Source organism: Branchiostoma belcheri, unplaced genomic scaffold (assembly GCF_001625305.1).
Source record: "Branchiostoma belcheri isolate BF01 breed outbred unplaced genomic scaffold, Haploidv18h27 scaffold34, whole genome shotgun sequence".
NCBI lineage: Eukaryota > Metazoa > Chordata > Leptocardii > Amphioxiformes > Branchiostomatidae > Branchiostoma > Branchiostoma belcheri.
This window is the reverse complement of record NW_017803954.1, coordinates 2,126,163-2,189,214: the sequence shown is the minus strand read 5'-3', so window position 1 is coordinate 2,189,214 and position 63,052 is coordinate 2,126,163. Positions and strand designations below refer to the sequence as shown.

The window sequence follows — 63,052 nt, the reverse complement described above, 5'->3', positions numbered from 1 at the left end:
AAGCGGCTTCATTGCTTCATTGCCTTTGAGTTTGGAACAGCGATAGCTTTCCTTACAGCCTTGGACTTTGGTTCTAGACGTAACGTTATACACCGCTGCGACAAGGTAAAGACGCCATCCGCGAGGTGGCATACCAACGTTGCAATGGCTGACCGGTACACTGGTATCAATTTTGGCACAATCTAGTCCAATTTCAAAACCATCATAGAAGAACTTTATTGCACGTACATGGTACAATGTGGCAACAACTATTGAACTATTGAAAACATACTTAGATATCCTAATTACTAAAACAATACGGGCTTTGATATGGTGTTACAATCGAGTGGGGCTAATCATGAATTTATGGAGTCCGAATCCGAAGTAGGTTTGATGTATAATATTTATAAATGTTTCTTCCAATATCGCCATGGCTCAGTGGTTATGAAAAAGTTAATCGTCACCTACAATTATGGCGCGCTCGGAACTCGCTGATCGGCTTCACCTAGTTATCGCCCGGTGCCTTCGGCAGCCACCGGTTCGAACCCGATTTCGGGTGATTTGGGCACCCGCCAGAGCTTGTCTTCACTCCAAAAAAACTCCTGGATCTACCGCCTATGCGCCAACCAACACAAAGGCAATAGTTTTGACGTAGAACTATTAGTTGCTGTGTTTTAGACGGTCTGGAATCCTCATGATTTAACGTAATTCGTAATCAGCTCTGAGAATTTAACGTAATTCGTAATCGGCGGCAAAAATTTGGCGTAATTCGTAAATAATAATTGCAGGCAGTACTGTCCGATTTTGCAGCGACCCCTTCTTACAAGGGACATCTCGAAGCGGACCGGACGCGGCGTGTCGACGTCTGAACTTTGATATTCTCAGCCGGGACCAGAGATCGCGCAGCAGGGAAGGGACGCACCTTCACCACTGCTCCCCCCGCCGGCGGTTCTGGGATAGGTTCTTCCACCATCTCCAGTGGCTCGTTGAAGGCCACAAGTTTCACACTGCGCCTCATCTTAACGCTTAGCTTGTCTTTTCCCTGTCTCTTTGTAGACTTCTGAACTCCGGGGGGCGTGGCGTAGGCGTCGGTGTCCTCCCAGACTGATCCAAGAACGGCAATATTCGTACAACTGACCTTCGGCGCCTAGCCAACCTTTGACTCACTATGGTAAACACACAATACTATATGCGTCTGCACGCCTTTGCGTTTCAGGCAGTCAAATCCACAAAGTCTTACTATTTAAACAGGGGGCGAGCCGGACCTGTCCGTCGGTGGGCATTTGTTACCTAGCTCAGCAAGGAGGTAAACTATTAACCATGTTAATATGCAAACAGTATACACAAGGGGCTATTTGTTTGCAGATATAGGCCGGACAAGACAAGAAATTGAATTTAATCACCCATTGCATGAACCTCGTTCATGATCACGTCACGTGATATTCAAATTTGACTTTGACTTTATTCAAATATTTCATTCAGACCACGTTCACCTAGCCTGGATCACCAGCTTACTAAATTGCGCCCCTAGCGACCCGCCCGACTGACGACCTGTTTATTAGCGTGAGATTGTGTAACACGGTAGGTTCAGAACAGACGGTACAAAAACAGAACAAAGTTCCGCTACTGTACCACAGAACTTGAGCTGCTAGAAGGCCCAAAGTCGACACTGACCTCGTCTGCTAAAGTCTACGGCAACACAAACAAACAAACAAACAAACAAACAAACAAACACACAAATACACAAATGTATATAGACTTACTTATGAACTTTCTTGGACTGGAACACCGAAGACAATACCTCATGTGAAGCTCCCCTTCACGCAGGTAAAAATAACCCCCTTTACAAGGTACTAGTATATATATAAGTGTTCAAAGCAGTAAAGGTCGCAGTTTCTTCTTCTGAAGTTTGCCGCTATGATTACTCGTACCGTAAATTGTACACAAATCTCCAAGCCCACTTTTCGCTCTTCACAGACCACGTGAGAAAATCGAGCAAGGATATCAAATGAGTGGCGCAGGTGCTCATCACACACGTAGCAGAATCCTGGGCTGTGTTCGGGAAACCAGTCACTGTTGGTTGCTCAAGGAAAGCCGCATGGAGCGCTGATTCGTAAAGATTTCCATTATTGGATGAAACGAATCGGACCCTTCTTGACTTTCAGGTCGTTGATTACCATATTTACGTTTTTCAATCATATAGAATAATGTTATAATGTACAACATTATTTGATGAAACGTATCGGGCTCTTGGTGATTTTCAGAACGTTTATTACTACATTTACGTTTGTCGATCATATGGAATAATGTCATAATGCGCAAAAGTCATAAATCAGTAAAGCAGACTAGCAGGAAGTTACTCTACAACGACGGACAATGGAAGTTGGCTTTGAGGTGTGCGCAAAATGACATCGCCAGTTCTTCTCACTGATAAACTCGCGAGAAAATGAAAAAGATGCATGAGGAGGTTTCCGGACAACATGTGGCGTCTAGGAATGAAGCGACGTCGGATGATGGCGTAGTGTGACTTTAGTGGATCCTTTCTTTCTTGTACTGATTGACCGTTTGGTGCGTTTATAGTGGAAGACCGTACTTTACTTCTGTCGTGGCAATGAATTTATTTATCAAATGTGTAATCACCATCTGACTAAAAATCTTATTCTAACGCTACTGTTAATTTACTTTTTCCCTTTCTTTCCTCATCACAACATATTAGTTGACATCCTCTGGATATCATCCATAGCCCATCTCTACTCGCCCAAGGACATGCCAATAAGACAAAAACAGGCAGAGCTGACATAAAGAGCGGCGCACGTGACGTTACGTGATTCCCACCTGCCTGCTGAGCTGAACGTGATTCTCACCTGAGTGAAAGTTCCATTCCACTCCGTCACGCCCCTTTAAATCACAGTTTAAAGGTCACCACACATGCGCCGTAGCGAAATGTCCGCCATGTTGGATGGGTTCAGTGTTGATCACTTAGTATTTCACTTTCTCTGCTCCTGTATTTTGGTCTCGGCAAGTCGACAAGGTTTTCTCAAGGTCTAGGCTTTCCGACGCTCAACAAACAGTGAAGATGGATTGGTTGATGGGGTACGTACTTGATGATTTATTTATTTTCCTTCTCAATGAAGGCGATCGTTTTCAGGACATCCACAGCGGCTGCGAGTTTGAAGTCGTTCATAAAATTTTCTCCCATTCTTTAGTTCTTGCTCAAAACCAAGCAAAAATATTGTAAATGCCAGAAATTTTCTGGAACAGCTGCGTTGTTAGGTAGATACGTCAGAGGTCAGTGTCTAGGACGTTATCCTGCGCAATGTCGTCGGTATTTCAGCGATGTTGTGCAGTTGATGATATAGTAGAAGGGGAGGGCAGGAAACCAATTATATTTGTCTAAACTAAAGGCCAGACAAGCAAGGTGTAATTATGCCCGACCTGACCGCTCACACTGCTTCAATCATTGTTTACATCTGTACATTTCCTTCAGATCTGTTTATGCTTACATGTGTACAATTTGTACCCCTTGCAGCTGCAGGTGGCAGCGTTTGATATTCTTGATATCGTTTGCCTTTATTTATCAGCTTATTGCATAATTGTTAAAGTATTTGAATATATGATCGGAATATAGAAGTCAGGGTACAGTTTGTAGTCAAATGTTTCATTCCTCTTTAACTTCTGTCTTTCCACAGTCTATTTTACGGTATGTAATTCACTCTAAAGCTTCCATGAAAAGGTATGACTATGAGGGCAAGCTTTGTTGATAGATAATACAGATGTGATGGCTTGCACCGTTTCATACTGCACCTCAATTAAGGTGGTTACTGCAGTCACCGAAGTTCCGACTTCCAAGCATGGTATACCACATTGGAATATTCAGTCAATTTTAATTGTCAAAATTGGACTTCTCAATCAATGTCCTTGGACTTCTTTATTGCTTAAAATATTAGATTTAAAATGGTGATAAGTTTAGATGCCACCAGATGACCAGATACATCCCAATAGTGGGAAAGTAGCATACTTGTTCTAGGGATAAGTAGTCTTCGGTCCTGGAGGTGGAGTGTTTGAATATCTACCAGCTCACCCAGCTTGCATGCTAATGATGCTACTGAACAGGTTTACAATCCTTTGGGACGTTCTGTTACGTTCAGACTGAACACCTGTGTTTGAGAAGAGCTGCTCATTTCTTAAGCACAGTAAGTGTCACATTCGGCGACAGAATCTTTGACTAGACGAAGGCGGTCACCTAACAGAAAGAAGAAGATACATGTATGTTGTTCAATAACAAACTGAGGGCATGCGCAGTCTTGGGATAATCCTACATGTGTTCTGCTCAAATTCAGCTGTCTAGACTCTAGTTACTGAAAATATCTTAAATTCACAGCCTGATTGAAATTTTTACTGTATCAAAATTGTATGTATGATGACCTACCATGATTGCAACCCAGCCATTAGCAAGCCATCATATACTAGTAGATAAGAGGTAAGGGTACTGTCCAGAGTGAGTGGATCAGTCTCATATTATGTTACTGTCATGTCTTCAGTCAATTTACTGGTTATCTGATATTGATACAAACAAACAAAGTTCTGATAAAAGATTTTACTTAATCATTGTAGTAAGAGAAAATTACACTTGGCACAATTCATCATAATTAACCTTTTCTATAATGTTTAAAGCATAATCATAATGAACAGACTTACTAGTATTGTTCCCATAATTACATGTACAAAGTAGGTCACCATCAAAATAAGAGATTGTGTTACACTGTGTACAAGTGCACCAATAGGTATAATTCTGTTACCATCATTATAGCTATAGCTATTTCCTGACCACCGTGCTTTTGTGCATGTTCAAGAAGTCTATAGTTTATTTTCTAAAAAAATGTCAAAGTAACGATAACACCCATGACCAGTGTCTACGTGTCTACTTGTGTTTGTGCATTTTCCCTTTTCCATAGTTGGCATGGTTCCAGGTGCCATATACAGTTAGAACTTGTAGCTCATGTACGTCCTTAAAAAAGGCTTATGTTGCAGGCAAATGTCCTGATAATGTGATGTTAGAAATCTCTATAAGTATGTTTATGAAGCTATTCAGCATTGAAAGTAGCCTGAAAGTAGCTGATATTCTCTAACAAAGTGCTTATATAATTTTGGCATGATCAGGGTGTGTGCGTGCAACTCCCTTATAGCCCACTGCGGCTCCACCCATGCTACTATAAATCATGAAACTTTTGCGATGGTTTCATGTTCGCTGTTTTTGCAGTGTCCTCTCTACAACAAATCCATGACACTATATCAATAATGATCATGCATTTCTTGTATGACTACTGCACTACGGAATTGTTCTAGCTGCCAATTTAAAACATAAGTATTACACTGAAAGCCTCCCTTTCCCTCCCACTAGGAGGTAAAACCACTGCAAAAGTTTCACGATTTATGGTAGTCAAGAGAAGAAAGACATCAGATCCAGAACACAATGACGTCAAGCTTGCTGTAGATCAGTTGTAATTGACAAAATTGGTTACTGGGTGGGGTGGTCTTTCAGATGATATGTAACATGTTATTGTTATGAGCATTATAGAGAGTGTCAGTGTTAGTATCTCTCCCAGATTACAGGATCTAATACAAAAGAGGTTGATGAAAATAGTACAAATTATAAGCATTTTGTTTATGCTCCTATTTTTAATAAAACATAAAATCTAAGACTTCTCCTATGTGATAGGAGAAGGCCATCCCTTGCAAATTACGTACACAAGTGTGTTAAAATTCGTGTTAGTGAGAATTTGACCTTGACTGAAATAACCTTTCCAGTTGACAGCTTATCAAGCTCCTGATTCAACAACATGATGATTGCACTCGTGTGCACCAGAATGGTCACATGGTTCTAAAAGGGGCTGTTTTATCACATATCACAATGTCAGATGTTGCATACTGTGGGGGTACACTTTTAATCAGTACCAGGTCCCATTGAAACCTACTGTTAAGCTAGGGATGGGTGTCTAAACTTTGAAAGGAAGTTTACAAGTTTGACACTATGCACATTGTGTGCCAGCAATGCTGATCATCAGAAAGTTGTTACATATTTACAACCAACAAACAGGCATGTTAGATGTTACTGATACCTATTTCTCAAGCATGTGACTGAGGGATCTTTTTTCTGCCCTTAAGCTATCCACTCTGTGGAATACATTTAATGAAAGGTCCGGGGATCCCTGGAAGGAAGAATTTTATATTTCTGGTACCGGTATGATATATACAGCACTGGACTGATTCTTATGCATTTTGCATTGTCCAGTGGTTAGTGAGCCTGCCTCTGGACCAAAAGGTCATGAGTTCGAATCCTGGATGTTGTCACTCACCCCAATTGCATGTTACTGGACAGGGTCACAGTCCTTAGAATGGGATGTGGTGCACTGGTCATTTGTACTGGATTTCTTGGGTACAACAACCCTGTATGTACTATACACATAATACAGCACTAGCGTCTGTCTTCTTTCTTGACCAGTTGGAGAGGAGCTCAATGACATCAACTGTACGTTCACTGAGGTCTTTTAGTGAAACTGGTTCGAGATCACTTTCATTTTCACTATACATTGTACTATGAACTTCAACATTTAACTATCTGCATGTTTTATTTAGTGTACCATGACATTATCTTGCATTATTGAACAGTTGCTTTGGTTAAGAAATACAGAACTTTGTATACATAGACTTACAATATTTCACAGTGCTTCCAACCTTTATTACAGTCAGTGACAGTAAATTGTAAATGGCTTAATACGTCTACATTGTGTTGAATAATTTAAAGTCCATTTGAAAATGTAGTACTGTCAAATCTAGGCTTAACCTATATTATAGTAGACTATTGAATGTCAAATTTTGAAAAGCTTCTGTCTTATATTAGTTTTATGAAAAGACTAGAGAGCAATACAAAATGGGTCTCTTGACATGTAGCGGTAGGTAAATCCACATTTATATCCCTTGTCTGCTTTAAGGGTGTGGCTCATATGAAGGTGGTGATTGAGTAGCACCCATTTTTTGTTTTATGGATGCAATTAGCATGCTTACAATCGAAGGCCACTTCACACTTCAAAGAAAGACATTTATTGAGTACTAGTAATTCAACAACAACCTCCCATGTGCAGATATAGGCATAGCATTGAATACTAGTATTTTGAATCCTGACAAACATTCACAGACTTGCCCATACCTGAGTTGAAATAAAACCAACTGACCAACAGTTAAAACTTGTTGGTAAACATGTGTGTGATTGATGATGGCAATACTATACAGCTGAGCAGCCCAATAAAATGAAGTGCTGCATGCTTGCTTGAGTTAAGTTTATATACGTAGGATCTGCCAGTTTCCACAATTTTTTTTTCTCCTTTTTTTTTTGCTGACATTTCTGTCATAGGAAAGTGACAAGATATGCTTCACAAAAAATGTGTTTAGCTGGAGGAATACCTTCATGGCTGAAATGAGGTCGTTGTCTCACATGGAAGAAGAGGTATCGGAATACTGCTTCAACTAATTGAGGCATCTTGTTTCAGGCCTGAATTCCTTCCCAGGTCCTTTGGCAGACTTTCTGCTTGCTTGTTTGTCTTCCCTGGTCAAATGTGGAGAATGGCATTCTTGTTTATCAGGGTGAGCTGGCCAGGCTCACAAATGGCACAAACTACATGTACTCTTTCTACTGTACATCCTGAAATATTCGCGGTGTTTCTGTTTTCGCTGCGACCTCCTACTGCATAATCATAACACCCTGAGCTTGTGTTTTGTATTTCTACTGTACTACAGAATTGTTTCAACAGTGAACTTTCTTCTTTTCCACAATACTGTGAAATAAAACCATTGCCAAAGATTAGATGCTCTTACAGTATGATGGTAGTAGCCTGCCAACCACTTGAGAAAAGTGTTATGTACAAGGAATAAGTATGGGCCAAAAAACTTAAACTTTAAGATTGGTGTATCAGGCATGTAACCAGTGTCTAAGCAGCTGTGGGAAGATATGTTCAGTTGGTTAACGTCAATGTATAATTATCCTGTTACTAGTGTTAGTGTAACAAAATGAATCAATCATTTAAATCTGTACTTGTTATGGGACACAGTATGGTTTACTTTCAGGTATTGCTTGAATCACTGCTGTATCCATGTCATTCAAAGGATTGTGAGTCAGACGTATTAGCAGTGTTACTGAATAAAAATATGAATGTTGTCATTGATTTTTTTATCATAGCAGTATTGTTTAAAATTGTAGGCACCATTCCATAACTCCAAATATTGCCACAATGTATTTCCACATGTGTGTGTGTATGGTGTATTAGATTTGATGGTAGCTGATGTAAGAGGGCAGTTAGTCTTTATTTTGGACACCCTTGAGATACAGTGGACCAGGCCAACTTATGCCAGATGCTAAGTAATTCTAGGCTGGTCCACTTTACCCATAGGGGCCAATAGAAACATGTGTGGATCTAATGGATGGCTGGCTGCCAGGGCTGTGAGTTTGCCGGGACAAATCAGGACAGGGCAGGACCAAGTCATGTTTGCATGTGAAGTGATTCTGGTGAATCGGGCGATTGATCCTGTAGCCCTGCAAAATTTGTGCAGGCAGGAATAGCTCTGGTATTGAAAGAAGGTTCGGGGAAAGAATCGGCACAACCCTTGTGCTTCACTCTAGAAGTTCTTCTTCCCACGTGGACGGACACCTATCTACTACCGAGGAACACCTCCAGCCGGCACCAAGATGATGTCACTGTTGTTCCGCTGCAGCCCTGAGAGCATTTTCAAGTTGGTTTGAAATTTTTGCTGACTTCTACTGTGGATTTCAATCCTGTGTTTCTAGACATACTGTGAGGTTAAGTGGTGTGATAGAGTGTGGTGAGTCATATGTGTGTAAATGGTCGATACTGGATGGAAGAACATTATCACGATACATCCCCATGATACACAAACCACCAAGTCTACCGTATTAACAAAAGCAGCCGATATAGCAATACAGCCGTGAGTCATACGTAAACATGACTTGTTTTCTTCAAGATGTCTGAGAATTTGACATTTCTTTATGTCCCTTGAGTCCTTTGTTCTGCTATGGTGATATCTCTAATGACTTCAAGTGCAACATAATTGTTGATACTCTCACATTTCAATGTAGATTATTTTTATTACTTATAGGATTTTATAATGTACTACTGCCTATATATATAATCTTTGATTCTATTTTGGAGACTGGTTTCTATAAAGGTATCAGTTTAGGTTCAATTTTGGTGTATATGGTGAAAACAAATTGTTTTACTCTTAGTTCGTACTTGATATGCAACCAATAGCTGCATGCAGAACAATATTGTACAATATTGGAGTTGATATCACTTCAGTCTGCTACTACACACAGTTTATTGCATGCGTCATTGTTTTACATGTATGTCCAGTGTACTCAGCAGCCTAATTCCCAGGAGAGCCACAATTGTCATGTCCTTGGACAAGTTTGAATATACAGTTTTCCCTACCAGCAATAAGGAAGAAGCTACACGTGAATGGAGCCCAAACTGTCATGTAACCATCCCCTCTTGCAGCCAAGGTCTATAAAATACAATATAATTTAAAAAAAAATAACGCCAAAAGAGAAACATACAATCAGATTTCAAAAGAAAATCTGTACGATTCCTTTACTTATTTTGTACACATAATCAAAAAGTTATTATAAAAATCCCTTAATAGTTTTTGAAGGCTGGAAACCAACCAATATTGATGGCTCAACAATTGCCAGTGAAAGTACTATAGATATCCACAGCCCAGGATCCAGTGGGCATGTGCAAAACTACATACCATTGATCCAGCTGTAGTCAAAGAAGTACCACTTAAAGCTGATCAGTCATAACTAAAGCATACTGTTCAATGCAATTACTTCGCAGTCTTTTTATTTCATTGTATGTATTAGGGAAAAGGAGGTTTTAATTGTGTTTGAAGTTCATGGTTAAAACAATTCTGTAGCACAACAGGAAATGCACGCTTGAGATCCCCCTCTCCAAATGATTCTAAAAACTGATTACTAGTACTTCATAATAATGATAATCATCATAAAGGGACTCACTTTTAGCAGTTTTTTGTAGACATGTATGATACATGTATTTTCTAAATTTGTCATTGGAAATAGCTATTGCACACATATTGATTAATTATGAGTCAAAACAATTCATAATTTTGCACAAAGACATTTCATTAGATATGTCTTTTGTCATCAGCATATTCTGATTATTGGTTTAACTCAAGAGTTTTGCTTATTTTCAAAACAGGACAGCTGGCAAAGTATTTGATGGTGACATCATATTTCCATGTTATAGGCACGTCATATTTAGATGACATATTTTGATGACACTGATTTTATGGCCCATTATGGTCTTTTCAGTTGATTAGTATTCAATTATTTATGCCAACCTTATATGTTGGCAACTTCTAATTTATATTATATATATAACAGTATCTACCTTGACTGAAAATAAAGTTATGCCTACATGGAGGTACCTATTGTAATATTATCATTTACTTTTAATAACCCACATGACATGATACATATCTCTTGCATAAAATTTTAGGTGATTGCATAAGATTTTAGATTTGCAATTAAGGTTTTGGTTGAATTGAACTTCTATTGAAGTGAATAATTTCTGCTCATAAAAATAGTTTTAGTGGAGGCAAGTTGTATCTCATAGACTTGGTGATAAATTTATTACTGCAAAGGAATTCCTCTCTATATCTATCAATCTTTCATGGGCTCCCTGTCCTCTTGTGCTTCCTGTACATGAATTAAACATCATGCTGCTTAATATTGCACTTAGATACCAAGAATGATTTTCTTTGGACACAGGTATTTCCAGACTTATATATATCCCAATATTTCTGTCTCAGCATTAAAGATGGAAGCATGTGGTTCTGTCACCAACAGTAAGAGCCATCCACACTTTGAATAAATAAGTAAAATTCCCCTGTTAAGAGATGCCATGTTGACATGCAAATTTGTGCTATGGTGACAGATGTCTAGGGAGCACCCCTGGATGATAGTGTACTAAGCCAGGCCTCCCAGCTGTGTTTCTGTCAGACTAGCCCATCAGGATCAGAATATGGGGGTGAACAGGATGCATTCTCATAGGGGTATCCAGTTCCAAGAGGTTGAATCAGATGACACAAACACAAACAGTAGATAATTTTAACCTTGCAGCCCTGGCTCACAGAAGGACAGAAATAATTCCTCATTACTAGTGTAGCTATGGATGTGCTCTTTGGATGGAGGTACACTTGGGAACCTAGCAAGAATGAAAGGTATGTCCCTGCATGGTACTGGTGTGTACAGGAAGGTTATCAAGTAGGAGCAGAAGTTATTGAGAGGAAATGTTATCATATGCCGTTGAACAGCACAGATGGTTTTGTGAGCATCAGTTGTTTTGAACACGGTCCCATGGTGATTTAAGAGGGAAACTCACCCATGTATTTTACCATTCCTTATATATGTCCCAGCTAAATTCTTGCAGATGAATGCTTGATCCTACCAGTGATCATCTTGGTTTATTTTTATGCAATTTATATATAGCTGAGTTCAGATTTTTTGTGTATTATAGAAGGGCTTTAATAAAAAAGGAAGCATTAGTTTATTGTGTATATGTGGCATGTAATATGGCCAGTTTATTTAAACTTCTATCATATAGCCTTTATATTAGGATGTTCAACATTTGAAGTGTGGGGCTGGGGAGGGGGGCAGTCCTCAGCCTGCAGCAGAATGTGGTCCTCTAGATAAGGCTGGAAGGAAGACCTGGTTATTGACCTCTGATAGGGAAACCAAATTTAGTGACCTTAGAATTCCTGTTGGACAGAAATCCATCGCAATGTATTCTTGTCTGGTTCTAGGGGGCCCAGTCTGTCACTGCTACTGCTGTGATGTAGCAAAGTAGATATTGCTGTGAAAGTAGTCTGGTCTTCATCTGTGGATACTATTAGCCCAAGGTTTTACCTGTGAATTATGCAAACCAGATGGTCTGGCATGCAGACAAATAATGGGGAGATGCCTGCATGTACACAATCACAAGGAAGCTAGGAGGCTCAGCATAAATGTCCTTACATACTTAGTAATTGTAATACTGGGCACGTGAAAGTTGCAAGATAAGGTTTTTTTGTAAATTTATAATATGCAAAGGTAAATGAAGTCATGCAGGCATCGACATCTTGTATTTTCTTTGAAATTTTGAATTATCTTTGATTTATCAAGTTGTGTGGGTATATGTAGATGTTAAACATTTTCATTGGCACCCAGATTAGCCTGTTGCCAAGGACAAGTTATACGGGCTAGCTCCTCGGCTCGGAAAATTTTACCACAGGCACCGTACCCCCTCATATAGATTCAACATGCTTGAAGATTATAGTTAGGGTCTGCGAAAAAACTGCCTTATGAGCATCTTTAAAAATTATAATTTGCTTAAAGAACTTTGAAAACCTGAAGAACATTTCTTGTAGTTGTGTCTCTGGTACATTTGTGTGCATATTTGACAGCCACACGTGTAGTTTAGGACTTAAATTCAATTGTTAATTGATGTCATTTTTGCCATTGCAGGAAAGCCAGTAAAAAGGAGAAGAAACCAGTTATAGAAGAGAAAAAGGAGTATTTGGACCAGCAGTATGTACAGGCAGCAATCACAGACCAGGACTTGAGAATAATAGTCAGGTTACCAGAGGGAATCGACCAGGATGAGTGGTTAGCTACCAACAGTAAGTCAACATGTCCTTACCTTCAACATTCTGTTCTGTGCTGTCACATCAACAAACACAACAATTGAAATTTAAAGTCAAACTGGCAAATCAAGGTTCTAAATGCTTTTGTTCTATTTCCCTTAATATTGCATGTTGTCATAAATTTACCCGTTTGGAGGAAAATACCCAATGTTCCTGCCCTGCTGTAGCACCAGTTTTTAATGTTGATCTGCCTGCAGTACTAGTAATGCTCACATGGTGTGTGTTTGTACCATGATCCATCTACTGGTAATCTAATATATAAGGACTGTATGATGGATGTAGACCTGGTCAGAGTTCCATTTAGATTGATCCCAGGATGATGAAGTCATGTGTAAGCTGTCATATAGTTGGGCTGCCGACTTGACATGTTGGTTTATCAAATTAGCTCCCAGTCCTTCTCTGGTGTTTCCGTCTAAATAATACATGTCAGGGCAAGAAAGCAGCCCAGACTTTTCCTACATTAACCAATTTTCCTTTTTTTCAGCAATATCATTTTTCCATAATATCAACCTGCTGTACAGCACAATATCAGAGTACTGCACCAGCTCAACGTGTCCCAACATGTCAGGCCCAGGAAACACGTGAGTACACTAATACAATTTATTATACTGTACCTGTACTGTAGTTATTAGTGTGTGTGTGTGTGTATGTGTGCATGTGTACAGTATGTGTGAGTGTTTGTTTGTGTGTCCTTACGTATTTGAATTCACCAGAGTAGCAGGAAGGGAGGGGGAGATTTTGTAACTGCAGATTGGCAGGACGGTCCACTCATCACACAGTCACTGCAACAGTGCAAGTCACTGGAGGTACATGAGTACCCACTCAGGGCTTAATACATGTACAACAAGTTAGGTTCATGTACTTCTGGCCTCTCAGCCTTCTATTTCATGTTTGTTTGTTTGTTTTTATTAACTTAAGGAATAATCAAACTGCTCTTTAATGGTCATCTGCTGAATGCCTGGATTCTTTGCTGGATTTCTTTATCTAAATGATCTTAACATAATTTAAGTGATCAGAACACTACAGTGCTTGTGAACAATAGACACGATTTATTTTTTTCCATCATTTGTTGTAGAGGCTCATTAAACTTTGTTACACACATGGAAATGGCTGATGTCAGACAATACTTTGATATGCATTTCACATAATTTCATCAAACAATTGCACAGGACAGCAGATGTTTTAAAGTCTGAAACTCCCATATGGCACCAAAACACTTTACAGCAATATATGCAGCCTTATTCATCAGTTTACAGTAGTTAGGAATGTGAACTACGTCATATGTTCACAAGTCTTCCCATACAACTCTGTGTGGTTGATTTTATTGTGCTGTCATGTACATATTATTGCCTTATAGCTTTCTTGTCAAGAGAATGTGGTGATTTAATGCTTTGTGTTACATTTTCATTTTCTTTGTTAAATCTACAATGTAAATATCAGGGTGTCTTAATTGAATTCTGTAGATGACGTCTGTACTGATTGATTTTCAAGGTACCATAAATTTATTTATTTTCATGGGTACTTTTCAAGGTAGTAGAAGGGGAAAGGAGATTTTCGACTAATGTTTTAGTTTGTGGTTAAAAAATACAGTTCTTGTCATGAATTCATGGTAGAGAGGTCATTTCAAAAACTGAATATAACATGCTTCAGACTCAGACCTCAAATAATATATCGGTATATAGAGTCTAGTAGTAGCTTGCATCAGTTGGGACTGTTGTGGAATTTGTGAATCTTATCTGAGGTGTTTTGTCATCCATAGAATTTAATCAGTCACCCAAATATGTACTTACAATCTCCACAATATCAAAAATATCTACCATAGCTGATATGTGCTTTTCTTTTTTTACATTACTATAAATAGCTATCAGACACCGTATAACAGATTAATACAGTACTAAACGTCAATGAAATAATTAGTCAAGACTTTGGAAGACTACGACCCACTCTACAATCGTCCGCTTCAGAGTATGTAATGTACTACACTACAAGACTATCAAAACTGTCCATGGCATGCCGTGTCATACTGAGTATTCACTGAAGATTCTATACACCAAGATGGACTAGTACTATTGCAATAGCAAGACGCAATATTACAGTATCTCTGGTTACAAAGGCAGAAATGAACCATGCCAGCAAGGTTTATCTTCATCTTATCATATTTAACAGTACACACAGAGCCTGCTCAAAGTCTACTGGTTTTCCAATGATCCATATACAAAACAATAAGACTATTGATACAAATAACATTTCTTTCTTTATACCCCCTTTCCACCAGAGGCTTTGACTGCTGAGTGACCAAACATTCAACTTAACAAATTTCATAGATAATAACAAATCTTCTTAATGGTTTTGTGTATTTTGTTATCTTTTAAATTATATTTTTGTATTTTGTATCGTATTCCAATTATAAAATCAATGGTCATACAAATCCATATTCAGTCACTCAATGGTCACTATTGATTGTTGTCTAGTCTTAAGGGTGCCTTAGCACCACATTGTGGTACCAGCTTACATACCATACAGATTACCCTGCAGTAGCTCGATGTTGACATACTTGGACATTCAGGCTTTGTTATCCCCCAAATTGTCATCATTCATATACAATCTTAATACTGTCTGGAACTCTGGATCCCTTCTCACTTCTTATCACCTTCAAGACTAGCCTACATATTACTACCACCACTGATAGAAGCCAGGTGGTCATAAAAGACAACATAATCATTTGAGCCCCTTACAGAGAGTAGCTGAGGGCCTCAGATTACATTTTACATACAAGTACATGTAACATGGTAGTCTATTAGTTTTACAACACACCCACACAGTACTACCCAGGCTGATATCATTATGAAACACTGTGGGCCATAAAAGAGGTTGTGAGTACTGAGCAACATTTCATTAACAAACAACAAATTTTTCAATGATCTGTGTGTTGTGACTGTTGTCATTTTGTTGATGAAAAAAATATTTGAATATATCGTTACGTATCAGTAAAGATAGCACTAATCACAAAGTTTCTTAAGTATTTATCTGTGTAGAGGTGTTATTCTCTTAAGGAAAAGATTGCTGACAAAAGTATTAATTGCAGTAGGTCATATTAATAGTGAGAACAGTAAGATGTCAACGAAACTAATGATAGCATTTCGTTACCACTGCTGAAGCTGGTCTGAGGAGGGATACATGTAAAATATGTGGCAAATTTAATGCATTTCTTCATCTATGCAAGACACGCACCTTGCACAGAGATACACAATCAGACATATGATAATCACAATAGCAAAGAAGACCTCAACATCACCATTGTCAGGCTTGTCTGATAGAAAAAGATCCATTATGAGAAAAATCCACGTTGAAAATTTGAAAGAATATAGTGATAATGGCCTTTATCTATAGTGACTACTAGTACTGTATGACTTGCTGTCTTATGACAGTGTGACCAACAAACTTCTGACTCAGTCATATACAGTGGTCTTCATTGAGAGAACAACAACCACATGGTTTGACTATTGCAGGAAAATGTTGTCTTCTTGCCAGACAGATGGCTTGAACAGGTGCTTATGGTATTGTACAAACATGAAGCATAATGCCTTTACATTAACTGAAATACATAACACTTTTACACAATCTCAGTGTCACATTGAGAGTAAACCACAAAGATATAAAGGAGTGAATTCCTGTGGATTATGTAAGGTACAGTCTATCCTGTGAATATATATATCGTGCCAAGACTCAGATTGCTTGATATACCACTGTCTGTCTAATGTCTTAACATATATGGTAACAAGTCTCACAAAGTTGCTCTGTTACCCTATATGGCAACTGTGGCAATATCTGCTTCACATGTTCCTGTACCGTACATGTATGCAGTATCAATGCATATGGCAGCAGTGGCAAGCTCCTTTCCACAGTTGTGACTTTGTGGCAAGCTCTTGTTGCAATCGTTCTTGGCAATTTTAGATTGCCCAGTCTATCCCCAATGTGAGAATACCATGTACACGTACTTGTACAGAGACAGTTCCATTGTGGCCTTTGTTAGCTGGTCACCCAAGTCGTTGATGAATGTGGTAAACCAATAAGGAGGCAAAGATATTGATGATATTATCAAATACGTTCTTGAGCACTGAGCCACTGTAGTAATCCAGGTTGACCAGTATGAATGGTCGCTTCCAGGCTTAAGAATATTTAATATACATACATGTTCAATCTGTCTCGGTTACTCTGATAGAGACATCAAGGTTCAGCCTTCAGGTTGCGTTTTTCTTGCAGAGGTAAAAATTGATGAATGTCTATATTGCTTCACTGTTTTGATGACACTTTACAGTTAGATGATTAGTTTGTGCCAGAAATTTTTGTTGTATGGAGAACACTCAAAAAATCTTTAGTCAACCTCACATTGTATGCAGCAAAGGTAGAAAAGCAAGGAGATGATGATGATTATCGCCAGCAATTCTTTGATCTGCCCAATCGTCATTTTGGAAACCGCAATAAGACAATTTGGGATACACCCCTTTGCCTCACCTAGGAGAGTGAGCATGACAATGGCTGTGATGATGGTTCTCCACATGCTGGAGTCATTCCTCCTGTAGGCAGCATATCAGGACATGGCAGGCCGAGACTCAGGATAGCTTCTCTCGCGGTATCCAGGCGTCTACAGTTTCCATATGGCATAAAATGTGTCCGGATGAAAAACATTTCCCACAATCCCAAGCAACTGGACGAGGAAGGTGTTGCTCGGCAACGGTAAAAAGGAGCTAATTTGGTCGGATCCTGTCACAGCAGTCGGCTGTTTCCAGGCCCTAGAGCCTTCTGTCTCAACCTCGTTTTGTGACTGCCAGGAGAAATTTTCACCGGCATAGTGCTATGACGACAGGGCAAATGACAAAGGTGGAATGGTTTGTGTCGATTCTCTGGCAAAAAGCTTCCATGCGTTTGTGTCTTCAAAGGTTAACTAGCTCGTGGTTGTTATAATGGTAGCATTTGAAAAGAAATCCCAGCTGCGCCCCATTAGGAAAGGGACATGAAAGCTGTAGCTTCGCAGAGCACTTTGCATATTTGGTAGGGCTTGATGCTAGCTGGCAGAACACGTAATTTAATATCATGATTAAATGATGGATAAAAACATGGATTTCACACATCGCCCTAACATTTAAAAAAGATGAAGTCAATAGGATTTTACTTCACAAGAATATATAGATGCTTGAGTGACTGTGTCTATATTTGAAAGCATTTGGATTCCACATATCTTCACCAATTAGCATGTGGTTGTCCAAATTAACTCCAAGGTGGTATTTGAACAGCCTGGTTATTTTTCGTGCATGTAAAATTGAATTATTTCTTCGGCCAAAGACATGTACTTGTACCAGCAAACCAAAGGTCATGTCAATCATTTCATGGTGTTCATATTATGTTGACCAGAAACCACAGCTTCCTTTTTTCCATATTCTGCATCAATGAAAAAGTATTGGAGGCTACCCCATTGTGCTGTTTTTTTTAGCAGAAATTCTTAATTCAAACGGCATGTAGTATTGCAAGTAGAGACAGATTTAGTAACAGGTACAAATAGAAGCACATAATGGTACATGGTACATCAAAATGAAGCAACTTACTTGTAAATTAATCAGATTCATTCACATGTTACATAGAAAGGTAGAAGGGCATATAGCAGTACACAGTGAGTGATACACCTGTTTTTCTCGTGACAGACTGTCCATTAGTTAAACTTTGCAAAATCATGCCCTCTGAAATATCCATCTTTCTAGGTCGCAGTGCTTGAGACACAGGTAGACCAACAGTCCAAATATGATGACAATGGCAAGAGTCTCTTTGAAGAGTTCTTGTACCTCCTCATTGCTCATGTTGGCAAACACGACGGTTGGAATGTACCTTCCCATGGTGGAGAGTGGAACAGTGTGCAGCACAGTTTGAACGTCAGTCTCATCAGTTCAGATGCACACAGCTCGTTATTCTCGTGCCTCCCTTAACGTATGAGGTGATAAAGTTCAGCAGAGGATATTAAACGTGCCATTGTTGTCTGATGTTGATGGAGATAGAAGGCCCGTTCCTTATTGCAGTAGTGTCTCTGATGTGGTGCGAGGTGGGTCTTGTACATGGTGCTGAAAGTGTTATTGTTGCAACTTATCAATATGCCACCCACTCATTTTTAGGAAGTCCTCCAGGATTATTGGGCTGAATATTGCAGTGATGTTTTATCCACAGAGGCTGCAGTGCTGTCTGTTTCTGCCCCAGGTAGTCTTCCCCATGTTGCACACTGTTGTTCTGAGAATACCTTCTCTGGGGCTACACAGTCCTTGGACGGCTATCTGGTAAAACAACAACAATACTCTAATTACTTACCTTCTCCCTGGTATGCTATTCGTCTAGTAAATTTGTACTGGGGATAGCATACATGGCAGGTCACCAGCTACAGAAAAAAAGGTTAATGTGTTATGACATGGTCATAGACTCTGGATCAACCTAAAGAAAACATTGGAAAGGATTATGCCTGTGCACCGATGTATGTGAAAAGGTTAAGTCGTTCATGTTGATGTTGACTTGTCCAGCATTTTTCCAATTCCTGAAGATATCTGAAAATGTCTGAAAATTACTGTGACAGAAGAACATGGTGGATATGAAGGAAAGTGGGATTTTTGCTGTGTTCCAAGTTCACATTTGAAGTAATTCTGTAGTACAATAGAAACACAAAATATATATTTACGGTGACATGATTTTATGTGAAGAGGACACCACAGAAAGTGTGAAAATAAGACCAACTTGTAAGTAAATGCATTTACAGTATATTGCACATGACCGTTTCTGCTACTCCCTGCTCACTTCAATTCAAAGCTGTAGTCAACTTACAAGATTGTACATGTAACTATAACAAGATAAATTCCAGGAAAATATAACTTGATTGCAGCACACATATTCTGGACCAGGTCATGAAATGCATCTATATCTGCATGTATGATACATACAGATGTTACCTATTGTGTCTGCTCTTCCCCAGCTTAAGCACACAAAAGTGGCAGCACATTTATGTCATTATTGCTAGAAGATCTTAATCTGTTGTTCAATCCAGACTTACCTGTGATGAGTCCAAACCTGCCCTGTGTCTGGGAGCCTGCTACGTTCTCCGTATGGCCCACTGTGTAATGTCTTTCTACATACCTCATTACCTCACAGAGCCTGTCGCCATTTGTACCCCATATTGTATTTTTGGTTATTTTGTATTCTGAAATGCAACACTCTAGTGGTACCGCAGGTCACATTGTCTGACAGAGTGTACTCTATTACGTCATCTAGCCCTGCATCTGCACGCAAAACCAAATCCATGGAAAACTTGGAAAGTAAAGTAGGTCTGGCATCTGACATTCCCTAATGGCATGTTTCTAAATTCTATCAGCAGGGCTTAGATTTCCTTTTGCATCATTGCACTGGTACACCTACTAACCTGAAAAGAGTGTCAGCAAAACCTAATTTAATGATAGACCTCACTGCCTCTCTTCAAAGCTTAGATTTGAATTTCTATTCCTAACTTTCAAATTTTTGACAGGTGATACAACAAAGGCTTGAAATGTCAAGAATGCTATAAACTAACCCTACATCCACAGTCAAACATTAGGTGCACAGCTCCATTGTAGTGTGCACAGAAGTGTTAGCCAACCAGATATGTGACATAAAACATGTATATGCTACTAGAATTAGTGGTTTGTTACTGATCTCACAACATGTGTGGCTCCATATACGTCAGCCTGGTTTAGCCTCTCCCCAAGTTCTTCACAGAACTTATTTATGAGCCATTTTTACATTGCGTGATTTTGGACAACACTGTTACACGTGTATGGTATACATGAACCACCTTTTTGGGAACTGTACCATGTACATGTACATGTAGTTGTGCCAAGTCTGTTGCAATTTAGTTTTTTTTTCTAAGAAAATCCTATAATTTTGCACAGTGGACCAACAATCCCCAGAATTGAATCTATTCCTGTAACTGTTCTTCTAGAATAACATTCACACACTGTCATGATTGGATGATACTGTGCTGGGAACTGCTAAAACCTGCCTGCCTGCTATTAATTAAATTATGAGCGGTGTATCACATGTCCATTTTGTCAGTAGAAAATTGCTATTATAAATAGATTTTACCTCTAACAGTTGATCGAATCGAGGCACTGGCAAAGTTATGGCCCAATTTTATTAACAAAAAGGTGTCATTTTTGCTTCCATTTTGTAATTATACTTAACTTATAGATTGCTTATTATGATAGTCTATTGACCCAAAACCCTGTCAGGAACACAATGTCATGAATATATTTCTGTTCTGTGATCATAAATCCTGGCCCTGTATATGGCGGATCAATTACGCCAAAGGGTTTCTATTTTCTACCTTTTCTCCTATTCGTTAATGTCACTCCCTTTACCCTTAGTCAAAGCACAATGGCTGTTACCATCATGTATACCACCGTATTAGGTAAACTGTTACCTGCAATCACCGGTCTGCAATCCATGCCTGTAATTATTCAGCACAAGTGTTTTCTGTGGCAGCCAGCTAGCTGGAGGTATCGATTCTCCCAAGTGTGGATGTGCACAGATCATAGTATAGCGATGATGCCCTCTGGCTTGTGACTTGTGAGGCACTGTAAGGGGGATGCACAAATGGAACATTTTCTGTTTGGCCTAAATTAGCTTTGCTGTGTTTTGTTATATGCTACATGTACATGTACTGCCATACAGACCTTATTTTGGACTAGTGTTCAAGATAAACCTTTCAGTTGGTGTTGAAGATACTGATTACCCACAAACATGCATACATCACCCCAGTCTGAGGTTTTGTAGTGTTAGTTAAGGGTAGTTGTTCTTGTCCCACAATTTGGTAATTGCTTGTATGTACACATGTATGTTATATGTCCCTGTCATGAATGCAGATTTTGGGTCATTTGCCCACCACATGTTTTAGTGTTAAAAATGTTATGTCTACTGCCTCCATGGTGTTGTTCCAGTTTGGTCGTGTTTTGCCATGAACACAGTCCAGTGATGTACCAGGCCTTGAATTTGGACAGAATGTCATCGTTCTTTTATATGCCTTTATAGTTATACATAGAGCTGGTGTGGTCATTAAAGGTGCGGTCACATTTATCGTAGGTCCTCATAGGACTGCCAACAATGATTTCAGACAGCCTTTTTGGTAACAAGACAGCTGAACTGTTTATTGATGCATGCATACTAAAGTAACTATCCCAAAAATGTTCTCAGATCATAGTACAACAATCACACTACAAGTGACTGGGCCCTCAGTAATAACTATGAATGAAGCAAGGGGCTCAACAAAGCAGTTTTGCCAAAGATTTACTCAAGTGACAATATTACATGTACATTGGTTCTTGCATGGATGTAAATTTTTTTGATACCTATTCGTGTGATTTAACACATAAGGCAGCACGTATACAGTTTATTACTATTAGCTTTGTCATTTTTAAACAATTCCTTGTTATCAGGCTTTACTGATGAAAATATATTGCTCGTCATAGCCAAATCTGGCACAGCATGATGTAGGACTCTAAGCTACATGTATTTTCGACAAGCAAAATATGTACATTTTGTATCTTTCTTGAGTCATTTCTTTAAGTCCTTTAGAGTATGGAACATTGTCAAAAGTGACATAGAAACAATTCAATACAAAACTTCTAACATTTTCACCAACATGTGCTGTGTATCATACATATTGTTTTCCTTCCCACATCCACTCAAGTTTGTTGTCCTTAATCAACACATAGGTGTGGAAAAAGTGAGGAAATCCATGCTACATACTTGTAAGAAGCATTGATTTGCCAGGACCTACTGTAAATGCAGTGGTTTTGTTTTCACTGTTTTTGCAGTATCCTCGTTATGTGAAATCATCACACTGCAAATAGATGTTTTGTATTTCTGTAATTGTGCTACAGAATTGTTTACAACCTTCAAACACAAACTTCAAACTTCACAAACTTCAAACACAGTGAAAACCTCCTTTTTATACTGTGAAATAAACCCACAATGGAAGGAAATGCATCATATTTTACAGTATCTGGTGTGTGTGTGCGTTCTGCAAAACTTTCAAGATTAGCCATATCAGGTTTCATTTTGTATGTGAGGCATCCCCAGAAGGCATTTCTAACATGCCATAGATGACCACAATGCAATTTTACCTGTTCCTCAGATAGAATGCTTAAGGATATCTCAAATAAGAATGCCCCTTCATGTACATGTATTGCTGTTATTAGCACTACTCAAAGTTCAGTCAGAGTATTAACTGATCTTAAGCAGACATAGGTCTTGTCCGAGGTGCTGATGTTTGGGTGCTGTACCTGTACCCATACTTTGTGGAAAGTTAAAGAGTTTACCATTTTTGCTACAGATGGAAACACTCGCTCATATGGTAAGATATGGAACAGTTATCTTTCTCTAGTGTCAAAGTATTTGGGACGAGGATTTTGTCCAGCATTTTGGATGTGAGCACCTTGCGATGACACCTTGGCCCGTCTGGTGGGCGGTCTGTATTTTCCCTAGAGAGCTCTCCAGCACAGGTAGATGACCAGTCCAAAGATGATGAGGACAGCCAGAGTTTCCTTCACCAGCTCCTGAAACTCCTCAGGGTCAAGGTCGGACAGCGGGGACAAAACAGTTGGCCGTTCGTTTCTCCCGACATATTTGCTTCCCATTTTTCCTGCGAGGCTCACAGAACGCATGGATTAGACGTCGCGAGGGGTCCCCGTGTGAAATCCCATCTCAATGTGGGGTGCAATGGTCGTCCCCTGCTGCTGTACAATAACACTCCATCAGTCAGGCCAAGGACATCCTTCATACCACTACACCGTCCTCCTACATTAGCCAACAGGGGCGATTGTCTGAAGCTTGTCTAAGAATATCCCTGGTCAACACATTCCCAGACAGAAATGGCTTTTTCCTGTAGAAAGAAATGGTAGATGATCAGGATGCATATCAGAACAAGCATACATGTACATAAAGGTGTAATCAATGTTATGGGTACATGTATGTACCCCTTAGCTTCACAAGAAAGGTTACATAAGCTGTGGTCCAAACATGGGGGTTTACCTTAAAACATGTAAGTGTACCACCTAGGAGTGATCTGGTGTATTCTTTGCATATATAACAGCCTTGCTATAAGGATAATGTAGGTTAGTCATCTGGCCAACAATGTGCTAGGTAATGAATTATTATACAGATATTGCTAATGCTACTATGTATATACTTGACTGGTTTAATTTCTCTCTCGCCTGTCATTTCTCCATCTCTACCTATAGTACAGAGCAAGACATTATCATTCTGAGGCATTGCTATCCAGGCATCACTCATGGGACACCGCACAAAGCTGTTTTTCTGCACTTATCCCTGTTCAGTTTGCAGTTACAGAAATCAATATGATGTAAATGGAGGCTGCTGGATTCCCACTTGTGACAAGCCATCAAACACGGTATCACCTGCTGCACAACGTGCCAGACTATATTAGTGCTGGGCTCAAAAAATTCAACTACCTGTTCATTATTACATGTATATATGGGGTTTCTTGTGACTGATACATTATCAGTGGCTAGGTGGTATTGTGTAGACAATATTTTCTTGATATATATTAATGTTCACACTAAATGACTGTTCTACACAAATCCTTCCAGACATTCTGAGAAAGAAATGAAATTGCTAGGTTCTCCCTCCCATCATATATTAGTGTTCACCACAACTGCATTAAGAAGATAGATGGCAATAAGTAGCCAGCAGATTTATATAGTAGGCCACTACACCATTTTGTGTTCCACACTGTAGTAAGATTCACCATCTACATGTACTGTTAACACTGCAATCCCTTCAAATAAGGTAGTCTTGTTGATCCAAAATTACACACATCTTGAGCCGGAGATGTGCAGGTTATAAACATCAGCATCATACATGTCAACAGAGTGTCATCACCACACAGATATGCTGACATCATTTCCCTCCTGTCCACATGATGCCTACCTTACCTCGTGATGCCTAATCTCAGGTGGCATCTCCTACACATGCATCATCTCCCATTCCATGCACACCACCACCATTCTCCCTGTGTTCCATGGGTGCTCTGCAATTACTTAGCATAAGACTGCGCCGCGACTACATATGAGAGCCGCACTTCACCTCGGGCAATGGATCAAAGTCAGGAATGACAACGTGCACTAACACACCTTATACTTGTGTTATACGTGATGCCTTGTGTGTATTTTTGTTGCCTTCAAATCATTTTGCCAAAGCCATTATTAATGGTGGGCTGAGGTAAATGGATTTTGTGGATCTTGAAGCTCAACTCAATGGACACAGGGCTGAGTGATAGATGATTTAAACCTTATTCTTTACTGAAAGTTGAGGTTTTTGGGTGTGAAGTGTGGTAATCAGGGTGTTACCTACTGACCCATCAACCCATCATTTAACCTCAAAATTCAGGTCTGGATTAAGACCATTTGTTTTAAGTACATTGCAGTTTGTGGTGAAATCTTTTATTTTCTATTCTCACTTTTGTTATAACCTATAATCATACAGTTTTGGTGCAAAATGCTGTATCATCCGGGGAATAATGAAAAACGTAGCAATTCCTTTTATCCCATTAAATTATGAACCTTAAGGTATGCACTTGCTCTATGATTGGTTGTGGCCAATGGCAGGCAGGAAGTATAGATCAGCTGCGCCCGAGCCAAAGAACAGGAATGGTGTATTGAAGTCCCAGGATTGGGCTCCAGCCAAGCAATTATAGATGGTCCAGGTCACGTAATATGTCAGGCTGCTGCTGGTGTACCAGACATGACTCACAAGAACTTGTCTGGTCCTGTTATGGTTTGACAGTTTTTAATCTGTGAGAATATTGATACAGTCTGTAGAAACCCACTGTATTACATGCACACTGTATACTGGCAATGATATCTGTCAATATTGTCATACCTACCAGTACCATGCAGACATGACAAGTCTTTTACATCCCCTTTCTACTAGACCCCTGAGTAATCAAAAACAGATCATTCAACAAATTCCATACAAAAAGAACAAATTTTTTTCACATTCTGTATCTTTTAAATCATTCATAAACATCATATGGATCATGTTCCAATTTCAAAGTCAAGGGTCATAGGGCAGTTAATTAGTAATTGATGTTTAGTGTAAATGGGGCCTTACAAAGAAATTATATTCTCCATGTTGTAACAATATCTCATTTCTTCACACTACAGGCAATACACTTGGTATGACGAAAAGGGGAAAAAGACGAAATGTTCTGCAGCACAATATGTAGACTATGTGATGTCTTTCATGGACAAGCACATCACCGACGAATCTGTCTTCCCTACAAAATTTGGTATGTATACAATTCTAGTGTGTCCTATTCCAACTCTCAACTGCATCTATAAAGTGCCCAGTTTCCTTTACCAGCTTGTTGTGTGGTCTGATGTTATGCCGTAAACAGTCCGCTACAGTGATTGCACTTGAGGTGAAAAACTTATTCTTGATGACATTACTTTTTTTGTAAGGAATGTGGATAAAATTTTTGGCCAAATTTTTTGGGCAAAAGAAACAGAAAAAGCTTTGCATATTGCAGGACTGTATTTGACAGAATCCTTTCCAACGTCCTCAAAGACCAAATGATTCAACTGTTTGCCCTGGGGAATAGACTGATTCCATAGCCCTGCCCACCTCTGTCAAAACATAGAAATGCACTTGTTCATTTGTCGAAGAACTAATTGTCATGCTATCATTGGTTGAACTTTTAATTGTGATGGACAGTCCGACAGTCATACATGTACATGTACATATAAACATTCTGTTTGTGTTCCCCTTTCCAGGCCACACCTTCCCCAACGGTTTTGAGGCAACAGTGAAGAAGTTCTTCAGGTTGCTGCTGCATGTGATCGCCCACATCTACCACGCCCACTACCGGGAGCTGGTGCACCTGGACGTCCATGCACACATGAACTCTGCCTTCGCACATTTTATCCTCTTCACCCACCAATTTAGACTGATCGACCCGAAGGAGACTGTCGTATTAGATGATCTAGTAGAAGCCATGCACATTTTCCCCTCAGAAAAGGACGATGTTCAAGACTCAGAAAAGCAAGATGCGAAGGAGTCGTCGTGAGGAGTTCTGGAGAAGGGGGAGGGGGGCATGATGTACCAGGCCGACTGCTGCTTCTCCATGTACACTTGTGCCTCCTGTGGTGGTGTCAAAACGCTTCTGGCGGACAGAACCATGTTGGATAAGGAGGGGTGGAAGGGTGGCAGTGGATTTTAAGTAGGGGAAGGGACATGCTACTGCTCTAGTTGCAATACTTCATCAGAGCTACGTGTGTGTATTAGGAATATGGCCTGGCAACTAACAAAAGTATAGAAGTTCACGTCTGTAGTGACCAGACTGTAGGCATGCCCATTGCACAGATCTCTGCAGCATTGCTGCTCCACAAAATGATGACAACAGTCTTGTCACTTTAAAAATACTAGCATTGCTCTACTGCATGGTCATGAGGCTAGTGCCACCTAGGGATGCTGGATGGAGCTGCAGCAAAGCTATTTCCCAGGGCTTCTCTCTATGGCTTGGTGACAGGAAAAAAGTGTCAACCTAAAGACACATCATAGAACCTTCTGTCAGGTGAACAGAGGCATAAAATTAACTATTTTTTCTTTGCAGTACAAAGTGTATATGTTTGTGACTATCCTGAGAGAGTCCACATTAGTAAGGTGAGAAGTTTAACATAGGGCATGAAATGGTAAAGACATCTCAGAAAAATGCACAAGAGTTGGAATTACATATATGGACTGAACAGACTGTTGCATGGGTACAGGTCTCTACATTACCATACAAACAACAAAACAGTCCCAGGTAAGTTTGGATAATGGCACCAGACTGGACAGAATACCCACTTTGGTTCATACAGATTAGCCTTATATTGACATGTTAGTTACAATTTTTTGCAGTCAATGATATTAGTCTATTTGCATCATAATTATGACTTGAGGGTGGAGCTGGTAGGGCTTTGGGCCAGACTTGCCTCAGCAGGGTTGAGTGAGAACATGACCCCAGGTATTAGGTCATGACCCCAGGTTAGAGGTCATGATCCAAGATGTTACAGCATGACCCCAGGTGGGAGGTCATGACCCTAGATGTGCAGCAGGGAATGATGATGTTGCTTATGGTCAATCTATGTATTAGTTTGTTATATATGAATATATATGTATGTGTAGAAAGGGACAATTTTTGCTATTCTTTATCCTAAGGGAAATGTTTTCTGTTTTTTAAGATGAAAGGTTCACTGTGTAACATTGTGAGGTGTAGAAGGCGGACATACATGTACACGTACTTCAATGCTTACAGTTTGCCCCCATGAACAAGTGAAAGTACTTGTGTAGGTATACTCTGGTGCAATGTCAGGGTTCCACAAGTTGTTTAGTCAATGGGGGATCTTTTCATAGCACTGAGTATATCCTTGGTATGGTTTAAACCACATAGGTGAATTGTTCCAAAACTTGCAGTCTTGCAGTACACAGTACAACAAATGTTACACAGGGTACCTTTAATTCTGGTGAAGCCAAATATACTGTCAATCATGAAACTTAAGTGGTGGTTTTATTTCGTGGTAGGAGGGAAAGGGAGATTTTCTTGTTGATACAAGTCTAGTACATAGTCATACAAGGAAAACATACTTGCAGTCTCATGAATTTGTGTTGAAAAAGTCACCGCAAAAAACACAAAACTAAAACCACAGCAAAAGTTTCAAGATTCACAGTACTTTAAAGGAACTGGTCAAGGACCATAGCATGACTCTCACCTTGAAGACTTCATTTCTGGAATGAATAATACGGCAGTTCCCAAGCAGTTCTCTGTTCATCTCTGGAAGTTAAGCTGATTTTTAAACCAAAATATTAAACTTGCCGACAATCTGTGTTCACACCAATCAGACCATGTCACCGGGAATCCAGAGAAGGGGCTGCACTAATTGCCTCCATAGAGGTGATTAGTACAGCCCCTATTGGGAATGCATGAAGAACTGAGAACTAGATCTGAGGATCCAAACTGAATGTGTCCAATCTACAAGTTGACTCTTCCAAGTGAAAGTCACACTGAAGTCCAAGACCTAGTCCCTTTATGCTTGTTGGTGCTTATATTTTTTATGTATATTTAAATGGCAGGAGGACATTTTCAGTCCAGTCTACATTCAACACAATCTTGATGTCCATGTGTGCTACATAACATAAAAGAATTATGGCAGGAAAAAGGAGATTACTGCATCTGAATATTTTTGGTAATGCTCAGGGGCAGAGCCGTTGGTATATTACTACAAGTGAGTTGTTGATACTGGTAGTTGGCTTTATAATCCAAAGTGCCCCTTTAATGAGAAGCAGGGAGGTTCCCTTCTGTGTTGGGCCGTGTTCTGGGTCGTTCTCAGACAGACAGGGGGATCTCTGCCTCCACGGACAGTCGGCCCGGCATAGCGGTCCCGCTCGTCCTCCACAAACCAGGACGTTTTACTGCCCTTCTTACTGATCATGGCCCAGGACGTGCGGAGTGCTGAAGATCAAAGGGAAACACAAACAATAACCATCATGCTAAAAGCAGTTTCATCATCAATCGAGACTAAAAATAACTATAATTTTAAGGAATCATCATATGATGATACATTAAAAAGAAAAACAAATTTTGTTGACCTTTCATGGTGCTTAACTTGCCAAAATGGGCAAATATTTGTAAACTTCTGTCGGTTCTGAGACCGCCAGGGATCCAGCAAACTTTTGCTCGTGTTTGAAGATGGCAAATGTTGAAACTCCATCGAACATGAATACCCAGTAGTAGCAGTATACCCATGATGATATGGCAAGCTCTTTTCTACAATTGTTCTAGTTAATCATCATGAACACACCTTCCAGGACAAGTAATACAGTTGAATACCTGTTATTATGTTTTGTCGCCTCCATCCTTGTTTAATAACGTTCATGATTTGAAAATTAGGAATCTTGTGTTTTTTATCCGCCTTGATTTTTTCGCCCTATCACGTTAGTTTTGGAGACTGCAGAGGATATAAGCCACAAGATTTACTTGCTGTGGCCTAGCGTTACCTTACAGTTAGTGTCACATATATGCAAGACGTGGACGAGCACTACACTCCATGTGCACTATGCAGTAGTTTGTGGCACATACCGATATCCGGTGAGAAGGAACCCAGAGAGCTGAGTTCTGCCATGGCGTCACCAGAGTACCTACTTCCCTCGTCATGCACGGCGATCAGCACAATACGACCCTGCGTAACACCCACACGTCGTAAACGTACTGAGTTCCGAACTTTCACCCAAGTCACATGCAAGTTATTTTTGTTGAAGGTTATAGTGGGCGACTTTACAGCCGTATCCACGTTACTTCATATGAGATTTCATGTTAATGCCCATGTCACCTTGGCTTTTACTTCTTCGCGCCATATCTTAAAGGGTTTGAGACAAAGGATCCCTATAAATCAATACAATTATCCCTAAAATTGAAGAGACCGCACGTACCACTGGAACCCCGCGGATGAAGTCCCGCAGCGCCACCCCGGCCGCCGCGTCACCGTGAGTGTCAAACCGTACGGAATGTTCCATCTGCCCCGTCATTTCGTTCACCGTCACCAGGTTATAGCCACGGCCTGAAAAAAAAGCAAGTTTACAGCAACTTATGTATACACACAGACAAGCCCTGCTGCTATCATTTTTGTCATACTGCAAAGACAAAATGCATGTAACGAAGGAAAAGTTACCATTATAATGTGACGTCATAAATTCTAACGACCTGTAATAGCGATAGTTCCTGTACAGCACCAAAGACGTCTTCATGTCCTTGTAGTGTATGTTCTACTGTATTGTTTTATTGGAAACAAGTACCGTTCATGGCGTGCTGAACGCCATCCACCCAGACTTCGGCCCTGCCCCCCAGGTAGCCGGGATCATCAAAGCCAGCAGAAAGAACTTTGACACTGACGGTGGTCTTTGGAACTACCGGCACTGGAAAAAAAATCCTCGTAAATGTCACATCCCACCACTGTCAGGCGGTCCTACATGGTACTGTATTTGTCTATCCATGAAAATAACGATTTGGCAACGCATTGGCTGAATTATAGCTGGATAAATAACAAAGATGTATGAGCAATACAGCAATACAAACTTGACACGTAAACCTCAGAACTGTGTTCAATAATAACTAATCAGCACCACGGACATCACTTGTGTGTGCAAGAATAGCCAATCAGCACCACGGACATCACTTGTGTGTGCAAGAATAGCCAATCAGCACCACGGTCATCACTTGTGTGTGCAAGAATAGCCAATCAGTACCAAGGACGTCACTTGAAAACTGCCAACATTTTAGCAGACACAAACTCTTATCCATTAATACACGTCTGCCGTTACCGGAAATGTTTTTCAGTTGATCCTGTAGGTCGGCCGCTACCATCAGTAGTGACGTCACTTGTGTCCGGAGTGCGACGTTCTCTATGGTCAGATTGTTGGCCTCGCCCTGAAGTGACGTCATCTGTGTCCGGAGAGCGGTGTTCTCGGTGGTCAGACTGTTGACCTGTGCCTGCACGTCCGCTGAGTCCGCCTCCAGGGTCTGCACCCTGCCCGACAGCATCGTCACGTCTTCCGCGTACGACGTCGCCTCGCACACGCCCTGGCCTGGGGGAACGGGCAGGAGGGTCAGAGCATACAAGAAAGACTGGAGGAATAACGTCAACATAAAAGATATAGTTTTTACATATTAGGTATCCAGTTACCTGTACCTGCTTCCAGTAAAATGCCTAGAAGACCAGCCCCTGATGTAACCTTCATCTTGGAGATTCATCATTACCAAACCCAGAAGATTGGTGACTGCAGTAGTTTGTTTTTGCAATATACGCCTTGTGCATGAGAGGGCTAGGGCTTAAAAAGGTAAGTGTTTGCAAGACGTATGCACATCTGTGACATGTTGTCGCATACCGGAGCAGCACTGTGCGATGTCCGCCAGCCTACAGGAGTGGACATCGTCGCTCCAGAAGTAGCCGTCCGGACAGCGGATCTGGTAGTCCCGCCCGCCGTGACACAGGTGGTAGACCGTACAGTCCTCCAGGTCCGCGTACACACCGTCAGACCGACCCTCGCACTGGATGGCTGGGAGGGAAGTGTGCAAGTATATCGACTGATCTAAATTTGTTGCAAATATTCAATAGATGTTTCTCGAGTCATTTCCGAAATTGCCACAGAACTAGACTAGTGTTTTCATTCCACATTTCATGTACACATTCATGGCACATTACTCCGCTCTTCATGAGGTCAAGGGAAGTATTTTTTCAGTAGCCTCAATTATTCACATACAGATCGAACGGAGGTTACGTAAATACAAGCTGCTTACCTTAGTAGTGGAGAACAGTCTAGTATTAGAAAATCTAACGTTACCTGACCCTTGGCCGCTCGCCGTGGCCGTCAGGATAGCAAGACAGATGAACAGCAACATGTTCCTCTCACCTGCGGTTTACACAGGAAAACTTCTTAAAAGCTTCAAGGGAATTCAGTTTTACCGGTACCAAGACGTGACTTCATCATCACTGATCCTCTACAAGTCACTACTTTTCCCGCGATCTTGAACATTTGAAGGAAAACCACATTTCATACAACATCTGCTTCATCCAACATTGACCAACATCTATGAAAATCTCCCCAAAGTGTCCCAAAAACTCAGCCAAAGACGACTTCAGTTTGCTGGTCATTGCTATCGGGCGGATCAGGAGGTCATCTCCTCACTTATCCTGTGGAGGCCCAGGGGGAAAACACACTGCAGAAAACTGACCTACCCCAGTGTTCTCTCACGAGACACTGGGTACGACATTGAGGACTTAAAGTCAGCCATGGCAGATCGGGAGATGTGGGCAGGAGTGGTGCAGCGGCAAACCCCGTCCCCTAGGGGGGTCGACTGATGATGATGATGATGAATTACAGTAGTTTCACGCAACTTTTAAACTACTTCAATGCTAACGTTACACGTACTACAAATGTATTTAGAAACAGTACCCTGTATCATACTGACCACCAATCCCTTCCACTTCCACAAACCGATATTTTTCTGCACGTCAGTTCTAGACTAGTGCTGGAACCGCTTTAGCACAATTTTTCAAAATTCCTTCACATAAATGAGTTTGAACGCTGGATTGCAAAGAAGTTGTCGAAGATACTGGTACTTACAGTCGCAAATACCACACCCCAACTTGCAGGTCTGTTGCCGTAACTGACTTAGAGCTATGACGCAGCACAGGTAGCGTTTATGGCACGTTTCGAAGTAATTCTCTCCGGGCAAAGTTAAGCAGATTACTGCCAGGGTGTCGACATTACATTAATTCCTCGCTGGTGCTATGATATATAGCTGGAATATTTATGACTAGTTTCTGAAAAGTATAGTTGCAATATAATTTGTCTTTCGCGCTGTTTATATTTCCATTTGTTCGGGAAACTACTAGTATACTTTATTCGATGACGCATTAGCAATGCACCCCAACACCTTCCACCACAGAAACAGTTATTTTGAATGCTGCAGCTAAAGACTGTTTGTTTGCCAGTACAAACAGCTATGTTTAGACAGGAACACTGATATCGACTCACTGATGTGAATATTGCCAGATGATCAGTAGTCTAAATATGTACAATCTCAACGGGACGCTCGTGCCCACAAAAATAAATACCACAATAATCACAGAGTATACATGGAATATACCCATTGCATATTCTTCTGCAATATCATTTTTGATAATTGTTATAACATTTGCCAGGATGAGATGATTTACATGAGCTATTTTGATACTGCAGCACAACTCGAAGTCGAACGCTAACATAACTATTTAGTGTTAAAAATCAATCCCGCAAAGGCATACTTGAAGTATTGAGCTATGTCTGTTAATGTTATACATGTAGCTCCATGATTGAAGTCAACCGAAAGTTTATTATACGAGATCAATCATCAGTACTGTGTTGTGCAACTGGGAACCTAAACCGCTAGATGTCACTGCTACAATGGTCCCGTTGCCTCACGCACAGCTCAAGAGCAAACCATTGAGTCATTGGGGTGGAAATAATATTTTGTAACGTAACGTTAGTGGTTTTATACTGTTTTAGAAGACGTTTGAGTTGCAGAGATATCATAATATTCATAAGAACAATGTTTTTTTATTCGACTATTGTACGAGAGACAGCGTTTACTGCCTCTATTTCATTCGTTCAAAGTTGGGTCAGTGGTTGGGTCCAGATAACACGACACGACCTCTGACCCCAAAACGTCAGGTTCCGACAGAGCACTGGCCGCTAGTGCAGTTTTGTTGACGTCTGCATGTCGTAACGAAGATTAAAGGTAAGATCAAGGGGGTTAAGGAAGCTGAAGGATGCAAAAAATTCGTGTCTTATGTTATTTTCCTGATGGGTCCATAATTCCTTGACATATTTTGCTCGTTGGTGGGGACACGCTCCCTAGTCTAGGCTGGTATTATAACGTTACCCAGGGTGTACTCAATTTTTTTTTTGTGACTGATCAAGTAATGATTTATTAGATTTTCTCTGTCCCGTCTATAGCTTGGTTTAACAATTGAAGGAGCTCCGCATGTTTTATCTATTCACAACAGTTCAGAGCTAAGGTGAAGATACAGCTACACCAAACATGGCTCTGCTGGCAAGAGGAGTATCCAGAATCATCGCTTCTGGGCAGGCAACTAAACTTGTGTCGACGACAAGCATGAAGTCCCTGAGCTGTGGAAGAGGCTTGCCATTTGCTGTGTCCCGGCTGGCCTGTTCTTCTGTGGGCTGTGCCGGGGGGACTGCGGTGCCCCAACCATCGCACAGGTGGTTCTCGACACCAGCTGCAGAAAGTGCCAGGACTGCTTCTGTTATTGAAAAGGTAAGTTAAATATTGTTCTGGCTAGCATAGTTATGGTGTAGGAGACTCCTACACTGCAAATATGTATTTATATAGTGCTCTATGTATAAGAGACTGTATTATCTGAGACACAAAGTAATGTACAGAATGTCTCTTGCAGATTCTGTTTATCGTACACATGCTTTACTATGTAGTCCCTGTTCACTATATAAAGTAGAATAGGGTAGATATTAGACTTGTTATATAGTACTGTTGAGCAGTTTGCTGTACAGTGTACTGGTAACGTTATCTGATATCCATTACAATTGATGTGCAATAAAGTAACGTTACATGATGTGGAAAAACCCATATCTTGGAGTCATACTCATAGTCACCACTGTTCATGGCAAACAAAACCAGCATCTCTTTCCTATAGAAAACCTGTCAAAGTTTTGAAAGACAATACATAATATGATTTTTATTGACATGAAAAGGTAAGGCTGGATTCGAGTGGGGTGGTAGAAGTGGAATGGTCCAATGGAGGGGTGAGCAGCTTCCCCTATGTGTGGCTGCGAGACAACTGTCAGGTAGGCTGCTTTACTCTTGTCATCACTTCAACAGTTACTGTTTTGTCTTGTCAAACTTTGCACTATTTTATATAAATTGATGCAGATCTGTCTCAGGAAGTGCCTCTGCCTATCAAATATAAATGTCTGTCTGTCACCACCTTACAGTGTGAAGACTGCCACAGTGCTATGACTGGTTTCCGCTGTGTGATGATCAAGGATATTGACCCATTTATTGCACCAGTCACGGCAGAGGTTGTGGGTAAGTTGTACCTAACTGTAGTCTAAGTAGATCTTCTCTAGTGAGAAATTCACAATGATGAATAAAACAAGACATTCATATCTTAAAGATGGTAGCCAGGGCTAATTCTATGACTGGTTTGATCAAAAGAACAGTCGGGTTCAACTCTAGCACTGATGTACGCAAGGCACTGTACACCACATTGGTGAGAAGCATCTTAGAATACTGCTCACCTTTGTGGTCTCCTCAGTCCCGCAAACTCATGTCCCTTGTAGAAGGGGTGCAACGGTGGGCGACAAAATTCATTCTAGGAGCCCAATCGAACACCCTGACCTACAAGGAACGTCTCTCCACCCTTGGTCTGTTGCCTCTTGCGCACAGGTGTGAAGTTTGCGACGTCATGGTGTTTATTAAGTCTAAACCAATTGTTCACAAGTATGTATCCTTCCCTTCCAGACCCTCTAGATACCTCCGATCGCACATGCTTACCCCCATTAGAGTAAAGACATCAGCCTTCAGCTCTTCTTACATACCAAGGCTGGTCACCATCTGGAATCAGCTGAGTCCTGTCCTCCGTAATATTGGGGTTCAAGCCTCTGAAATGTCCAACATCTTGACATTCAAGCGATCGCTTGTGAGAGCCACGTTTATGAGATTTGACACCCAGTTCAATATCGACGTTCCCTGCTCCTGGTCCACATCTTGTGGGTGTGCCTCATGCACTGCTTTAAGGCCGCATTAGTATCATAATTAGCTTTTTAATCTGTACATAATAACATTTGATAATTTTTGTACATAATCAATTCTGTGTATAACTTTTACCAAATTTTATATTTCATGTCTACTGATTTTTGATGTCTTATGTCAAATGTTTATTGTTTGACTTGGTTCCGTATTGTTTTGTATTATCATTTCAGGTTTGGGAGGACAACTTGTAAAGGCGTTGATACACCTGTTTTGTCCTCCCTTCCACTTGTTGTTGCATGTGGTAAATTCAAATAAAGAAGAAATAAAGAAAGAAATATTCACAGCATGTGAAATCTTTGATTTCTTATTTACCAAGTGAAATTGTATGGAAGCACGCACAGAGAATCACACAGTACATGTTCTTTTTTATAAAGATGGCAAAAGCATTCAGCTTGAGTGGCCGGATGGACACAGGAGTGAGTTTGAGTGGCAGTGGCTACAGGACAGGAGCTTTACTCGGGAGGCACGGGAGCAGAGGAGGGAGGCCAAACGCAGAAAGGTAGACATGAGCTTAGACATGTAACATCTACTAACATAATTCTGTTTGGTCACATATACTGTATGTGCTACTGTGCAAAAAAACATCTACAGAGATCTCCAATCCAATGACTTCCAGTGTGATGCACTCCTTTACATCTAAACTGTACATCTCCTTGGGATTACTATACTAGAGATCTCTCTTTTTATGATAGATCAAATTCAGCTTTTGTGTGTTTTGATAAGCAAGACAATAAAGATGTGTAATTGCTGCAGGGAAAATATTTTCTTGTGTTGGGTTACAAAAAAGAAAAACACACAAAGAAAACTATCAGGTCAATCATTTAAAAGTTTAGGGAATGATGAATCCTTTTTCTTTCATCATATTCCTGCTGCCCAACCCCATAACCAATAGAGAATTGGTAGCTAAACAGCTACTTCAGTGTGCTGAAGGCAAAGATAACTCTTATTACCATGTATTTGTTACCAGCTGCAGCTGTGGGGTTCAGAACAGCTGAAGAAGCTGCAGCCTGTGGACTTTGAGGCGCTGATGACAGATGAGATGGCCTTGTACGAGTTCTTCAACATCGTGGACACCGTGGGCCTGGCCTTCACAAATAATGTTCCCTGCAAGGTCGGACAGCAACAGAGGCTGGCAGAAAGGATCGCCTACCTGCGACCAACTCACTACGGGTATGGTGAAAAGATTTGCTCAGTGTATGTAGATAGATGTCAGGCATATAAATTATGATGGATACTGTGTTGCCCTGTTTTTGGAGAGTCGCTCCTATGAGCTGTGTTGTTCTTATAATCTATGACATTCTTAGAGATGGGACAGACATAAGAATATACATTTGAGCTTAAAATACATGTACATGTGTGCGTTAACTTTTGTTCTGTTAACCCTCACTGGAACAATCCTTTATTTTTCAGTCTCCATGAAAGTTCAGTTTACTCCAAACCAAACACCAGTAACCTGGCATTTACTGGCCAGCGTCTCCACTGCCACACAGACATGCCTCAGTACTCCTTACCTGCAGGGGTAGGTGCTTCAGTCTGTTGACATCACCTATTGCTTCCTTTAATCATGCTGTTACATGTATAAAGAGAGAGCTTTGCATCTGTGTCCTAAAACAGGCCACATACAATTTCTAATGTTGCCATAATCAGCAACAATACAAAGTGGTAAAAATGTAGTGTGAATGATTAATATCTATCATCAAATAGAATACATTAAATCTTGAAATATATATACTGTTTTTATTTGCATTTTTTTTTTGCTGTGCCTCTCTACCACAAAATCATGACACTACAAATATGTATTTTTGTACTACAGTATTGCAAGGAGTTTAAATACCTTGAGTATTGTTTTGATGAAAAACTTCAAACACTGCAAAACACTTTTTACTCCTGCTTTACAATTAATCCACCAAAAAGAAATGAATTTACATTACATGTAATGACAGGAAGGAAGCTTGTATCTAGGGGTCATGTCAAGACTTAAATGTGACCATTGCCATAAACTTAACAATGCCTTTCACTCTTTCAGGTTTTACTGCTTCACTGTGTCCAAGAGGCTGAAGAAGGTGGAGAAAATGAGCTAATTGATGGATATAATGCAGCCTATCAGTTGAAAGAAAAAGATCCTGAAGCCTTTCACACTTTGACAACCACGCCAGTATCGTTTGCCATGCACGGCAAAGATTACATTCGATATGATCTGGAAAAGACACGTCCTATTATCAGGTACATGTACACAATTATACCAAGTGACTATATATGAATAATAAAGGTAAAGGTAAATGTAGTCCCATAGCCTTTCTGAGGCTGTCAGGGGAGTTTTTTTGTCAATTCACTGTGTCTAGGGCACAGTACTGGAAGGTGGAGCCTATCCCTTTCCTTCCACCACCTTTTACCTCTGAACAAAAGTCAGGTACCCATATTGCATATAGGTGGAGGAAATCATGTAATGGGCTTTTTCCAAAGACACAATGTCTAGCTAGAAATATAAGGAATCAAACCTGTGATCTCTCGATCTTGGGTCCATGCACTAGCCTAGCCACTCAGCCATTGGACAACACACAGTGTGTGACTGACATTGTCCTGTTGTCTTCCAAGTTTGAATGAGAAAGGAGAGGTTGCTCGTATCTGCTATGCCAACCAGCTGCGCTCTGCTCTGATGGACGTGCCGGTGGAGCGGGTTCAGCCATTCTACAGGGCCATGAGGGCGTGGGACGACATTCTGTACCACCCAGACAACTGTATCCTCATGAAACTCAATGCTGGTAAGTGCTGTGTTTCATTCGTATTAACTGCAAGGCTAAACATTCAAATCTAAGAGTAGGTGCACTGACACAAGTGCACAGAAAAGATTTCGGTTTACAAAATATCAAAAATATACACAACACTACCTTACTCTAGCCAGGAATGCAAGAAAAAAACCCATCTTAATCTCTTCTCTGTTTGCCTAGCCACTCAGTCATTTGACATCACATCAATTTCTACTTTGTTAACTTTGTTCACATTTAACATCACATCATGACCCCACAGCATCTTATGTTTATAATGTGTTTTATTCCCCAGGAGAGATGGTGGTGTTTGATAACTGGCGCCTGGTGCACGGCCGGCGGGGTTTCCAGGGCGGACGCCATGTCCAGACGGCGTACATGGACTGGGACGAGGTGCGCTCCTTCCTGGGCGTGGTCAGGAGAGAGCGGAACCTGGACAACTGACGGCTGCCTGATGGCCACTCATTCTAATGTAGAGTGGAGGTTTCTTTTTACAGTCATCTCCTCTCCTTAACATGTGTGCGTGCTGTAAATTTACTCTGTCCATTTTGGCTTGAGATGGTCAAATGTGACTTCACAACTTTTATCCAAAATTATCCAAAAATCATCATTTCAGCATAAACAGCAAAAACTCACACTTTTCAATTAAATAGAAGATTGCATGTGATGCTAAATGCACCCTTGGACATGCAGGCAGTCCTAATTCTTCACAATTATGTAAAACTGTGTAAGTACTTCTAAAGCATGAGGAGGTTCAAAATCCTATTTTTATGCTGAAATACTGATAAGACATTTGACAAGTACAGCACAGGTTGGACTGTAGTTGTTCTGTGCCTACACAGTGACAGAAAGGAAATGGCTTCATGATTACAACTAGTTATATCACTCTCTGGTAGTAAAAACATGTAAAGGTACATAGATATACAATCATGTATATGTACATATATGTTGTAGGTAGTCAAGGACAACGGAGCTTGCATCAATGGCCATTTACTTAAACTTAGAATTATTAAATTTAGCACTTCAACAAAATTGACAGATTGATTTCAACATAAAGATTTGATCAATGAACCCAGCAATAAATGGGCTTCCAATATGGGGAAAGCATAGTCATGTACATGTAATACTAGTACTGGTGTTACAATGTATGTATACATAGCAGTGCAACTAGCTAATGGTTGCTTATTTCTCTTTGTTGTGGTCATTTATGACCTGTTTGTGTCAAATTGAAACTCTTAGGATGAATGATGAAGAAAAAAAGCCCATATTGGGTTTTAATAAAATTAAGGCATTTGCTTTCTTCTGAGTGTATCTGCATCAGCATTTTTTAAATATCAGTCATCTTGTGTGTTATTAAATAGCAGTATGATTTTCACACAATTTATATTCACCCTGCCGAAACACTGCCAAGGATACTGGTGATTATCAGAAAGAAGTTCTCTTTGTCCATGAAAGTGTAATTAAAGAGAAAGTGATAAGGGGCATGCTCTTAAATGAATGGTTGAAATACTTATGGGACAGCTATATGTTTGTATCTTGTGCAAGTTGTGCTTCTGTGGCTAATATATAGGGGGCACCGATGCAACAGTTGCATGCACAGAATGAAATGTTCAATAATCATCAACTAGAAATGTCACTAGTCATTTTTGTGTGTTCAGTAATTACCAACTCTTAATTGAAATGATATTTCTATTTAACATTATAAATAAGTTGCTTAATTTCTTGCTAAGTAATTTTCCCTTCCCTGTACATTGTTTGGAACACTAGAACAAAGACAAAAGAATCACAATGTATGAACTATGATAGCTAAAAAGTTAATGTTTACATTTGGATAAACACACTCTATATAGCTGGACCTGGACCAGGTTTACATAGCCCCATGTAAAGCATGTTGTATGCAAACAAGCTTTATGACATTACTGTTAACACACCTTGAGCTGGCAAAAAAAATCAACATTACTGCTTGAAATGTTTTTAAAGAATTTCAAGCTAATTGTCCTTACATTGTGCCAAGTGTTATGTATAGGAACTACTGCTAGTCTGCACTTTTCTGTCCATTTCCCTACAAACAATAGATGTGGTAAAGCTTCCATACTTTTTTGTTTATTTACTTTAAGTCACATATTAAATTCTATCTGAATCATGTATAAATTGAGAAATAAAAAGAGACATAAATAACATGTTTTTGTTATTTTATCAACTTCATTCAGCAATGTTTTAGCTATTTGTAGAGGAAAAACGTGAAATTGAGTTTAAAGACCAAACAACCATTTAGATCTGGTCATATTTTGACTGCCCATGTGTATCACATACCAATGAGGTTACTCTAACCTTGCTCAAACAACTACTGCACTACCAAGGACTCTAACATCCTCAATACAATTGGTGCCTTTATCTATCACAGTGAGAAAAACGGTAATGAAAGGTAGCAGTTCTGCTAATTAGTATGCTCATTTCCTTCTGATTGCAACAGGAAATGTTCCTCATTACCTGGGCAGAAAACAAGACACACACAACAAAGACACCCAAACAGACCGATTTTATAGCCCCGCCCACCTCCGTAGAAATGCAACTTAAAGAATGTAGGTATTTGAAGAACATTTTGCTACCATTGGTCGAATCACTGATTACCATGCTATCATTGGTTGAACTCCTAATTGCTACCAGATGGACAGCCGTGATCGGTGGCCTAAATGCCATCCAAACAGGTGGCAGGTGCAACGCCCCTCACCGAGATAAGCTTACAGTTCCTCAACTGGCTCTTGTCTAAATATGTTTTAAATGTTTGCCGATTTCTTTGGCAGTTTTGAAAGTTCAAGATCTAGAGATATTATGAAAAGAGATTTAGTTCATTAACGTTATCATGTTCCTTGCCATCCTTGGTCGTTCTAGCCTTATGCGTAGATTTTCTAGCGACCGGGTGTTGTTTCAACAAGGGCAGCCAAGAGTGTTTCTTATCCGAGGAGACCTGTATACGGGGTAGGTTCGTATCATGGGAGAGTTCTAGGTGTTTAGCATACATTTAGCTTCATAAATATCTTCAGTGTGTCTTTGACAGGATGTATCTAACATCTGCTTGGAGTTCAATCGGTCCGCGTGGCTACAAATCCATGACTTTTTCAGTCTATGGCCGGGTAACTCTATTCTCTGCAAAATTATTCAGCCTACTTTTATTGGCGGCAGCCAGTTTCTATATCGTTTTACAGGTAACCAAGGGAGTGTGTATAGTTACAAGTCATTCTTGTTAACAAGATGACAAGATGCGTGAAATTTTGTTAGACATTTGTTAGACAATTTTGGCAAATACCCTTATTCCCCTATTGTACCAAATGACTAAAACATAACGTTAAGTAATGTATACATGGCAGTCCTTAGGCCTACAGTGGGCTGTGGTATTTGTCTGAAATGTTCAGACGTGTTCAACAATATGCCAGAAAATCTCAATCTCGATCCATCTTAACCGTGACAGAAACGGCCGAGAGACGATTTTTGCCACCAAGCTACGCGAGGTTCATCCTCACCAGATAGTTTAAACAACACTTACAGGATTTACAGGACTCTTACAGCTACAACTTAGTATAGATGAGAAAAGCATTGATAATATATAGATGTGATATAGCTCGTTCGGTCGGTAAAATACCCAGCTGCCTCCTAACCGCAAGCCTGCAAATCTGGTATGTTACGCCGAAGGGCGGTTATACCAGCAGTGTAGATTCACTGAGACACAGAAAGGGTACGAGGCAAAGGCGTCGCCCGTGGGGGGAAATCACCGGATGACTCATGGAAACCACCAAGGCACGTGGTTCTGTATCTGAATGGCGCCTCGCGGGCCTGTGGCATTACGTCATACACCGTTGAAGCAAAGGTTTAATAGCTTGCTTACCAAATCTACTATAGCTCCCGAGTCCTACACCCTCTCCGCAAATTGCTAAAGATTTAAAGGGTTAATAGGTCAAAGCATTGTTGGGCGGAGTTGTTCTCGCAAAACCATCACTAGTGGTACAACGATTCAAACTGGTGAGTGATTTCAGACGCAAATGGCAATGATACCAGGTACAATGACAATTTCAAGTGAAGGTCGTGTGTGCAGGGCCCTGGATGACCCAGGGGGTTCCTAGGCCTTGGTATGATTGTAGTGCCTGGTTGAGGCTAAAAGCCTTAAAATATGGTGGACTTCTTTTCGCGGTTTCTGCGGTGACCTCTCCACCACGAAATTATCACACTGTGTGCAACTGTTAGATTAGCGGAGGTATGTGATCTCGGAACTCAGGATAAATGCTGACAACTTTAGTTTGAAAACCTGATGTTAGTAGCAGGCATCGTGACTAAGCCATTCGTGACAAAAACAATCGACTCACAGTCTAAATATAAAACCCACATCCTGTGATATCAAGACATCGACGAAGCTTTATCAAAAGAATCAGGTCAAATTAAGGCCGGGGACAAATGAGAATTCTGGCGGTGAGACAGAATGCCTTTGCTGATTTGCTACGTTGTCTTTCGGGACGGAGAAGAATTTTAATGTTACACAACATATCCATATTGTTGCATCTGTACAAAACATGCCACTGAAACATATACAAGACGACCAATATTTTTGACGCATACCAGTGACGCTCTCGCTGTGCCCGCGACCCGACCTCAAGTCCCCCTGCACGCCCCCACAAGGTAAACACTTTGCTTCTGGCGATTTCTTATGTTGTTTCTACTGTTTCTATGGTCATTAAAGTTTGTTTCCGCTTACTCGATACCTGCGACGTATAAAGCCTGTAGTTGTCGTCAGTGTCAAGTGTCACTACTGACACTTGAGCTGCGCTCCTGCGAAGCACCTGCTGACGCTAACTAAAGTTGGGGGAGAATGGAAAACGCATACCACGAAAGAAGGCGGAGTGCCCAGGTGTTCATGTCAAATTTGACTGGACAACCTGTACTAGTCTGTGTTACTAAGTCTGTGTAACAAACGCCTCTCTCTGGGCTGTAATGACTGCTCTTTTAGGAGGTCGGCGACGGTTGGGCGGGCCGCTAAACTAGTACCATACTTAAATTGGTTAAAATCCCCCGTCATTCATAAAGGTCATTAGATAATATCCACATCTCAGATTAGCGAGACGCTTAAACGTCACTTCTCAAGTTTGTTATGTCGTACATGTAGGACATATATGCATGTTGGCGTCATGGACGGGCAACCATCTTAAGACTCGTATGTAACTTCAAACTCGCTGCTCTACTGAGCCGATTTGGGTCTCTTGGAAGCAGCCCGGACAGTAAAGGTTGCACACAGACAACAAGAAGTATATTTAGACAAGGGGGTGGATGTAAAGATTTTGGTTCGCTGTGTCAGTGTGAAACTGCACATTCCCACAGAGAGAGAGAACAGAGGGACCCAGGCAGGGGGTGAGGATACGCCCACAACTTCTGTTGTCTTGGTCCATATTCAATGAGGTTTAAATGATTAACCTCCTTGATCCATTCATTCCCTTGTTACCGGTAGTCAACATACAAAGACAATTATTGTTCAACAAAAAGGGCTCTCAATGAAATGGGACACCAATACTGTTTTTTTAAATCATTAACAACTATGGGCAGGAAGTATTCCGCCTGAAATCGAAAAGTGGAACTTATGGGTGAAAACCCACCTGAATCAACAACCTAGCCTCACATGGAGATATTTCCTGATATGGGCATTTGGTACACAAGTAAGTTGACGACTTTGTATCGATCAATTGTGCCGCCCGGCGCGACACGTTTGAAGCAGTGTCTAAACACTGGGCGGGGGGATCCCCTGCCGCATTCCCCTCTCAACTCCCAGGGTCCTCTGCATGCTCGGGACTTTCTGACTGGAGAATGAATGACATCATCCTTGGGGATTTCAAACTTATAAATAACACCTCGTGCGTAGAAAAAAACCCACAAGGCATCGTGTCAGACTACAGTCCACAACTGAAAACACTCTCTCCTGCAGAACTGAGGGAACGGACAGGTTTGCGCGAGACCCAGACCAGGTGAGCACTTCAGTTGCATTTCTGCTTCCCTTTAAAATCCTACTCAATAAGATATGGTGAGTCATGAAAATGTCGGAAGTTTTCCAACTCGCAGGTAGTAGCAGTTATTGTGGTGGCGGTGACCTGTTTTTTTTTATCCAGTACGTGGGCAATGGGTCGGATGCATAGCCCTTTGAACTAGACGTGGCACCGCAGTGATCATCTGTACACGCGCACGGTTACATACCTAACTTGACCATTCATTGTCCATTTCATAGCTAACATCTGCAACTTTACTCCCCTGCCTTAAGCTATGTCTAGCTAGTCGTGACCAGCGAATTAAGGTCTGGCATCATGAGTTAAGATTAAACCGGGTGATTCGGCAGTTTTCGAGAAGATAAAATCGCCAAATGGACTTTCCTGATGGCACCACCAGCTAATTGGCGACAGCGCAGTCGACTCAAATTTCCCTCTAGTGCAATTGCAATGCAAGGGGAAACTTGTCCTTCTGTGTCGCAACTGCGTGCAATAGTCCGGCGGTGGCAGATAACCTCCGCCCCCGCAGTGCCCTGCTCACATCGTCCGCTCAGCTACGGGATACCGACTCCAGGTAGACGGGTTTAAGTGATGCATTTTAGTGATTTTTACCCCTAGCGATAGAAACACCACACGTTTTGTCAACCGCACCAAGTTTTTAAAGAACGCCATTGGAGACAAGCCAGTCTAGGCTCAACTATCAATATATAGCGCCGACGACGCAATGAGTTGGATTTTCCCACAACAATTACAAAGTCCCATGATCATGATAAGCCCCTGTTACATGTATGTCGGCGAGACATGGTAAGACTTGTTTTCCCTGACGAGGGACTTTCCAACTGATGCAAAACGCATGTGCATGTGACTATGACATCACCACTTTCAGTTTGGGACTTTTTCCAACGCGGGGTTTTACGCTGGGACAACAGGCTGAGTGCGAGCTCGCCTCGGGTTAGGTTATGTACAAGTGAGCGATTTGACTGTACAATACGACCGGTATCTTGCTAGTAGTGCGTTTAGCTGCGTAACTGGCCTGACTGTACTAGCGGTGTTTTGATACCCGAGTTCTCCGTATTAAATGATTGCAGATATTGCAGCAAATCAATGAGGCTGAATGCACTTCAATATCCTATCCATTGCAAGTGTTGTGTATCCGTCTACACCAGGGTGTTTGCTATCCTCTCCTTACAGAAGTCTGCTTATTGCAAACGTGCTGCACCGACCTATATTTCACAAGCGCGCGAAGAACCAGCAAAGCTTTCCAAGCTTACTTCCGGGTGAGCGCTTCTGACCAATAAGAGTCCAACATGAAAGCGATACTACGTCACTATGCAAATAGCCAGGGGTTCCCCTTGTCACTTCCAAATAAGGCCAAGTCGTACTGGGGCGGAGCATATTATTTTATCACGACAAACCTTACCATGTTTGGCCTTCAACTCATACGTAGGTGTTGTTTTTGTGCCATGCAATAATGACCAAAATGAAATTTTACCCCTACTTGGTCATCACCTCTTTGTCTCTCCATGATATGCGTTGAGTGAAAGTGCAGATACATGTACTTCCCAGTGGGCAAAGCTGGAGGTCTTCCTTTGTCGCCGCGCGTGAGAGCGTCAGGCACACAATTACAACATATCGATGAAAAGAATACGTGGTACGACAAAGATTGCGTCTTATAGGTGATAATATTTTGACAAAGGCGACCATAAAAAAAACACCAGCCAAAGTACATAAAGAAAAAGAGAAAGCCAAAGTCTGAACGTTAACGCCATTCGAATTGTTTCGCCTTTGAAAGGTCCTGATTGGGTCTGAAAGTCGCCTTCCAAGACGCTGTTCGTCCGTAGATGTCTGTACCAGTAGACGTGACCGTATCATCATGACTTTCACTTTTGGTTTACCTCAGGTGACCACGTGACTGCTGCATTTGACCTCGTCTTCCTCGGTCTATCACTCACGGAGTCCCACACGCCAGCAGTCGGTATGGCCAGTTTCCCAGTCAGCCTGACCGCCTTGGATATGTATGCAGTCGAGGACGGGGTGAGTAGAGCTTATAAGTTTTGCAACTACAGTAAAATAATCCAACACAATATTATGGAGAAGAGTAAGGGTGACGCGGTGTGCTTGGCTAAATAGTGATCCGTAGCGAAGCCACTGGTGATTGCACTAGTGATGGTTACCGGCGAAAAAGCATTATGCTTCACCTCAGCTGAGGACGGCAAAAGAAGACCTTTTTCAGCCAATCTCTGTCTACCATTGAGCTCACTACATGATGATCTTGAAACAACGAACGAAAAACAGCGAACTTCATGTAGTACACAATACCTGATGTTTTTTTCTTGTAGCTGCTTTCCACATGCGGTTATTTTGGCAACAATGACATATGAAAGAAAGGTGCCGGATCAATATAACCAGTGCACCAAACATTTCGGAGTAAACCTCGCCACTTGTACACTAGTCACATTGATCGATACCTTTATGACGCTTCACTAGTGTCAAAACAACCACATTGGTGCAAATAAATAACCACACATGGAAAACAGCCCACTTTGAGAAAGACGGGCATTGCGTACATGTAGTTCAATGTACGTTAATCTACCTATCGTTGTTTCATGATTCTAAATTAAATTTCCTTGGTTTAAGGTTGACTTTTACATTTGTACGAAAAGCAACCGCCTGGAAACTAGGTGCCTGAGAACATCTTATAGAAGACTGTTGGTTTGTTTCCAAGAACTTGCGCATGCCCTCAGAGAAGAAATAACTGTGGACTTAACTGTTTACGTTTCTTACCTGTATCTGGCTCACCGTGGAAAACAAACGCCTTTTCAGCAAATATTTTATTTACCACTGAAAAAGGAGAATTTCCCCATTTCACTTCCTCAGGCTGGCAATGTTCGGGAGGCTGGCATATTTTTGTGTGTGTAAAGTTACGCGGGACATGCTAGGTGAAAATGTAAAGAAATGTAACGTTATGGTGTTATAGCCATTTCGATTTTGGCGAGAGGAAAAATTATCAACGCAATATCTGATAAATTTGGAGTAATATCTAACAGTAGTCCTTACTTGTTTTTAGCTTAGTTACCAGCCCATCAGTACTATAGTGTCTGAGATCATCAACGACCTGAGTCCCATGATGCAACAGGACGGCTTCACCTTCGAGGAGGAGGTGGTGACGTCATCAGAACAGGACAGCACAGAACGTTTCGTGGAGCTGCAAGGTGGGTGAAATATTGAGGCTGTCTTACTTCCAAACTGAAGCGATGAAAGAGAGAAATGTTACCACCGAGAGGTTTCAAGAAAGTTTTCAAAAGTTTGAGTGGGTCACGTTTTACTACATGTAAGTCTGGTCATGGGGTGTCGAAGTCGGTACTACACTGTAGTACGCAAGACCGCAAGGTTAAATGTATCCTTAAGTAACGTTTCAGTAGTCAACCATTCATTTATATCCTCATATTTTGGGTAGATGGCACGCGTGTACCGTAGTGACCAAGCTACTGTCTTTTCAGCGCTACCCTCACATATCATCATTCGAGTAAAAACGAAAGTCTTTCAGTCTTTCCACCTACGCGCCTTTCTACAGATCACTTTAAGATGTTCCGTACTTTAGACCATCGTTCAGGTATGTGCGTGTGTCGGACCGTGGGTGGCTCACACGTTTCTGCTGGGTCATATGACCACGACGTATTATTGGCTTGAACAATGCAGAACAAACATGACGAAACCGCCAGCGAAAATAACCAGCTTTTGTCCTTGCCAAAAACAGTTTTGTCAGCGGATACCAATCCCATGTGGGGGTGTCAGAAAAAAGAGGAACCAACCCAGTTCAGACCAGTCTACAGTCCCGACGGGTACAGAACGGACCAAGACTTCTGCATTCCCACAAACAGCGTTTTTTCAGCACAGGTCAGTCCTTTTAGACATTCCGGGGGAATTTTCGTTAAGTTTGTTGTTAATTCATAGAGAGTTTTTATAGCATAGTTGGGGAACTTGTAGAGACAAGGTCATTACAGAATGTCCGGGACGTTTGCCGGAAGTTTGTTAAAACACCATGTTGACTTTAGTTCCCTTTCGTCTGATCTCACAAAACTCCTTCCCGTTTCTTCATGCTCTACTTTCACTCTCTCATTCTTTCCTTCCTCCTCGCCTTGTCCTATTCCTCCGACAGTTTCAAATGCTTGCTCGATTCCTTGCTCTTTTTTTTCTTTCATGATCATGATTTCTCTCATCGTCCAGATCGGTGTAATTAAACTGATTGCTTTACCACCCCTCCTTCTTCTTCTTCCGTTTTGTTTGATTCTATTGATAGAGAATTGCGAAACTTCCCTCTCTTACTTCCTCTTTTCCCATGCCATGCGTTGGGCACACAAGGGTTTTTCCTGTATCTGTATACGTGTACGTGACGAGGGAATAATTTAAAGGGAAAATGTCATCATACACTAATGACAGAAATAATGGTCAACCTTTTGTGTACCTGTGGTTGATAAAGCAGCCTGAGCCCCGAATAACGATAGTTTTGTTCTCTAGTCCCGAGGTTACCGCCCAGACGGGTACGACAGTGACGGCATGACCCCCAGCAGCGGCAGCGAGTCCCCCGCGTCCTCCCGCAGCAGCTCCGCCAGCTCGGACGATGACGAGGACTACGTCCCCCTGGAGATATCCGACGACGAGGAGGTTCGTCAGTCTTTACTGTTACAACTCAAGCTCAGCCATAAAAAATGTTGCCAAGTTACTTTTTTGGTTTCGTGACTTTCGTTATTAGGTCGTCATCTCAGATTTTGATTGGTGAAATGATAGATTGATAGATAAATGGATTAGTGAATGAATATATTATCAAACTGTTTTGGAATCATTCTTATAGTTGAGTTGTTTGTAAGTTAATCGATTTGTTGATCGTTATCTCAGGAGGCAGAAGACGAAGTCCCCTCACCTAAGTGGCCCTGCAGATACAACCCGGGCGGCTTCCACACCAGGATCCCCTCCTCGCCATCCAGTAAGTGTTTCTTACTGAACGTAACGGGATTAAGATAATCGTAGACATTCTTAGGTTTATGTTACTCATGTCCTTTTAGGCAGCGACGAAGACAAATCGTGAGGAGAATACACCGAAAAAATGCACACAAAGATGTAACTTGTGATCAATGTTCAAATGAACTGGCGAGCCTGTTTTTCTCGTCTCCACTCCTTGCCCTTGGGCTCTTTGAAAGGCGCGACTACTAGTAATCGGTATATAAATTTATTTTCTCCCCAGAGAGAAGACACGGCCAGCCAATCCTGTGGAAGTTCCTGTACGAGATGCTGATGGACCCACAGTACAGCAAACACATCTACTGGACCAACCAGAGCAAGGGCATGTTCAAATTCGCCTCCGAGAAGAAGGTTAGTCTGAGTATCTTGACTTTCTGTTATAGTGGAAAATGGCATACATCCATGCCAATGCCCTGATGATTATGAGGCTGAAAGAACATGCCCTTTGAGTTACATAGAAAATCTCGCCATTTAGAAACCTAAAAAAATACATTTGTACTACATTTCTACTACCTAATACCACAACAAATTAACCCACTTATCATTCAAAACGATGGGACTACTGCCACAGCAAAAGAGAAGGCAATCCGTAATATACATAGAAACTGTAAATATTTACCTCTTTGCGTCATAGTACCTAGATGTGTTCTCTTGTGAGTAGCCAGCCTTGCTTCGAGCATGAGTTTGTGAATGATAAATGCAAATTTTTCAAATATTATTTTAGTGGCAAATGCTTGGATTCCAAGTAATGAACTGACGATGTTTTTATCGCTTGTGATCAGGAGGAGATTGCCCGGATGTGGGGTGAGAAGAAGGGGAACCGCTGTGTGATGACGTATCAGAAGATGGCGAGGTCACTGCGGAACTACTCCAACCAGAAAAGGCACCTGGTCAAGGTCAAGAGGAAACTCCAGTACCAGTTCCTTAGCGACTCACTAGTGGCCAGGGCTTAGAGGGGGGCTTTGGAGGTTGATGAGTATTTTGTATACAAGTGTACGACAAATTTACCCAAAATTATATACTCAACTCATAAAGCATAGCTATAACGTTATATGTTTTCTCAGCCTGGGGAATTTTCCGGTTTGTTTGTCTGTTTAACGTTAATAGCTATCTTCGTGATCATTCCTGAAAGCTGTTATCAGTTATATTCAAAGCGAACCTCTCTGATGGCTAAGTATATTTTAAGGTGCCAGCGATGTTTTGTCTGCGCCATGACGTTTGAATGATTTTGTACTAATGACCGAATGACACATGAGGCTGATACCATGAACTCCAGAAAATGGAGATGGAACTCTCGTGTGAAGAAGACCCGTCTAGTAACGCCGTTGGCGCGCATTCGTGTATGTGAAAGTCACAGCCTAGTACCGTAAGATAAGGAACGCTATTTGCGTCAATGGTTTATTGTTTTGTATAAGGTTAGAACGTGGTGGAAGTTTGGTAAAACCAGTAGACTTTGAGCAGGCTCTGTGTGTTCTGTTAGATGGTGAAAATAAACCTTGCTGGCATGGTTCATTTTTAGTTCTGCCTTTGTAACCAGTAAAGTTAACCATACTTTCTCAAAGTCAGACTCTGTATAGTCCGGATGTTCATTTTGTATTCTCTTCTTATATTTTCTTTTCAATAAAATAAAAATTGGTGCAAAGCAACATCCACTTCGTACTGGTCATCCCTTGATCAACTTCCGCAGCAGGAGCAGAGGATCTCTGGATACTAGTATCACTTGTGAATCGAGTTGTAAAGTTGTCGGTATTGGTCGGGTTGTTGTCACGGTACGGCAGTGGAGTTAACTTGATCAGAACGATACATGCACGTCATATGATTCAGTTGTATGAAGAAGTATGACTGAATTTTGAAAACAGCAACACCTGTGTGTCTGCACCACGTGCTCACGACTGCTGTAATCCATGGCCAAAGGGTGTCGTACACAGGGAAACCCCAAATCAGCCCCTGGGTACCGGGTATGAATGAGTCTGTTTTAAGCCTTCCGGCTTGTTACAACCGACCGTCTGTTGTCGCTCCCGGTTTATCAAATTTGTAGGGAAGTCTTCCGTTTTGCCTCCCAGATCAGATAAAACCTGAAGGAAGACTTCCCTGTTTTCCCAAAGGTCCGTATTGTTGCTTCAGTGTGATTTTCACACAGTGGTAATACCAAGGGGAAGTACGTTGGTTCTGCAACGAATCTTTTTTCGTCCAGTTGCAAAACATCGTTGTATTGATACTTGAGTCGACATATGATGTGTCTCGATCTCGCTTTCGACGTCCATGATATGTGTTTGTCTTCCTGTTGACATTTTATTTAGATCACTTCGAAGGCACGTACGCAATGCAATTTATGGGCGGCACACACCCCCCAAACAAAGAGACGCATCATGCACGTCGCTTGTTTGGAGCTACACACTCTATATGTGCCCAGGAAATGGCAGTATCAGACACTTTTCCCTTTGTTTTGCCACCCTGAAGTTGCATTGGATGCATTTAACGCAAAATTGTAGACTTCATATGTACCACGATATTAAACAAGAGGCTGATGTGATGCGCATGCATGTGTACTCTATTCACTATTGCATGCCAAAACTCATGGTGCGTTTTATTAAACGTTACAGCGATGAATGAGTCAAAAGCTAGTATTAAAGCGTCTAGAGTATACGTCTCCATGACACATCTTTAACGTTATAGCGTTAAGTAATCCATAAGCTGATTGTTTGAGGACATGCTTTAACCATTGCGTGACATGCAAGCTCAGCAAAATCATATCACTAGCTCTCCATTTGCTTCACCTGCGATTGTTGGTATCACCGCTAGGAGCGCGATTAAATCAAGTCTTCGCCCCGAGATTGACCTCAAAATGACCTGTCATTATTTTGAGGGAAAATCAAAATGGCGGACACGGGTGTAAATTCTTTGGCTTGAGACACTTTCCTTGATATGGCGATTATTCCATAAGTCTAATCAATCACTGCCCCGAACTTGGCATAATGATTTATCAGTTTCTGTACTCTATTGTAGCTCTATGTTTTGGCGTCTCGGTGTTTGTGCGGTATGTGAATGATGGCATGAGTTTCGGGTTCCGTTCGGCGCTGAGTTTGCTGGTGCTGTTTCTCGGCGAGCCGTTCTGTCACCATGTAGTCGGCGAGTTTGGAGGACTCCTGCTGTACGGACTGGCCTGTGTGGTCATGTACATGGTACTGCCTGCTGGGGAGGTAGCGCTGAAGGACAGAGTCGTGCTCATAACAGGTATATTTTAAGTTGCTTACAGTAAGACTAGTAAGAGTACACAAAGGAGGAGGGGCCAGGTGTGAAACATGCAAATTATGATTTATTTACTGTATGCAACATTTTGCAAATGTACCAAATTATGCGAAATGCGAAAGTTTCACGATTTACAGTAATCCCCAACTAGTACAGTTGCATGCTAGGACAAGTTGAGCATCTGCAGCTACTAACGTTAATAAGTTAATATCTACAGGGCCCCAGAAAGTGTGAAATGGAACGAAAGAAATAATACAGTACCGTCCCCGTTATAGATTTGTAAATATTTTGTGCCATAGATGACAAAATGTGAACTCATGCATTGAAATTCACTTATCTGCAAGGATAAAAGCAATCAAAATGTAGTTGTATACTAGCCATATTCACAGTCACATGCCACAGCGCAGTAAAATTTTCCAGTGATCCAGGTCAACTTAGGTGTTTCTAACCTTGTATTTTCTAACCTCTACCCCCCCCCCTCCAGGATGTGATAGTGGATTTGGCTGTGCCCTAGCCCAGCACCTGGATAGCCAGGGCTGTGTGGTGTTTGCTGGCTGTCTCCATGGTGATGGGGAGAGGGCCACCAGCCTCACAAGCAGCTGCTCAGCTCAGCTGAAAATTCTGCAGCTGGATGTGACAGATGCCCAGCAGGTGGATCAGGCCAGACAGGCAGTACAGGAGTACCTGGGACCAGACAGAGGTGGGTTCTGTTGGAGTCACGTCAGTCAGTCTTCTTGTGGACCCATCTTCCATTGGATGGGGTCACTAAGGCTTAGTGCAGTTTCATCTGACGGTCCAACCATTCCATGTTGTTCTTACCCATGTTTTTTAGTTTTGCACAATAGTTATATAACCTGCTACACACCCAGAGGCCTTACTTGCCAACATCCGACACTCCACCCAGGTGTAACATGTCCTTATTGCCTCAAAAAGGCTATGGGACTACGTTTACTTCTTACCTTTAGGTCAGACTAATTTAATTTCTTGGTTCTCGGATTCGCCTCTTTGTTTTTTTCTGATTTGCAAAAAAAAAAAAAATTATTCTGGTTCTGAATCAACTGAAAAATGCTCATGTTTTGCCCTCAACAGTTGAGAAAAGTCCTTCCTAGTTGTTACAGTTTTCCCATCTATCATTGCAGTGGTTTGATTAAAAGTTCAAAATTCAATGTTTAAGTTTTAACCCAGCGCTTTGAGTTGACTTCATGGCTCATTTCGTAGCATTTAAGCCTATAATAGGATGCCTAGACCTGTTTTTATTTTTATTTTTTTTCGCCCTGTCGCTTCATATTTTTTCTGAAAAAATCCGAGAACCAACAAATTAAATTGGTGTGGCCTTATAATGGAAAAATGGTTGACTGGTGTGATATCTGTTGCAGGTTTGTGGGGTTTGATAAACAATGCTGGCCTGGTGTACTTCGGTGAGCTGGACCTCCTCCCCTTCTCCATGGTTCAACACAGCATAGATGTGAACCTTGTCGGGATGTTACGTATGACCAAGACCTTCCTCCCTCTACTGAGGAAAGGGAAGGGCAGGGTCATCAACATGTCCAGCATTGCAGGTGTGACATTTTAAGTAGTGTGTGACATGTTACAATTAAAACATAACAGTGTATCCAGTACAGTACAATACAATATGATAATATAATGTCTTGCCCATTTGAGTTATTTGTACTTTACATGGCACTTATTTTGACCCTATGAAAATGAATGTTGACATCCTTTTCTGTAGCAGCTTGTCTATACATACCAGTAATGTCATGTTGTAGGCATTTTTCCATCTCCAGAGATGATGGTAGCACTCTAAGTCTGGTGTTGTGGCAGTGTGCATGCATAATGTAATCATGTAGTTTTTAAATGTAGTTTTCTCTCTAAGTGTGTAGTAACCTTTTTTCTACACATATAAATGGTGTTCTGGTACACAGGCCTGTCCTCTGCAATTATAGTACAAGAAGTTATTTTTTAGTTAGCTACTGTACTATCATGTCCTATCCACAATTTGCCCTTGACAGGAAGTGTTCCGCTGATGTTCATGTGTGCGGAGGGAGCAGCCAAGGCAGGGGTGGAGGCAGCGTCCCACATCCTGCGACAGGAGCTGAAGAAATGGGGGGTTCATGTGTCCATTGTGCAGCCATTTGCCTTCAAGACAGGTGGGAGTTTTGAATTTTGCTACCGATAGTACCTCTGGTAAGCCATAGGTTCATATTTTTCTGTCTTAGTTCTCCAAAACAAAACTGGATCAACCATTAACTGTTGTGTTGTTCGAACTTCTAGAATGGCAAAGTTCAGAGTCCATGCTGAAGAACTATAACCAGATCAGACAGACCTTGGACAAGGACACATTGGACGCCTATGGTCTGGACTACCTGGATGCTTTCAAACATAACTTACTGAATGAGGAGTCCTTGAATGAAGACCTTGGCCAAGTTATAGGTATGTTTTAGACAAGACAACACTGTGACAGCAGTGTACTCTTCAGTGTGTTTCAGAGATTTCTAGTCCAGAAGTGTTTTCTACATACACATCTATTTGTGTTTTGTAAATTTGATCATATTATGATACATTTACATGTAAGTTCCATGTCTGTTGGTGAAAATCTAGTTTTTTTTTTTACTTTGGAATTCTTAGTCTTGAAGAAATCCTTATTCCACATGACCTTGTAAGTGCTGAGATGTTGTTTGCTTCCGTGCAGGAGCTATGACAGATGCGCTGACGTCCAGAGGTCCGCGGGCCTGGTATCCATGTGGGCGGGGCACCCGGTCACTCGTCTGGTTATCCAACCTTCTACCCACCAGCATCCTGGACATGATACTACCTCTTCTAATGCTCCAAATAGACGTCACACCAACTCGGCTCAGAGAAAGATAACAGTGGAGCTAGGATTGTCATCTAGTACATCTCTAGAATATGTAGTAAACCAAGTTTTTAGTGTTGTCACTGCCACAGATACATGTATGTACTGTCAAAACTGACCTAGAAGACCACACAGGGAACCAAATGGTTGTTATAGCCAGTATTCTTAATGCTTGTGTTAATGGGAAAAATTGTCTAAAGGGACCACCAATTTGACCAAAAACACCATTTTGACATTGGCCAGGTGTTTTTTATGTAGAGATGGTCACTTGTGCAGATAAAATGTAAAATTGGCTGTAGTTATTGACAATATGATGTAGATGTTGTGTCTAGCATGGCAGGAAAACAATGACTAGTAATCTTACATACTTTATTTCACTGAACATATGGTGAAGGTACAATACGGAGCAGTATTACTAGAGCAGTGTTACTAACTAACTCGTGCAAATTTGATTTTATGATGATATTTTGTAAAGAACCGTAGATGCAAGACTGAGAAAAGATCTCTTTTTGTCAAGGATGTTCTGAGAGATGTGGTCATTAGTTGATACTGGTAGTTTCATTACAGTTAGGCCACACCAATTTAATTTGTTGTTTCTTGGATTTGCCCGCTCCATTTTTTTTTAAATTTTCAAAAAGAGAAGATTTTAGGTTCTGAACTCCAAAATGCTCAATGAAAGACATATTTTGGCCCAAATGGTTGAAGAAAGTCCTTCCTTTTTCCCCAATGTAACTTTGTTTCATTAAAAGTTCAAAATCTATTGTTTTAGTTATAAACCAGCCTGGTATGTTGACTTCATGGCTCATATCGTAACATTTTCGGGTATCATGGGGTGGCGTGGCCTGTTGTTCTTTTTATTTCGCCCTGTCGCTTCATATTTTAAAAAAAAATCAGAGAAACAACAAATTAAATAGGTGTGGTGTGGCCTTATGCAGTAGTTGTACAAAGAAAACTTGTAGGTGTAATTTATACAAAAATGTATGTATACATGTATCTCAGGTTATTATTGGAATGATTCTATTTATCTATTTATTTATTGCAAATACATGTGATGTGCCAATTCATTAAGAAATTTTCCACTTCTTACATTTCTTCACAATAATAAAATACAAAATGTATCTTCAATATTCATGTAAAATTGTATACTCACTTTCTTTAAATACATTATTGAATTAAAGCATTCTAGACTCAACATTATTAATATTGCTTCTGCAGTACCAAGGATCCAAATTGTAAATATTTCTTTGATGGGTAAAGACCTAAAACAAGGAGGTTAGAAAAACCAAATTTCATCCATAGTCTCTGTTATATCCTCTTTGAGCACAACTATCCAAGGAGGTTAATCAAACACACAAATGCTATCAAAGACAAGGAGGTTCTATCTTGGAAAAACCAAGGGCATGATGTCCTTGCAGAAAACAACCTTCCAGCAATGTGCTTCAAGGCAGAAGGTACTATTAGCCTTGACTGGTGGAGGCTATACCGTAATGTATTCCAACTGCAGTATGATTACTTGACGCAAGGTGGCGTGGCAACAAGTAACATCCGGGTCCTTCTCGCTGTTGCTGTCCGTGAACCAAAATGGCGCCGCCGGTCGCAGTTTCTCCTCTTATCAAGGTAAAATTTGCTCTTTCTTGCATTTTTCTCCCCATAATCTATAGAATTTTACAACTTGTCTAATCTACGTATTCTACAGAATGTACTGCGAATTGTATTCTGTGCTAAATGTTGTCCTTTTTGACTGTAAGGCCGATTTTTTGGTCCAGAGCTTGACTGCATGAAGGTCACGAGATAATTTTGGTCATGAAAATTTTGATGTCTTTGATGCCATCGACTTTCTTGTCAGTTACGAGTAGTATATTTTTGTTCCGTTACACTAGTCTATATACAACACTGGTCACAGCCTTTGGCTGTCTTGAAAACTTTGCTGTGCTCATCAGTGATAACAAATGTCATACGTACTAAAATATGAATTTAAGAAATTATTATGGAGAACTTTTTTCTTCAAAAGTGCTCGCTCTTTAATACTAGTTCTACTATTAGGAAACGGCCTGTTACCCAAAAATTATTGTTAACAAAATACGTTATGTTGTACATTTCAGTTCTCGCGCTATGCTGCCCTCTTCGTGGGAATCGCATATGGCTCCAGGAAAAATGGTATGTTGAATGTCAACCCGTCAGTAGTGCAGCTCGGATCAAGAAGGTTTAGTTATTTTAAGGTTATACAAGTTATAAGTATAACCTCCTTGGTTACTTAAATCTCCTTGCTCAAAATACATTTTTTTATCAGAGGCTCCTATTGTGCAGTGTACAAATTATGTATCTGGATTCACACAGTGACGGCCATAAAGCAACAGCTTACTTACATGTACATAGTATACTGTAGTAACTCTGCAAACTTTCAAACTCATTTATGGATGGGGTCCTAATTTTGATTTCCAGCCAGACTAACAGTCTCAGAGGCAGAGGTCCGCAAAATTGAAGAGAAGCAGAAAAAGGAGAGAGAGGAACGCGAGAGGATTGCCAAGGAGTTGGCAGGTGAGCTGGTCTGAATGTCATGGTAGTGTTTGACATTAGCATGTGTATGCAGGTCAATGATATATGTTTTTTATGGGAAGTTGAAATGCCATTATGACTTACAGAAAATGGCTTGCAGGCCCACCTTATTGAAGCTTAACTGGAAATTTATGGAAAGTCTAGCAAAAGCTGATACTTTTAGGCACATGCATTTCAGTGTCACAGTAACTGTTTGAGTGACTAACTGGAATTTTTTTTCCTCACAGCTGCTAATGAAGACACCATATTGAAGTAGTGCAGCCCACATCTTGAAGTTTTCCAGAACCCCATTCAGAAGAAGATTCCACCATACATTGTGTGTACTTGCAAAAAAGCTGGGTCTAACTTAAGAACTGCAGATTTGTTCCAAATATGAAGATGTTCACTACTTCTGGGATAAAAACCCTGTAGTCATTGAATTTCAATCTCCTTAATATACAAGATGTACTACAATCCTTTGTGTATACTTTGTCCTGAAAGGTGTGTTTCAAAGACCATATTATGTTTGACCTTTCATGATCACACTAATAAAATGTGTCAGTGAATCTGCATCCCTGCCTCCCTTGTCCTTGCATACTTTTGCATAGAAATTGCTGTGCAGGAAGTACTCATATAACAGACTGGGAAGGACAGCATTGAAAGCACAAGACCAGATTCTGTCACATCTGTAAATGTATTCAATACAACCACTGGACGGACACTGCATCCTACTGCTTTGCTGTGAGACTTAGACTGTAGACACATTTTTGTCATTCTGTGCACTTAATATAGACATTATACATTGCCCAGTGCCTGTGAGAAGTTTGGGGAAGTCACAGACTAATACTGCAGAAAATGGGACAGAGTTTCATAACTCAAAATATTCTTGTGATTTACAATTCAATGCAGTTTATGTCATACACAAATACTCAGCACTCAACATATTATACCTATTTCATAGCCTGTGTCCAACAAAACTCAGGTGCTGCACACTTGTAAAGAGTCAGAAAATTGTAGGAAATAACTCAGTTTACAACATCACTGCACCATTATATAAAAGTATATAACTTGTCTCAAATATTCTTTATAATCTGTCACACCAAAATATACAACCTCAACATTTAAGAAAAATGAACTCCAACAAAACTCACTCATATTACATGTATATGATGCAATATTGAAAGCTTTATAACTAATGCAATGAAAATACACTTTCGTGAACTTGAAGTTACAGATTAAGTCCTATCTAGCAGCTGCAAGCTGAGCAAATAAATGTCAACACTAATAAATAGATAGAAGTCAACGCTACTGAACAAAACTACCATGACCAATGTAGTGCTATCATAGTCACACTTGTGCACAGAACACCACACACACAACTTCCAAACACCTTTCAGCTACATGTACCAATGTTTCAGTTTGCCTTCCTTTTAACAATGAAGTACAATTGAATCATGCAAGAAAGGCACTGCTGGTAGGAATGTTGATCTTGAAAATACAGAACATGTCAGTTTTGTTTTGGAAGCGCATACTTAACAATTCATTGGAAATACTAGTAGTAGAAGGCACAAACTATTGTTAGCTTCTTTCCCAATGGACAGGTACACATGGGGTATCGAAGATTTACACAGCATGAGCCTTGCTACCAGAAGACTCATTTCCTTGTGAATAAGTCTGTGTACTCCTTGGAGTCGATCCTCTTGTTGTAGTTGTCGATGCCTGCATTTACCTGGCGGAGGTAGTCGGCAACAAACTGATCCATGTCTGCAAAAGTGTTAACAATAGATGTGTCAACAATAGATGAACTGGTCAGAAATATGGGGAATGTAAAAAAATTTAAGAAAAAAAAAACATGAAGAAGGTGGATAAATTTCATGAGAAAAGGTACAAGTTGTACTGACGAGGGTGTTTGTCTGCCTTCTGCCCGTCCATACTGATGTAGCTGGTCCCGTTGTAGTACCATCCTGCAGGCAGTGGCTCCAGGTGATGCTTCCTCTGTACACACAAAAACACAGGTGGTCAAGAACAGCTCTTCACTCAAAGGAGAAAGTGTCAAGTACATGTACTCTACTGTAACACATGGCTATTCAAAGAAGTTATTTTTTCACGAAAATTTCCCCCCAGCAGCTTGTTTCAAAACTACAATCACATCAATCTAAATCCTATGAGGTTTGTGCTTTCCAAATACTGTCCAGTTGCTCACTACTTACATGAATGTTTGCCATCTCCTGCTTGCTCAGGCTCTCCTTTGTCCTGTAAGCCTTCTTCTCTGGTTTCTGTATGAACAACAAGATGTTAATTACTTTATGGTACACTCTTTAATCTCAATTTCTTTAGCATCAATAGAAGATCTGGTTCATGTACATATCATAAACAGTTCTTCTAACAAATGTGATACTACAGTTGGACAAAAACTTACGGCATTGCGTTAAGATGATTCTACACTAAAGAAGGCAATTGATGTGATTAAGAATACACTGAGATGTGTTGTGTTGGAAGAAGGATGAATTTGTTTACAAAGATGTGTACCTGTCTGGTGCAAGCCCTGAGCCAGGGTCTTCCAGTACCTCCTCCTGCAGCCCACAGCCAGTGAACACCACGCAGAAGTCTCCATCTGCAGTGTCATGCTCTGTCTCCGAGGCAACCATGGTCAGGTAGCCGCTCTGGGTAACGTGGAGGACTTCATACAGCTTGGGGGAGTCCAGGAACTTGACATGCCCCTTGGTGCAGTACACGTTGCCGTGGAACGGGTATGGAGATAGAGCTGACTTCAGGGCTACAGTACAAGAAGATACAAACAGTTACACTTCACCTTGCATGTGTGTTCTCTTTTCTCAGTCACCCACTTACAGACTCATGGTCTGTTATGAATAGCTAATTTGTAACAACAAGATGGTAAGAGTAAGATGGTACAAGTACATACAAAAGTAGACTAAGGTTAGATATAACCAAAATATGGAACACATGTACCATAAGGCAGCCGTGTCCCTTGCTAAATTTCATATATACTAATTAACTTGAATGGTAAAAATATCCTGTGGCCTGATTTCTTTTAAGAAAAATTTTTTAAAAATTCACATGATTTTCATTTCAATGCACTGTCAGACAGAGTCAAGGTGTCCCTGACCTTTACACTTGGCCTGGAACTTGATTCTGTCCAGGGGTAGTGAGAAGTAGATACAAATGTCCTGCATGCTGGGGGAGGGTGGGGAAGACTGCACCCGGCCTTGGGACCTGCACAAGGGTAAAAAACACTGTATATAGTATCACATCTTTGGCAGAAGCAAAATTTGACAACTGTAAGATATCCATCTGTTCTTTTCCATTTGCAGGTACGTACCATCCTGGTGTTCCCAGGTGCCTGAGCTGAGCCATCTTGGGCTGACTGAACATGGTCTCAGACAGGATCAGCTCCACATCTTCTGACCTGGAAACACACATCACAGTGGTTACAATTGATGTGGTGAGTTGAAGTTAACCAGGTCTGATTTAGGCAAAGCAGTGTCACAGGCAAACAACAACCTTTGGAGAGAACATGTCTGCCACCGTCGATCTATGCAACAAAGTTGTGGGAAAATCTACATGTACCATCTAAGGTAAGTGCTAGGGCTGCGGACCGGTACACTGTACCGGTCCAATACCGTAAAAATCGTTTCGGTACAGGTCCAAAATACCGGATCATGACGTAACGAGTATATACCGAAATAGCTAGTTTACACCATGTATATGACTAAAGATAGGTAAATCCTACCACAAAGACGAAAAATTAGCACTGGAAAAGACGTAAACACCGTCGATTGATTTGAGATCCTCAGTCTCACGAGACATTGCGAGAGTGTGGCTAATCCAGGGTTGTGATTGGTCAACAAACTCAAATCAGGTCATAAATAAAGATACTGACAAGTTGTCAACACTTTATTATTGTTTCTGTGTCATGATTGAAAAAGTGAAGAGCACGTGTTAATTTGTCAAATTGTTCAGGTACAGGTACAGGTCCGGACCTGTACCTAAACCTCTGTACCGGTACCTGTACCTGTACCTGATGTTACGTTTAGGTACGCAGCCCTAGTAAGTGCCATAGGCTGATTAAGTATCTATCATGATCGCCCTGACACTCACTAAATGCATCTGAGGTGAAAATGTTGCATATCCATGAAAATTGACCGTACTCTCAAACCCTTATCTGATGACAACCAACGCTGTACCTTGTAACCTCTCCCCTTTCAGCCAGGACAAAGGCAGCGTCAGGGTTGACAGCTCGGACCAGATGCTGTGTGACCTCCAGCTGGGGGTTCTGGGATGGAAAGTCAAGGTCATGGACTAGGATCTAGGTTCTATAAAGTAGCAACAAGGGAAACAAAACTGACACCACCGCAAATTTCGAACACTGTCAGTGAGTCACAAGATCCTTCATACATAT

General features: G+C 40.9%; 6 protein-coding genes, 1 long non-coding RNA gene and 1 pseudogene across 13 annotated transcripts in view; 5 read left to right on the top strand and 3 right to left on the bottom strand.

Moving 5' to 3' along the window:
- The window catches only part of LOC109475669 (alcohol dehydrogenase-like), a 6,899-nt gene extending 5,629 nt beyond the window's left edge, over positions 1–1,270 (bottom strand). The window contains exon 1 of one of the 2 annotated variants that reach the window (XM_019776433.1): positions 902–1,270. In XM_019776433.1, the coding sequence (XP_019631992.1) occupies positions 902–997 (96 nt within the window). In that variant the 5' untranslated portion in view covers positions 998–1,270. Of the gene's footprint in view, positions 1–447; positions 825–901 lie in introns of those variants that run through there. The other variant, XM_019776434.1, reaches the window with a different exon arrangement.
- A 1,638-nt stretch (positions 1,271–2,908) lies between these two features.
- On the top strand, positions 2,909–29,027 carry LOC109475617 (MOB kinase activator 2-like). Of its 4 annotated transcripts, none has more exons than XM_019776336.1 (5): positions 2,909–3,072; positions 12,572–12,726; positions 13,235–13,331; positions 25,995–26,119; positions 26,604–26,965. In XM_019776336.1, the coding sequence occupies exons 1-5, from the start codon at positions 3,056–3,058 to the stop codon at positions 26,894–26,896; spliced, it is 687 nt and encodes a 228-aa protein (XP_019631895.1). In that variant the 5' UTR covers positions 2,909–3,055; the 3' UTR covers positions 26,897–26,965. The 4 variants fall into 4 exon arrangements, with proteins under 4 accessions (XP_019631895.1, XP_019631894.1, XP_019631893.1 ...); XM_019776335.1 differs by lacking the exon at positions 2,909–3,072 and adding an exon at positions 8,618–8,763; XM_019776334.1 differs by lacking the exon at positions 2,909–3,072 and adding an exon at positions 11,083–11,289 and having other exon boundaries at positions 26,604–29,027.
- Positions 29,028–29,106: 79 nt separating this feature from the next.
- LOC109475616 lies at positions 29,107–33,123 on the bottom strand (annotated as a pseudogene).
- A 919-nt stretch (positions 33,124–34,042) lies between these two features.
- On the top strand, positions 34,043–41,077 carry LOC109475641 (gamma-butyrobetaine dioxygenase-like). Of its 2 annotated transcripts, none has more exons than XM_019776384.1 (10): positions 34,043–34,144; positions 34,413–34,684; positions 35,137–35,229; positions 35,377–35,470; positions 36,571–36,695; positions 37,164–37,366; positions 37,607–37,715; positions 38,223–38,419; positions 38,792–38,958; positions 39,257–41,077. In XM_019776384.1, the coding sequence occupies exons 2-10, from the start codon at positions 34,448–34,450 to the stop codon at positions 39,403–39,405; spliced, it is 1,374 nt and encodes a 457-aa protein (XP_019631943.1). In that variant the 5' UTR covers positions 34,043–34,144; positions 34,413–34,447; the 3' UTR covers positions 39,406–41,077. The 2 variants fall into 2 exon arrangements, with proteins under 2 accessions (XP_019631943.1, XP_019631942.1); XM_019776383.1 differs by having other exon boundaries at positions 34,405–34,684.
- A 3,767-nt stretch (positions 41,078–44,844) lies between these two features.
- On the top strand, positions 44,845–51,645 carry LOC109475654 (transcription factor Spi-B-like). Of its 2 annotated transcripts, none has more exons than XM_019776407.1 (8): positions 44,845–44,963; positions 46,879–47,012; positions 48,046–48,190; positions 48,736–48,875; positions 49,497–49,643; positions 49,875–49,962; positions 50,221–50,348; positions 50,780–51,645. In XM_019776407.1, exons 2-8 carry the CDS (start codon positions 46,956–46,958, stop codon positions 50,948–50,950), a joined length of 876 nt encoding a protein of 291 aa, XP_019631966.1. In that variant the 5' UTR covers positions 44,845–44,963; positions 46,879–46,955; the 3' UTR covers positions 50,951–51,645. The 2 variants fall into 2 exon arrangements, with proteins under 2 accessions (XP_019631966.1, XP_019631965.1); XM_019776406.1 differs by lacking the exon at positions 44,845–44,963 and adding an exon at positions 46,526–46,629.
- Positions 51,646–52,846: 1,201 nt separating this feature from the next.
- On the top strand, positions 52,847–56,438 carry LOC109475661 (17-beta-hydroxysteroid dehydrogenase type 6-like). Its single transcript, XM_019776417.1, has 6 exons — positions 52,847–53,231; positions 53,731–53,946; positions 54,623–54,805; positions 55,256–55,393; positions 55,518–55,676; positions 55,936–56,438. The coding sequence occupies exons 1-6, from the start codon at positions 52,973–52,975 to the stop codon at positions 56,109–56,111; spliced, it is 1,131 nt and encodes a 376-aa protein (XP_019631976.1). The 5' UTR covers positions 52,847–52,972; the 3' UTR covers positions 56,112–56,438.
- Positions 56,439–57,597: 1,159 nt separating this feature from the next.
- On the top strand, positions 57,598–59,204 carry LOC109475504. The gene is made up of 4 exons (XR_002140550.1): positions 57,598–57,714; positions 58,200–58,254; positions 58,540–58,635; positions 58,881–59,204. It is a non-coding gene; the product is annotated as an uncharacterized LOC109475504 (long non-coding RNA).
- A 603-nt stretch (positions 59,205–59,807) lies between these two features.
- The window catches only part of LOC109475497 (uncharacterized protein C20orf194 homolog), a 23,219-nt gene continuing 19,974 nt past the window's right edge, over positions 59,808–63,052 (bottom strand). Inside the window, 3 exon segments of the mRNA XM_019776128.1 lie at positions 59,808–60,396; positions 60,534–60,627; positions 60,843–60,908. Of these exon segments, the coding sequence (XP_019631687.1) occupies positions 60,287–60,396; positions 60,534–60,627; positions 60,843–60,908 (270 nt within the window). The 3' untranslated portion in view covers positions 59,808–60,286.

Bases quoted from the DNA above. Each gene is read 5' to 3' on its own strand.
- LOC109475617 (XM_019776334.1), top strand. From the start codon at position 11,237: ATGGATGTGCTCTTTGGATGGAGGTACACTTGGGAACCTAGCAAGAAT. The intron at 12,727-13,234 runs GTAAGTCAACAT...CCTTTTTTTCAG, and splicing joins TGAGTGGTTAGCTACCAACA to CAATATCATTTTTCCATAAT. The intron at 26,120-26,603 runs GTATGTATACAA...TCCCCTTTCCAG, and splicing joins TGTCTTCCCTACAAAATTTG to GCCACACCTTCCCCAACGGT.
- LOC109475641 (XM_019776384.1), top strand. From the start codon at position 34,448: ATGGCTCTGCTGGCAAGAGGAGTATCCAGAATCATCGCTTCTGGGCAG. The intron at 36,696-37,163 runs GTAGACATGAGC...ATTTGTTACCAG, and splicing joins GGGAGGCCAAACGCAGAAAG to CTGCAGCTGTGGGGTTCAGA. The intron at 38,420-38,791 runs GTACATGTACAC...TTGTCTTCCAAG, and splicing joins AAGACACGTCCTATTATCAG to TTTGAATGAGAAAGGAGAGG.
- LOC109475654 (XM_019776406.1), top strand. The intron at 47,013-48,045 runs GTGAGTAGAGCT...ACTTGTTTTTAG, and splicing joins TGTATGCAGTCGAGGACGGG to CTTAGTTACCAGCCCATCAG. The intron at 50,349-50,779 runs GTTAGTCTGAGT...GCTTGTGATCAG, and splicing joins AATTCGCCTCCGAGAAGAAG to GAGGAGATTGCCCGGATGTG.
- LOC109475661 (XM_019776417.1), top strand. From the start codon at position 52,973: ATGATTTATCAGTTTCTGTACTCTATTGTAGCTCTATGTTTTGGCGTC. The intron at 53,232-53,730 runs GTATATTTTAAG...CCCCCCCTCCAG, and splicing joins CAGAGTCGTGCTCATAACAG to GATGTGATAGTGGATTTGGC. The intron at 55,394-55,517 runs GTGGGAGTTTTG...TCGAACTTCTAG, and splicing joins GCCATTTGCCTTCAAGACAG to AATGGCAAAGTTCAGAGTCC.